The sequence below is a fragment of the Balearica regulorum genome, chromosome 3 (assembly GCF_011004875.1).
Source record: "Balearica regulorum gibbericeps isolate bBalReg1 chromosome 3, bBalReg1.pri, whole genome shotgun sequence".
Classification (NCBI taxonomy): Eukaryota; Metazoa; Chordata; class Aves; order Gruiformes; family Gruidae; genus Balearica; species Balearica regulorum.
Genome location: NC_046186.1, coordinates 57,296,525 through 57,362,989, shown reverse-complemented (window position 1 = coordinate 57,362,989; position 66,465 = coordinate 57,296,525). Strand labels below are relative to the sequence as shown.

The window sequence follows — 66,465 nt, the reverse complement described above, 5'->3', positions numbered from 1 at the left end:
ATGTATTTGTCGAAACAGATGCAATTAACAAAAATGTTACAGCTCACATAATTATATGTGCTGCCTAATATATATATAAAAATCATCATCTTTTTAGTTAATGTTGGGGCACATACACCTCCACCAAATTCAGCGGAGAGAATTGATGCTGTGCCAGTTAAGGTTCTGGCCCAGAAGTAGATTTCACATAGAAGTTGAGAGGCATTTCTAAAAATTCAGGAAAATTATTTGGCTCCAAATCAGTCATTACTAATAAAAAGAAATAAGTAAAAACCAAATGGCTGTGTATCTACAGTGTTGAAATGCAGACTGAAGTGCCAACAAATTAATTGGAAGTGCTGGTACAGCATAATGATCCATGGCAGTTCATTTCAACTAACATATTAATGCATACAGGTACATATGTGTACGTGTTTGTGTACATGTATATGTACATCAGTGCACAACATGCAGCTATGTAATTACACACACACATATATATCTATATGCACAAATCTACATGAAAAATGAGAACCAACAAATATTATATGTGTGTCTGTACCTATGAGGGTAACTTATATAATGAGATGGCTTTCAGTTCTAAACTAGTTTTTGGTAAATTTGCTCAGAGTAAAAGCCAAGGAACCCCTGCCTGCCTGCAAAAGAGAAAAAAAATAATAATCCAGTGAAGAGAGGCAGGTTACCATTTAACACTGAACATGAAAGATGGGTAGGGGCAGCTTGCACACCATTGTCTCTCTCTGCTCTTGTTAGGCTGTTGTTGGGTGTTGGCCAGAGCAGTCACAGCCGGCCAGTGCGCACCCAGGGAACCCTGAGCACTCGCCGCCCCCCAAACCTGTGCTGCAAGCGCCTTCCGCAAAGCCACCGCGACCAGCGCTCTGGTCTCTGAGGCTTCAGACTGGTGGCAGCCTCATGCAGTGCCGGCTGTGTGTCCTCAGGTCTCTCAGACACCCTCTCTGGGTGAGCCCTCCAGTACACAAGGCAGGGTGATCTTGAAGAGCACAGGTGGAGCCGGGTCTTCTAAAATCTCACCGGCTGACAAAAATTAAAGGGTGGGGGGGGAAGAGATATCAGGTGATGGGGGAGATATCATTCCTTGATGAATTCCACAGGTTTCTTTAGACTTCTCCCCAGAATGAATAACACAAACACAAAGCTTCTCACGGTTGGACTGCTAGGCAAGATGGGAATAGACTGAAAGTTGTCAGTATTGGGTTTTAGAAGCATCCATCACACACTGGTACAGTGCTAGCAGCAGTCTACAAAATGCCAATTATTTAGAAACGCTGAACCATACTATGCTGCACAAACTCAAGAGTTTTGATTTTATTACAAATATTTCTCTCTTTTCCTGTTAAGAACATAGAGCATTATTTAGTGATGTGGAACTGTCTTGTTAATTTACCCTTGGAGAGCATTTTTTTTCCAAGCAAACGATAATAACAACAGAGGTAGAAATTAGTTTTCTTCTCTCACTTGCAATGACTGTGATGGGGCTTAATAGGAATATTAATAACAATCTTGACCCAAACTACATTTAATCTTCTGTTGCCATGAATGGAGTGACAGCAATTTGCACAATCTGATGATTTTTTGTTCTTTGTTTCATGATCGTAGCTGTATAGAACAATTACAGATTGTTCAATTTTTTAGAAAGAAGGATTAAATCCATACATGTTTACAAAACATGCGTATGTTGTTCATCAATTTCTACTCAGTAATGTATTTTTCTAGATGAAAAAACGTAATTTTATAAACATACATAATGCTGCTTTACATTTACATCCATTGCATCATTTGATTTTGATCTACATAAATGGGTATTGTTAGAACAAAAAAACTTGCAAGGAAGAGATAAATATTTATTCTATAGTCTTAGGTATTTAGTTGAATCAGTATTAGATTTACATCTAGGTCAGTTCTTAAAAATATGGCCTCTGAATTATATTTAATTTCAGATATCTGTATTAGGAGTCTTTGCACAGTCCACCAGAAACAAGAATTTTATTCTTTTGTGCTCCACTTCTCTCTCACAATAGAGACATAACCCTGGATGTCATAATCTGTTATCACAGACATTATTTCAATATTATCATTTAGAGGATCAAGGGAAAAAAAGGTGGGTTTTTTTGTAGATTTCACTTAAATATGGCTTAAAGTGAGTGAAATGTAGAATCATACTGTGTACGATTTATTCCAGAAAATACATCCCTGTAGACTATTTTTCTGTTAACACTGTTGAGATAAAAACTACATTTTCAAATTGCCAATTCCCTTTTAAGCACCGCCAGGGAGACATTGCCATTCTTTAAGTTGTACTGCCCTCTGGGGGAGATGATCTTTAGATATATTTCCATATCCATACGGAGAGAACAAAAGCCTTCCTCGATTTTCTCCTTCAGTTTTGAAGCCTGAACATCTTGCTTCCTCCAAATTTTATGCCGATGCTTGGTATGATTTTGGCATCATAGCACAGAGAGAGGCCCCATTACAGCCACCTTTTATTTGCTCTTTTATTCCCTTGCACATGTTTTCTTTTGTGTGTGTGTGTGTGCTTGGAAATCTTGTCTGGGAAGGTGTGGAGGTACTTTTATATTTTTCTGAGATTTGTGGATGTAAGGTAGTCTATCCATGGTGAAAGGTCTGATGCTGCTGTACCGTAGTGCTGGATGCTTCACGAAACAATGCCCTAGGTTCAGGAGAAACATGCTCACAGCTTCTGCAAAACTGAAGGTGCACAGAAAACACGTCAGGTTTGACACTTTTCACAAAATGTTTTAACTTCTGCTTATTCAGTGCACATTTCTAACACATACATGGGCACTGCCTAACTACATGGAGATCTGCTGGACTTACGGTGCACACGCTGCACCTGTGGTCACTGTACGTCCACTTGGCGTTTCCTGCAAGCCTTAGGGTTTATTCTGTGTACACCAGGCAGTATATTCTGTGCATTGTGCTCCCCACTTCCTGCTTGCTGGTTCCTTCCAACAACAAATGCAATGAATAGTAAGTCAATTACTGAGGGCAGGAATTCATGGCAAGCAGCGCAGCCTCCCTCAGTGTGAGGCAGGCAGGCAATTTGCCCACCTCCCATCCAGAGCGATTTTCAGGATTCTCCCTCTGACGCTGTTTACCAGTGTGTTGAACCACTAACAGAAAACTACAGATTTGGAAAAGCCTTGCCTAAAGCATAAGCCTGTTTAGTGTATCTTGTTCTGCCTAGCTCGCCCTTTCTCTCAGTGGTCTGAGGATGTCAACTCAAGAGACAAAATGGTCACCAGGGCTTTTCTGCTGCAGGTTCGAGTGTGTGTAGCCGTGTTTGGGATCCCCCACAATGCAGCTCCGGGCTCTCTGCAGACCTGGTGCTCACTGAAGGAGCTGATGGAAGTTGCTTGTACAGACCATGGAACTGACAGGTCTCTACTCTGGAAAAAGCCTCATTTTCCAGTATGCATCTGACAAAAAGGCAGTTTTTAGCAAGAAGCTCCCTAACACAAAGGAGAAAAAAATGAAAAGTTACTTCAGCTATTTGGGTCCTTTTATTTTCTAAAACAAATTCAGAGAGCTACTCAAATAATAGACAATTATGATTTTCATATCCATACAAACTCAAGAGGCTCACAGGCAAGCAGGAGATCACACTGGGGAAGCCATCTGAGACAGACATCTGGGTGTGAAGGATTCCACCCCCCCTTCAAACTCAATAAAACTGAAGCAGTGCAATGAAAATAAAGGACTCAGACCCAGCAACGCTGCAAGAGGTTTTTCCAGTGACAAGTGGACTGACAGCAAATAGTTAAAAGAAACTCCAAAGTATTTACCATCATGGTTGAAGGTAAGCAAAGTCCTAAGCATTTCCATTCAGCATATGAACAGTGAAAATAGACCTCCAAATTCCCAAAGAACAATTTTGAGAAACTGCTAGTTTCTACACAAACCAAGATTTCACAACATGATTTAAAGCTGTCAGGCAAGCTGTATGACTTGAAAGTGAAATAAAACTCCAGAAGAGAAATTCCTGTAGCAGATAGTTTCTCTCTTACAATTTCTTAGAAAAGATGTGTGATGAAGGAGGAGGAAGAGCTGATTCAGTGAAGTGTACATAATGCTTCAGTATCTTTCCACAGAAGATGCTCCAAATAAGACAGCAGAGAGAATGAAAGAATCAGAGAACAATGATGTGATTTAATACTTTGAGAGAAAAGAGATCAAGTTGGTCGTGACAGAAATAGTCTGCCTTGGCTATCAGAGGTTTTTGTACGGAAAAAGAGTGCACTTTTTTGTACGGAAAAAGAGTGAAGATTGCAGGAATACTGAAGCAGAAAAAAAATCAGTAACTAATGAAAACTCATCTTTGGAAAAGATTAAGGGCTTCACAAAGGAGAGGGAATGCACTCCTGTTTTGAGAGATTATGGATTCATCACACGAAGCAAGCCACTGTGTTAGCTGTGAGCTGATGTTGAGCCCGCAGGACCTGTCGTGGTGGTGCTATGTAGAAGATGAACACAGCACACTCGACTGGCTCAAATTAGTGCACAAACAAAAGTGATCATTAAGAATTACTGTTGTGGATCTACTGGCCAAACTAAAGGGACTCCAACATTTTTCCCCACCCCTTACCCCCCCATTGCCCTTCTGAGGAGACACAGGACATAGGTACCAAATCCTTGTTCGTCGCCAGCCCCAGCCTCGCGCCCCTGTGTCTTTTCTCCTCCTTGCCGCAGCTGCAAATCCACTGCCATTACCCTGCCTAACGTGGGGGAAGGTCCCGTTACACTACAGTGAGTCTTGTGGGGGAAGATGGCTCAGGCTTAGGCTCAGGCTGAGGCTCAGGCTCAGGGCTCATCTGCACCTCAACTGCTGTCTCAGCGCAGGACTAAGAGGTGCTTCTTGGCAATAGACCAAGGGCAGCCCGGTGGCCTAGGCAAGTAGACTGTTTCAACAAGGAGCAGACGTACCCTAGCTAAATGTTGATCCCATATCCCACCCTCAAGTACCTCCGCTTTACCAACATTTGACTTTTATAGAGGCTTTCAAAAGCTTTCTTGACCTTTTGGTAAGGAGAAGAGTGCCACATTTTATTTCAGCTCAGCATTCAATGTCCACTAATTCTGTGTGCTCACCTTTCAAACTAATAGGTTTAACCATTTTGTTAATTATTCTCATTCCCTTTTTTATTGCTGGACAACAATCACAGCCTTAAACCTTCAGGCTGCAAAAGTTCCTTCTTAGTTTTTTCTTGTCGTGTTCGATTTTGATTTGGAAAATAGGATTACCTTTAAAATCAATTATAAATGATAGATTTAGCAACATTCATAGATAAGTCCAACCTAAGCAGTAGCTCAGTATGTACTACTATAATCATTTCATGTTAGCAAGAAGATAAACTTGTGAGAGTCAAAAATGTTTCTTAATTTATAAAATTGAGTTACATACTGTTTACTCCATAGGAAATGTTCTGCCTCATACTGCTAAGTATTTTATTAAAAATTACATTTAATTATTTATCCTTCTTAAGTGCCTACTTTTAGATATTAAAATACATTTGACAAATGAAATGATTGTGTTTTTTCAGCTGATACATTATCCTCAGTATTATTATCCTCGGTATTACCTCTGGGGGCCCCAACATAAGAAGGGCATTGAGCTGTTGGAGCAAGTCCAGAGGAGACCCACGAAGCTGATCGGAGGGCTGGAGCACCTCTCCTATGAGGACAGGCTGAGAGAGTTGGGGTTGTTCAGCCTGCAGAAGAGAAGGCTCTGGGGAGATCTAATTGTGGCCTTTCAGTACCTGAAGGGGCCTACAGGAAAGCTGGAGAGGGACTGTTTATCAGGGAGTGCATTGACAGGACAAGGGGTAATGGGTTCAAGCTGAAGGAGGGTCGATTTAGATTAGATGTTAGAAAGAAATTCTTCACTGTGAGAGTGGTGAGGCACTGGAACAGGTTGCCCAGAGAGGTTGTGGCTGCCCCCTCCCTGGAAGTGTTCAAGGCCAGGTTGGATGAGGCTTTGGGCAATGTGGTCTAGTGGAGGGTGTCCCTGCCCTTGGCAGAGGGGTTGGAACTAGATGATCTTTGAGGTTCCTTCCAACCCAAACCATTCCATGGTTCTATGATTATGTCTATAATATTAAAATGTACATTTTCTGTTCCTTGATTGTCCAATTATTTTCTAACGGTTTTTGAGGAGTATGTTTTGGTCTTTTTTGGACTATATTCATCTTCTACATAGCACCACAATGACAGCCAGAAGGTCTTGCAGGCTGAACGCTCTTACTAGTACTTATATGAAATGCAGTGCCTCATGAGATACAACGTGATGCAAATTCTCATGGGATGAAACACTACCCTTTAGTATTGCTCAGGTGTGGCAGACTACAGCCACCCAGCTCCAGCCCGTTGGCCAGTTTCAAGAGGCGCTGGGAAACAGCACCCCAAGCACCGGCGGCTGTCACAGGGAAGCTGGCCTGTTGCTCCCGGCGACATCTTCCCAGCCTTCGGGCACTCCCTGGTTTAGGTACGTGTGGGCTGGCAATGAAGAAGCACAGGCCGACCCTTAACCACTCCATATCCTTTTAACGCATCAGGGGAGGTGACCGGACCGCCACGGCGACGCAGCCGCCTTTTCCAGGCCCCGTCTCAGGCAGGACGAGCAGTGACGCGTACCGAACCGAGGGCACAACTGGCCCCATCGCGGCTACGGAGCCGCCCGGGTTCCGCCCCCTGCCTTCCTCCCCCCCGGAAGTGACGTTGCCCGCTGCCGTCACAGCAGCCGGAAGCGCCGTTGTGAGCAGTAAACAACCTCGTCGAGAGCCCGCGGCCGCCGCGCTTCCATCTTTGAGGAGCCGGAGTCCGCCGCGGACCATGGGCGGCGTTCTGGGCCTCTGCTCCATGGCGAGCTGGGTAAGGGGGGGGCGGGCGGCGCGGTGGTTCTCTGCCCCTCCTTGCCCGTCGCAGGCCTTGAGCGGAGCCGGCGGCCGGAGCTGCTCCCCCTCCCGGGCCTCGCCCGTCCCTTCCTCGGGCCTTTGTCTCACAGGAGCGGGGGCGTCCGTGGCGCTGCCCTCCGGCCTCCTCAGGCGCGGGGAGGCTGCAAGCCCCCTTCCCGCTCCCACTCAGGCTTTATCCGCCCTAGTGGCCGCCGCCCCCGCTCCTCCGGGGCAGGGCTTGCTCCTCGGCGGGCTGGAGGAGGCGGTCCCTGGGGCGCGCCCCCACCGTGGTCCCCCCACCTTGGGCTTCTCCGGGGGTCCCAGGGATCCGCCGAAGCCATTTCGCTGGGGCGATGGGGAGCTTCGTACTTATTCAGGCGGACGGGTCTGTCGCGCTGCTGGTCGCCGCTTAATCCGCGTTACTGTGCGGAAGGTGTTACCGTGTCTGCTGACATTCCCCCTGCCCAAATCTGTAAAAGAGTCAAAATCTAATTAACTGCTTTTGAGGTTCGACGTTTCTTTCGGGAAGAGTAAAACTCGCCTGTTTCTCTGATCCTAATGATTATAGTTAATTCTTCTTTCTTACGGCTTTGTCTTGAGCAGCTCCACCCTTTCTGGCACCTTTGTCTTGTCGAGGCGTCGTTTTCTCACTGCACAGTAGTCTGTGGTGATGTGTCACCACCATGCTGAGCATCGTCAGGTGATTTTTTTTGTAACGGGAAACAATAGTTTGAGAAAATTTGAAAACTGTTAGCACTATGCATAAAAATGTAGACGTCAGCAGAGATCCTGCATGGCAGTCCTCTCTTCAGTTGAGGCATTGCTGCCTTATCCTCGAGTGATATGTCTTTCCAAATGTAGTCCCTGTGTGAATAGACATAATCAGGTGGATTGTGATTCTTTAGACATTTGGGTTAAAAATGTCAGTGGGATTGTGAAAACCTGAATTTTCCATACCAAAAATACTGTATCATACTTGGATTAAATGTAATTATGTATATTTAAACAGTTCACACACACAGCTTAGTGGTCTAACAAAACATCATATTGATTCAATCTCCTATTTTTTGTGCCAGCAAAATATATGACCTTCAGTTCCCCTAGTAGAGAGTGATATTTTATTAGAAAGATAATAGTTAACTCCTTAATCTCCTATACAAATTCTATGAAATGATCATAGAATTGGTAAATCTGTATGAACTAAGCTTCCAGGCTGATATGTGTGTGAATAAGCACCTAGACCATTGATAATATCCTGTTAAAGAAATACTGTCAGTGTTTGTTTTGCTTTAATTAACACTTTAAACACTACTTAATGGTTAGGTAGTTAGGCTGTAATTACTAGCTGAATATAGTTTACGTTAACATTTTTAATTATTGTCAAATACTAAGTGACAGTGTAAGTTGTAATTCAAATACTTGAGTTAATATATAATGCATTTTTAAGTGCATAAACAGCCTTTCTGATAACTGGCTGGTGTTTGTAGTGCATGAGGTATCCCTGTATACTTGTTCTTGGTTTTGAGTGTTTATTCCTGTGCAGAGAAACTTAGCTCATGGTCTTTTAGATAAAATGATTTACATGAGCATGTAATCTTGATTAAGTCAGATTTACTGTGGGTAACTAACCTTCATCCCTTCCTTTAAAGTGCCCAATCAAATCAGGGGTTTTTGGCTAGGGTTTTTTCCCCCCTCTTTTTTTCTTCCCTGATGGCTTTAAAGTGTTGATTTTGATTCCACATTTAAAACCACAGCTAATCAGCACTTAAAGCCTATATGATAGTTCTTCGGGAGAAATCTGTCAGTGCTGGTGTCTAAGGATTGATGTTAGTATAAACACCATTTGTGGCTCTGAAAGAGAAACAAACTGTAAGGGTGAGGTAGCAGGAGAACCAGATGTAGCAGATTTTGTGGTAGTGCGGGCTGTGCCATGGCTGGGATAACTACTCCTCTTGTCTGGGAAGATGCTGCTGCTGGCGTGGCTTCGGCTGTGGAGCTTCTCCGCAAAGCTGCGTGTTGTGCCATGCAGAGCTGCTCTGGGTAACTGGCCTCGGCATCTGGCCTCATACCTGTATTTCTTCTGGATTTTTTTGTGTGGTGTTACTGGTGGTTGTAGCTCTGCCCTACTGTGTGCGGATCAGGTGGTGTTTCAGTTTACTGGTTTTAAGAGCAAAGATAAATTTGTCAGAGATAAGAGCACTGTCATCTCACCAAAAATCTTCTGATCCTGATGACCTAGATTGGTCAGGCAGTGCTGTTTTCACTCTGCTGGGTCTTGCCTCTGTTGCATTGTTCTCTGAAATAGCTCAGCTGCTGTTTTGCACACTTTAATATTCTCTCTCAAGGCAAAGATCTTGATTGAATCAGTTCCTTTAAGCACATGAGTAGGGGTGATGTAGCTAAAACCTGACTAGGCCCAGCAGGGGGGCTTAGTGTTTTTGCAAATACTTAATTCAGTATATAATCATTTAGTCATTAACCCAGTAAGAAGATTATATTTGATATTAAAAACTTGTTCTGTGTGCATCAAGGACAGCAACACTTCACTTTCAGTGTTTTTTGTGGCGTTTTCTCTCTCCTTCTCTCTCTGTAATATTCATCTTGTTACGTGTTCCTCCTGCAATTTCCACTGCCTTGGAGAATGAAGTGACTGGTTTAGCAGGCATGAATTAACTTGTCTGCCCAGCTGGCTGCTCCCAGAATAGGTGTGTGGGTCATCTTTTCTTATTTTGCCTCAGTGAACACCACTGAGCTGCTTACATGTTTTTTGAGAAAAGTAAGGATGTGAGTTGGTTGGTAGGCGCAGAAGTTGCTGGATGACAGCAGTGCAGTCGTGACTTAGTAACTGCTGTCTGAGCTTCCTTAAGAAAGCAAGCTCAAAACTAATTGCAGAGTAACTGTGCATCTCTAAGCTGGGCTTCGCCTGGGGAGTTTAATATTAAGCTTTGGTCAGTGTACTGTAGTATTACTGTTTGTACTGTAGTATTTTTTTTTTTTTGTAGGAGGCATGCTCTGAATTTAGGAAGCAAGCAAGTGACGCAAACTGTCCTTGCCTCCTCTGCTGATAAACTCTATTCCATGGGCCAGATGTTTTTTGCTGTCTTTTCTTTTTGAAGTCTGTTACCTATTAGAAGTGGTTTTGCCAGTAGTACAATAATATTATTTTATTGGAATGGTATATATCTTATTCTTTCTTGCTAAAAGAGGGACTTGGACCGTAATGTGGTTCTTTGTAGAAGTGGCCAACTTGTATAAATAGTATCAATTATCAATGGGTGTCTCATGTTCAGAGGTGTGCATGATCATATCTGGTAAGGATGAGCTGTTTGGTGGCAAAATGTTTTAAAAGCTTGTGTTGGAGCTTGGATGCTTAAACATGGCCTCCTTTGAGGCACATTGTTTTCCAGTGAGGGGAAGACAGTCATCTCTATTTCAGCTACTGCAAGTCTCCCCTGTCTCTAAAAACATGCATTTGTCTGTGTTCCCCTTGATGCACTCAGGAGGAAGATATGAATTGAATACTTGAATTACTTAGATATTTAACTTGAATTATGAATTGAATAATCTTGAATTACTTAGATATTTAACAAACAATTTAACACTGAGATTCTCCAAAGAATTGACTTTTATGCCAGAAGGTCCTTGCACCAAATTTTCTGCAGCAGATGAGCCCAGGCTTATATTCCACTCGGCCAAATTCAACCTTTTATTCAACAGTATCTTTAAAAATGTTAACGCAGACAGAATTAGTTCAAGAAAGTAATTTTTTGAACAGAGAATAGAAATATTCTTCACCAGAAAGGTTATTTGTGTGTGTGTAGGAAATGGTGTAATACATTAGTACTGTAAAATCCTGATGCATCCTAAGCCAATATTCTCCATACATTTCCTGCTTACTAAGCATAGATGCCCCTAACGTAGTTGCTTGCAGTCATAGAACAGCCTGGAAGGATCATCTGGCCCAGCCTTTTGTGGGAGAGGGAGCCTAGGTGAGGTGATCTAGCACCCTGTCCAGTCGCATCTTGAAAACCTTCAGTGATGTGAACTCAACCACATCCTTGGGGAGGTTGTTCTCACTGTAAAAAATATCTTTCTTACATCGAGATGAAACCTCTCCCAGAATCAACACCTTCATATGCTTTGTGCCATAATTATATTTAGTAGAGGAAGTAAAAAAGGGCAATATGTAACTGGAATAGTAATAATGAAAATCTACCTTGTTTTATTTTTTAGCAAGGAAAATTTAATAGTGAAGTTCGCTAATTTAAAAGTGATTCTGCAGCATAGTGGAGTGAAAATTCTTGGCTCCTCCATCCTTGGAAAGGAACACAAATACAAAAAGAATACAAGAACGCTATTTAAAAGACCATGTTTGTGGGTCCAGTGTGAGAGTCTGGTGGAACCTGTAAGAACAAATAATCTGAGCCTTTCCCAGAGGGCTTCTCAGGAGGCTGCCAGGAGCATTGTGGCAGTCTGTCTGTCTGCTCTTCCCTGCAAACCCTGGGGCCTTCCCGGTAGCAGCAGACTCTGGTGTTTTTGTTTGTCATATGACTGAATTTTAATAACTCTCTCTGACACATGCCAGTCGTACTGGATGATTGACATGCGGTGGTCATGTGGCCATGTAACTAGTCATGTTCTTATGTGACTTCACTGGGTGTTTTTGACACAGTGATTAACACCTGTGGCTTTTGTCACATGGCAGAAGTGTCCCCGTGTGTGCGCACTAGGGGAGAAGCTGGGTTTTAGCACCCTTCAGTATCTTTGTCGGAGGTTGCACAGTCTATTGTAGCTCGGATAGGGCAGCGCTTGCTAGGTAACTTTACCTTAGCTGAAGAATATGTGGCCTCCAAAACTTAGCTGTTAATTGCTCTCCGGGATATTGTCTTCTAGACAAAATAATCTATTTGTAAATAGGAAAAAACCCCCCAAAAAAACCTCAAACATTTTGATTGTACCTTTCCTCTTTTGGCTTATGTTTACTTACGGAATCTTGCCCTTCTTTCCCTTCCTGAGTTGTCACTCAGCAAGTGGCAGAAAATTGCAATGGGATGAAGGTTTTTTTAATTTTTTTTTTTTTTTTTAATTCCCCCCGGTGAAATGGCACTATCTGCTCCCTTTCCTTCTTCCCACAGTTTTCTATTTAAGAGTTGAATACAGGCAACTTTGGTCCTAATTTTTTCCCTCATAGTATTACAACTGTACAGCATTCCTGTCCACTTCTGCCATTGATATTTGGCAGTGATGATAATGTGTGCTGTGTGTTTGCTTTGTTCTTGTGGTTTGTAACTTTTTACATTGCATAAGTTAATTTTGCTAGTTGACAGAGAATTGTGTGATACACGAGTAGTTGCTAAATATGCAATAATTTGCAACCTAAGCTTTAGGCTATTTTAGTTGTCGTTTGTGCTCCAGTAATGTTTATGGCCCCAGTGAGGATTGTGGCCCTACTCTGCCACAAACTGCAAGTGTACCTAGATCCCAGTTGCACTTCATTTTTCTTCTGTGATGTATCTGCTTAATCTCTGCAGCTGTGGAAGGGAGGATGTAGTTGTTAACTAAAAGCAATCCTTGCATTTCATTTAGCTGAAGTGAAATAAAATTCAAGAGAACAAATAAGCCTGAATCAGTCTTCATTTCCTCTGAATGGAGAAATGATTACTTTTGACATAGCACTAATTTCACTATACAGTGGTGCATTAGGAAGCGCTGCCGTGATTGTTAGGGGGGCTGTGTAACATGTTACAGTGACTTAGTCTACACTAGTGATGAGATGCGTAGGATGAGTAATTTTCCATCATAACTTCTGGTAATTTACACAGGCTGATTAAATATTGAAATCTAGTAATGCAAAATTTTTTCAAGAATTTGTTCTGTGTTCTGTCTGTTAGATACCGTGCTTATGTGGAAGTGCCCCGTGCCTGCTCTGCCGATGCTGCCCCAGTGGAAACAACTCCACCATAACTCGGTTGATTTATGCATTCTTTTTACTTCTTGGCGTGAGTGTTGCCTGCGTGATGTTAATACCAGGCATGGAAGAGCAGCTGAAGAAGGTCAGATTACTTCTTTGCTAACATGTTTGGTAGAACAAATGTCACAGATAATTGTAAACAACATCTTGAATGCCTGGATTTTATTTGGAAATACATAATTGTGCTGCCACCTGTACTTCACAGTCACCATTAATTTGACTGTAGATCAGATAAACAAAGAACTCATGCGACAATCACCGCATAGATGAAAAGGACTATTTAGAAAGAAAGTCGTACTTCTTTAATAGCTCAAAGCAGAAAAAATAAAATCTCATCTAAAACATGAAGAAAATATAATTTATATATGTGGAGTTTTAAATATTATCAAGATGACTGTATTTGTGGCACTTGATTAATTTTGATTGGTGTTAATAAAACAATGAAAGATAACCACAGTCCAAGATATCTTCCAGTTTCATTGTGCTGTACTTCTATTTTAAAGTCTGCAAATGCGTAACAAAAATATTTTTTATTAAAGGTAGTAGCATATTTTTCACTAAAGATACTAGGAAATGCTTATATAATTTTAAAGTTTATTAGTTCTATGAAGATACTATATAAAATTAAATTTTTATAAATTGTATACCTTTTAATAAAATTTTTGTGTAAAATTATAGAGTGATCATTTCAGTTATAGGAGAGCTTACGGGTTCACTGAACTTGGGTTGCCTGTGCTTTGGTTCTGTTACCCTTTGTTTTACTGACTTGAATTTTCTTCTGTTAGGTAGTAACTTCTGTTAGGCATGCTTTTGATTTTTCTCCCCTTCCCCAAATGATTCATCTGAAAATGTTTATTTCAGTGTGGCATAGTAACCATATTAGAGCTTCAGCGAGAGCCACGTTAGTCACCCAGTGAAGAAAATTACGGCTTTTTGGAGTATGATTTAACTTCAAAAAGGTGCTGCTCATGTCCTGGTAGTAACTGGAAAGGATATACTCAGCCATTTCATATGGAAGTTACAGATACTTCTAATTGATTGTGATGTTACTTTTTTGGGGAGGCTGTTAAAGAGATGTAAGCAGGCTGCCTTCTAGCTATGACATGAATTTGATAGTAACTGTGAAGTCAAATTTACCAAATTCCAGATCTTTTATTTATTTCCTGATTCAGATCAACAGGTGAAAATTGCATTTGTTTGAGAAGATCTGAAATTGCTAATAGCAAAAAAACTCCACGCCACTGATAATAAGATTTTTTTGTTTGTTTAGAATTTGTCTATGCGGGATTTTGTCCTTGAATGTGTTTAATATTCTGGTTAGTTTGTAACTAACAATACAGCCTTTCTAGCAGTGTTAATAGTTGCATAATTAATGAGTTTTATATTCCTAAATTGCTAATACATATTTACTCACAGGAGGCCTTTTACAAATCGCTAAAGTATCTTGCATTTATTACAGATTCCTGGATTTTGTGATGGAGGGATGGGAACAACTATTCCTGGTGTGCATGGCCACGTGAATTGCGATGTACTAGTTGGTTACAAAGCTGTGTACCGTGTGTGCTTTGGTATGGCCATGTTCTTCCTTCTCTTCTCCTTGTTGATGATCAAAGTGAAAAGCAGCAATGACCCAAGAGCAGCGGTGCACAATGGGTAGGATACCGAAACAAGAACTGAGATGGGTGGTGTGTGCGTGTGAGATACAGCTACTGTGAAAATAAAGCCTGTGGCTGAGCATGCTGGTCAAATTTACTGTTCCACAAAGAATTTCATAGTAGCTAGAGGAGTGTTGTTGGAGTAGAGGGCATTCAAAGATATTAGAGTTCTTAGACACGGCAGATTAATTTGTATAAGAGAAGAAGATACACATGGCTGTCACTTTTGAGAGCCTGATCTGTGACAATGGAGAATCTGTCCAGAGGCTTCCCAAGATTAGAGATTCTGGTTTTGTCCAAAGATGACAAAATTCAGAGGCGAATAATGGTACTAAGTTTCATTCCACTGAGATTTTTTCAACATATAGATTAAAAAGCCTGATCTGTCCTTTAGGAATTATATTTCTCTTAACTTTGATGTTTGTAAGACATTGCTCTTTTCTGAACAGTTTTATTTTAAAGATTAAAACCTTTATATATATATGCCTATATAGATATATAACCTATCTCTTTCCGCTCTGCTATCTTTTCTTCAGTTTCCCCTCTTCATAAAGAGCTACATATTTAGTTTCTGAGCTTCCCAGTAAATTTTTCTTTTGTATTTCATTATAGTTAGAATTATCAGATAGAAGATAATAGTGGAATTTCAGCAAGTGATTGTTCTCATCCAGATTCAGTCTATGTGTAATGTAGCATCTTGAAACAGGGAGATGTAAATTTTTGTAGTAGGGCATGACACTAAAAAGCCTAAAATGATTTGTGGTGCCTAGTCTTGGTGGTCACAGTGATTGCTTAGTCTACTACTTTTTCAAAGTGATTGTATTTAGTGGAAGCTATGAACAGCTAAACCATAAAAATGAAGAAGTAATTTTATTTTATATTCAATATAATAACATCAAACATTTCTAGCATAAAATGAGAAAAAAAAACCCCTCAGATAATTTCCGTAAGGGAAAAGAAAATAATTAAGACTGAGCAGCATATCACTCTGTTTACTTCTTTCTTTGTTTCAGTCTAAAGAAAAAGAGGCCAGGTGCAGTATTAAGATGCATTAACAGCAGTAACTCAGTTCAGCCTTTCCCTCTACCCTGCTCTGTTCAGGAGAGCATACTTGTTATGAGCAAGAAGAAATGGTTCATGTACATTCTACATCAACACTTCGTGGTTTTAACAATAACAGACATATTTTACGTGGTGTGGAATCTTTTTACTTAAAACCGCTTCTTAAGCGTTTGGGATCTTCTTGATAACCTTATCTAGAGTTGTGCTTTCCAGCACAAATTTTGGTGGTATTTATGCAACCCATAGCAGTTTCCTCCTCTTAGCCAATCTAGTGTCAGCACTAGGATAAAAGGAAAAATTATACTTGTTAACTGTTACTGGTAAAATATTTAATAATGTTACTTTCCAGCATTTCTGTAATAACTAGTTGCTTCAGACAGGTAGCTTTATGAAAACCATGGCTTTAAATTTTTGAATTGTAGGTATCTTCAGTAATACCTGGCAATGTAATCTTTCTGTCAGTGATTTGAAACATTCAGAGTATTAGGTTTTGCTGTGTATGTGTATTAAGTTTTCATACTTGCATGCAAATTAAGCCCAGTAATGTGGTCCAGTACCAATGTTTTGCTTTTGTAACAGCAGTCAGAATAATTTCTTGCCTCAGGTTGTTGATAATAATCATAATAGAAAACAGTTATAATGTATTCACAGGATTGTTGCTGCCTTGCACAGAATGCGTAGCAACTGTAGATGTTATTTCGGATGAGTATTGGTTTTAGCTGTCATGCACATTATATAGGTAGAGTGTTAAGACCCATTAAGAAGTCTGGAATTAGAGATGAAAGTGGTACAAATTTGAACCTATTATTTCTATAATTGAGAATGACATTGATTTAAAAAATAAATCTACCTGTGTGTTCAAAAGCTAGTTTAACTGGGGTATGTATTACACAGTAAATGTTGTAAGTTAATGCAGCTTTCAAACTGGGTATAGATAGTTTATATCCCACTGAATTAGTCCATTTTTGCCCGTATTCTGCACTTGTGTCATCTCACATAGTTCCTCTCCACACAAATGGAATTTATTCCTCTGGTCACCATCGCCTGACTGTAACAGCCAGAAGGAGAGATTAAACTTGTTCAAAGTATGGGAAAAGATGGGAAGGGATAGAAAACTTGAGAACCATGCAAGTGTTTGACGTCACAGGGGTATGGTTCATGTTTTTGTGCTATATTCCATTTGAAGTACATGAGGATGGTACCGTGCCTGTATTTGGAGCTGCCTCTCGCTGTGATCAGAAAAAGTAGTCTTCACCTTCTTATAGTTTTGTTGGCATATTTTTTTGACTTGAAGTTCCCTATGCAGAGTCTATTTCTACATAGTCTGTATTTGGGGGGAGTTTGGTGAATCTTTGGTGGAAGGTATTTCCTTGCCTCCTTTCTAGGGAACATACGATCTGTTTTGTTTGTCCATGAGTGTATATCTTTTACTGGGGGTGGGGGGAATCCAGTGCTACTGCACTGGAAGAGGGACTTAGAATTTGTGTCCTTTCTGTGAAGGATAAAATCCTTTGCTTTTGTTGTTGTGGTAAATCCTCACCAGATGTAGGCCTAAAGAGTCTGAAATTACTCAGGAAGAATCCAGGCTTTTGTACATCTCTCCCTTGTAGGAAATGAATTGAGACTGGAAAGGAGCTCCACATGTGTTCTGTCATTGTAGGCACCAACCAGATCTTCTACCTTTTTGGTTTTGATACTCAGAACAGATAGAGGTTTTTGGGTTTACCCATTTTTCCGATATGCAGGCAGTTCAATAATCTCACTATGCTATTTAAAAAACTTTCTTTAAAAAAAAAAACAAACCTTCACAATTATATTCCAGCCTGGCTTCATTTGAAATACATCAGTGAGATGTGTCAAACTCTTTGTCAGTCTTGGCACAGTTTCAGCATAATTTTCTGGAGAACAAAAATCTTGGGCACATAAAATAAGATTTTTACCCTACTTCAAAAGAAATGAATTAAGAATGAGTGAATTAAAAACCAGCTCTTAAGGATGTTCATTTTGTGTACTTTTGATTTTTTTGTGAATTAGATCAGACTTCAGCAGTTGCCTGACTTTTTATTTTTTATTTCCCTCTAGATTCTGGTTCTTTAAATTTGCAACAGCACTTGCAATTAGTGTTGGAGCCTTTTTCATACCAGAGGGACCATTTACGACTGGTAAGGGAGTATTGTCTTCCACTGTATCATGGTGCAATCATAACTGGTTTTAAAACAAAACTGAGTGCATGTTGATGTCTGGGTTTTTTTTTTTTTTTTTTAATTGTAGCTGTGTAACTATAGCACTTTTCTGTGTTTAGAGACATTAAGACAGGATGGTAAATTATCTATGGTTCTGAACTGGTTTTATTTCTCTTTTAGTGTGGTTTTATGTAGGTATGGCTGGAGCATTCTGCTTTATTCTTATTCAGCTGGTCCTGCTTATTGACTTTGCCCACTCCTGGAATGAATCTTGGGTTGAAAAAATGGAGGAAGGAAACTCAAGATGTTGGTATGCAGGTAAAGGACTGTCCTACAATCGAGTTTTAAATTTCATTGTGTATTATGTTAAATAAATTTTCACTGAATAATACATTTTAGCAGAATGCAGAAGGGCTGCTTCATGCATACATACTGTTTTCTCAGATGTAGTTCAGCTCTGTTGCCTGGCTGTCCTTTTGATGTCAAGTTAAATGGGGAGGGGGATGACAGGGAGAGGGGCAGCAGCCTCTCAGTAGGAAGATCTAATTCCTAGGAGCAGGGCATCAGCTTATGATAGCAGAGAAGTGGCAATTGTAGGTTTTTGGGATTTTTTTCCAGCCACAGGCGTTGTTGCACTTTAGTGCTGATTAAAACCAAACTAGCCTGTTACTGTTTCATAGTGAGCATAAGTATCTCAAATAATTGTTTTTTCTTTCTGTCTGCCAGTCGGTCATTCTTCGAAGATACGTACTGAGTGAAAGGCCAAGATAGCAAAGTAGAGTACAAGTCATCTCACTGGAGAAACTATGTTAATTTTAATGAAGTGTTTCAGATGTGAAAATTTAGGTACTTCAAAGACTACAGCCTGTCTTTGTGGGATGGCCTCTTCACTCTTTAATGTTTTTAATAAGATGGAATTTGAAAAGATAAGAGTTTATTTTTTCCTTCTATTGGAGAAGTAGTTCTTCAGTTTCTTTTTTAAGCTTTTAGCCACAATGTATGTGGTATAACTGTTTATTCCTTCATACTTGTTCTTCTTGGTTGCTGTTAGAGCACTGGAGAATCTAGTATGGCTTCAGGCTTCCCACTTACTGTGTTCTTTCTTTCTATCACCTCAGAGTATTGAGAAGAACTTAGTTCCTTTACATTTCAGTGCCCAGAGCTGCTCTATAATTGTCATTGTATACCATATCCAAAACATGATAATCGTGCAACATCATTTAATTTTTGGCATGCTCCATTATTAAGCAGTTTAACTCTGTTTTTGTCTCTTTCACAGCTCTGCTGTCAGCTACAGCTGTCAATTACCTGCTGTCTCTAGTAGCCATTGTCTTGTTTTATGTTTATTACACTCATCCAGAAGGTTGTTCTGAAAACAAGACATTCATCAGTGTTAATATGCTGCTGTGTATCGGTGCTTCTGTAATGTCAATTCTGCCGAAGATTCAGGTACAGTTTTAATTCTGTTACCTTTGTGTTACCAGCCCCAGAAACCTGTAATATAATTGTGCCCGAGACCATTTAATTGCCTAACTGTGCTGTTTTGTGACTACTTTGTACAGGAATCTCAGCCAAGATCTGGTTTGCTGCAGTCTTCTGTCATCACTATTTATACAATGTATTTGACTTGGTCAGCTATGACCAATGAACCAGGTAAGTGTAGTAGCATTATATGGCTTTTGGGGTAACCAGCAGTAAATTGTATCTTCACCTTTTTGTGAGGCAGTGTTAGAATGAAGTACTATAATGCATGCAAGTTCAAGGCAGGACTCATTGGTTTGTGTTCTCCCCCCCCACTCCAACTTTCTGTAATAATACTGAAGAAATAGTTATTCCAAAGATAATGTGTTTTTCACTTGCTCTTATGTTTATCGTATGGAAGAATTTCTACCTATTATTGGCAGGACTACAGTATTCTAAAACTTAGATTTTGCAGATTACCACAACCCTTTCAAGCTGTTGAAAGGATCATCTCCCTAGGAAGTTTCAAGATGCTACTGATTATATTTTTCTGAACTGAGGATTTTAAAAAATGTATTGTTTTCAATGATTCTTGTCTCTGAAAACAGATGAGCATCTCTTTAAAAAAATACAAATAAATTCAGAAATTCTGGTGATTAAATCAAACTACCAGATACTGATTTTGGGGTTTTTAATTGAGTCTCTGGCCCTTTTATCTTAATTATGGACAGTCTTCTGTGCTTCTGTGTAACAGCATACATATGAGTCATATCTAATTACTGCAATAATTATGGGGAAATGAGATTGCTGCTTTCATCTGTGTTATCTGTAGATGTTGGGTTGGGAACTGTTGATAATATGAAACTCTGAGATGACTGTGGTACCCCATCTATAGAGTATATATGTTTGTCAAACTTGTTTTCTAGCGGTAGAATTTCTGAAGTTTCATATGCAGAGCATTTGTATTTTGTTGCATCTGATATGAGCTGGAACAGTAAAGCAGTTGATGCGTATCTTACATAAGTTTGAAAGCCTTTTATCTGCTCTAAGAGACAAATTTTTATGCCACATACTGTCATTTACCTGCTTTAGAGAGACTCAATAGGCTAAAATAAGATTCAGAGCTTTTTTTTTTTTACTTCAAGACTGTCACAATCACAAAGTTCCTTTCTATTACCGTGCTGAAATTCAGTGTGAAAATGTACTATTAAATATTTGTTCTGTTCTTGTTTTGTGTAAGTTCTAATGTAGTTTCCCCCACAGACAGGCGCTGTAACCCGAGTTTGCTGAGCATCATTGGTTACAACAGCACCACCGCTCCAACCCAGGGTCAGGTAGTTCAGTGGTGGGATGCACAAGGCATTGTAGGACTGGTTTTGTTTTTGCTGTGTGTTCTCTATTCAAGGTAAGATTCTTTTAAAAAAAAAAAAAATCCTGTTAACTTGTATTACTTCTCATTGTCGGATACTAAATTGTATTTATATGGGTAACTGTACTGTGTCCTTTCCTGTCAAACACAGCATCCGAACATCCAACAACAGCCAAGTTAACAAGCTGATGCTGACCAGCGATGAATCAACACTGATAGAGGATGGAATGCCCAGGAGTGATGGCTCCCTTGATGATGGAGATGATGTTCACCGAGCCATAGATAACGAGAGGGATGGAGTCACTTACAGTTACTCCTTCTTTCATTTCATGCTTTTCCTGGCATCACTTTATATCATGATGACGCTCACCAACTGGTACAGGTATTTACGTTTGATAATATATTGTGCTAATAAAAAGCATACAAGATGCTATCTTTTGGTGGACAAGAAGACAAAAGTTGTGTGCTGTGAGGGATGCAAGTCTTGAATTGGACTTCTCATAGGAAGTATGCTGTTTATCTATCTTAAATTAATTGTATTTGAAAATCAGAGTAGCCAGCCTTGTTCACAAGTGCCTATCGTATTTTCTAGGATAATTCTCAGGATTCACTGGACTGTTAAAGTATGTCCTGCTGAAGTGAACAGGACAAAGTCTTAAATTCTATAACAACTAAAAATAAGTAAACACCAGGCCCATGTCTGGTACAGAGGGCTGGAAAAAGGAGAGATGGGACATGTCATATTGGTAGGTTGAGGGAGAGTTGATCCTTCCCCTCTGCTCAGCACTGGTGAGACCACACCTGGACTGTTGGGTCCATCCTGGGCTCCCTAGTACAAGAGAAACATGGACATACTGGAGAGAGTCTGGCAAAGGGCCACAAGGATGATGAAGGGACTGGAGCATTTGTGGTATGAGGAGAGGCTGAGAGAGCTGGAGCTGCTCAGCCTGGGGACGAGAAGGCTCGGGGGATCTTGTCAATGTATATAAGTACCTGAAGGGAGGGTGCAAAGGGGATGGAGCTGGGGTCTTTCTAGTGGCGCCCAGTGACAGGACCAGAGGCAATGGGCACACACTGAAACATGGGAGATTCCTTCTGAACATCAGGAAACACATTATCATTGAAAGGCTGACCAAGCACTGGCACAGGTTGCCCAGGGAGATTGTGGAGTCTCTGTCCTTGGAGATCCTCAGTCCTGGGCAACTGGCTGTAGCTCTCCCTGTTTTAGCAGAGGGCCTGGACCAGATGACCTCCAGAGGTCCCTTCCAACCTTAGCTGTTCTGTGATAGGGTCTGGTGGAAGGAAATTAGGTTGTCTGCTCCCTGAAAAAAATCCTCACAATAGTCCTCCTATGTGTGAGTGGTTATTATGGTAACAGCTTGAGCAGATATTCTTCAGAATTTAATAAATTATGGTCTCTAACAATTTATTAAAGGACAATTTGTATCAAAATAGCAACACTAGAAAAGTGTTTCCTTCAAAAGTTAACTCTAGATAGATAGTCCTGCTGTGGATTATATTTGCGGCCCTGCTTGGTTCAGTATGACCTCAAGATTATGAATTCTTCTAGGCATTGTCTTTTGGCAAGGTAGAATGCATTATGTATATCTATAAATGCTGTTTCCTGCCTTTCCACAGACTTGCTTAGAGATTCCTTGTAATTATTTCTGCTTCTTAACAGCTTTTTTTGCTAAATATTTTTTGGGCTGCTGTTGCTTTCCACCAACTTAAAAATGGTGTTCTTGTACAGATTGGTGTGAATGGCCTGGGAGGAGAAGGGTAGAGATGTCCTTTGAGGTGTGGAGCTGAAGTGAAAGGATTATATTAAATGAATTAATTTATTATAGAAATGATGTACTGAGAAAACAGTGTTGAAGAGTGGCTTACTACACAAGTATGTCACATTGAAACAAGAATTGCAAATTAACTTTTTTCTTTTCCTTCTTTCACAGTCCGGATTCTTCTTATGAGACAATGACCAGCAAATGGCCGTCTGTCTGGGTGAAGATATCTTCCAGCTGGATTGGCATTGTGCTTTATGTGTGGACTCTGGTTGCTCCACTGGTTCTTACAAACCGTGACTTTGACTAAGCTGCGCGGCTCTCCAGGGAGATTGTGCTAGCTTTACCGTGTCTTTGAAACAAACAGTATTCCAGATAATAGTGCAGTTGTAAATACGTGTGTGTGCGTGTGTGTGCTATCCATGTAGTCATACCCTGCTTTATGCTGCATGATTACCTTGAATCATGTCTTTTGTCATTTCACTAAATGACTTTTTCTATCTGAGCTCAGTGACAATTGCTATAATGATGGCTTTCATAGCATTACTCCTAGATTGAGTGCTTCGGGAGCATTGGATGTAACATCAAGCAAGACTTTTTGGAAAGAGGGTTTTTTCCCCCCTCAATTGCATTAAATAGTTGTAGGGAAAAAAAGTGCAAGTATTAATTAGGGTAAGGAGAATATTAGATCAGGCTTTGCAAGGAGGGGCTGGCTGCCTTTGATCCCTGTTGCCTTGATTCCAAAGTAAGTCTTGAGTAAGCGTGGTTAGACTCAAAACCGCACGTGTTGGAATGACTGGATGTCTTGCAGCATTTTGGCACTAAAGCCTGACCTCTTCCCGCACGAAGGGTGGCAGTACCTGTAGCACGGATGTTGGGTGGGGAGGCTGCGGAGGAGCTGATGGGTGCCCTCCTTGGTGCTGCGGGGCCCACTGTGTCCCCTTGCAGACAGGAGGCCCTGGGGAAAAACATCCTGGTATCAGATGCTCAGAAGCATGTTTTTAAAGCACCTGTTTACAATGTGCATTTATGTATTATTTTTTTAAAAAGTAGTTTAAATGGGATAGTTGTGCTGTAATTTATTGCTGTTTTGTGTACCACTTACTTGGCCAAGCTACAATCACAGTTTGCAAGGAGATGAGTGGTGAAAACTGTGTAAGCCCTTTAGAGGAATTTTTTGAGTATTGTGGTTAAGAAAAAGAAGTGGAGGAAAAGGAACACTGCAATGACAGTAACTAAAAGAGACTTGCATTAACTGAGGTTTCAACAGAAGTGTTTCTTAATATATTTGAGGCTCTAAATTTTGAAATCTTTTAAGGTATTAGGCATTTACTGCTTGTTGGCCATTGCCAGAGATGGACTTGAGCCTAGAAGTCTAAATCTAGGCATGAGGGAAGACATTACTCTGATTGACGTACCATATAGTTCCTGTGCAGTTAGGAAATCTTCACTGCTTTTGTGCTTGCAGCTTTGTAACTGATGTAAGCTGCTGCTGCATTTCTCTCCCCTTGCTACTTCCTACAACTTGAGCCTAGAGCAGCCTGCCTGGGAGTGACCCTAGAGCCCTCAGCAGATGTCATGCTGACCTGGTACTGTGGTGTCTATACTGCTACTTCCTGTTGCCAATTATTCTGTAAGCTCTTATTTTAATTCTGCACCTAAACACTGACAGTTATGGCAGAAGTTTGACATCTCTGCCAAACTTGGGATGGTAATGGCATGGTTAGTAAAGGCTTGTACTAATTTGGAATATATTGTTATGTTATTAATAAATAAATTTGGATGATGATGTCCAATTACTTTGTCTCATACATAGGGGATAGTATCTTCTCATCCTAGGATGGAACAGAAGCAGCTTTATAGCACTTATTGCCTGAGGAGTAATGTGACACAGGTGACAGTGCCACAAAGTACACCTGGAAGGCTGTTGGTTCCTGGCTCCCAGGAAATCACCCGTAGTCCCTGTGTGAAGTTTTCTGCCAGTTCTCTGTGCCTTTTTCAGAGAGGGATGCAAACACAAACATGCCTCATGCTTGTACCTGCATTCCTACTTTGACTGCTACTGCACTGGATTGCACCTGTGTGTGTTAGGTTTGAGTAAAACACCTCAGCACCAGTTTTAATAGAGCAGTTCCCAAGTCCTGTGACAAGTAACTAGTCACTGAATTAGTAAGAGGGACAGCTCTATCTGCAAGCAGCTAGACTATTCCTTTAAAAAAAAAAAAAAGTTGAATGCAGTGCCAGAATTGTGGAAGATGTTTTTTGTGTTGCATGTCAGTTTCTCCCTTCACTGGAACATCTTCCACACTGGAACTTCTCAAACCTCCCTACCTACAGAAAGGGTGAGATGATCTAGTTACAAGTGGGTGAAATCCACCTTCACCTGGTGGTGTAGCAACCCCTCTGGCATGCAGCTGTGTAACAACTACCACAAGTTCACATAACAGACATGCAAGGACTTGGTAAAAGTGATAATGGAAAGACCTTCTGAGCAGGGGTAAAGCTCTTCCAGCAGAAGGAAAGCTATGGGCTCTGCCACACCTTTCAGTAAAGCCAGAGGAGAAAACAGTCCCTTGTGTAGTACTAGGGCAAAACACAGTTTGCTGCATTGGCCACGTGCTCTGGAGGCTTGTAAGTAAACCTGCAAGTTTGGAGACAATGAAACCATTTCCCCATGAACACACATAGCAGCAGACCTCATTGCACAGCTACTGAGGCATGAAAACCACAGGCTGTTAAACCTCCATGGAATAAGAACTGACTCTTAACACGTACCACACTTAAGTAACATTTATTCTCTCAGCGTAGATGGTCCAAGTTAAAAGTACTCATGCAGTCAAGGGGCCTGGTGGCTGTAAGGAACTTTTCCCCAGTTTGTGCTATGTGTGAGCACTTCCACTGAAGTGAAAGTAAGGCAGAACCAGATTTAGCAAGGTACAGGCACTTTGTTCCCAGTTCAAGCAGGGAAAAAAAAAGCCTACATCAGGTCCTGGTCCCCCCCACCCCAAAAAAGCCTCATGTTTGTTAAACAAAATGTTGTAAAAAATAGAAAAAACCCAAGATACAGAAAGTCAGTGCTCCCTAACCATACACTACTAGTTTACATCATCATATGTAAGACCAAAAGTATAAGAAATCATAAATCAAAGCTTACTATTAACAAGTGTTTGGTTACCTGGGATATTTAGCGATATGCATAATACCAAGTGTTTGACATCAGTACAGTAACAGTCTGACTTGGTATTGCCAACCATGTCTGACAGCTTGTCTAACCCTGTAGTTAAAACAACTGCTTGCAAGAAGTAACATAGGAAAGGTGTTGTAGATTCCACGTTACCTGGTTACATAAAACAGTGATTTACAAAAAACTCATATACCAAACAATATTCTAAATAAATAGTTCATCTTCATGACTATGTACAGAGTCCCCATTACGTCAGTTATCCAAGAAAGGCATGTCTGCATCCATGGGTGCTGGGGCAAGTTCACATAGATAGAACAGCGTGGCTTCACTCGCTTCTGCCTCTGTCAGCGGCTCCAGCCGCACCAGTTTGCTCTGGGTGGGCTGGGGGTCCAGGCTGCTCTCCAGGAGCTCGTCCACCTCCAGGGCTTTGTCAACGGAGGAAGGAGTTTCAGCTGCGGAGCTCCCACTCTCCACAGCAGAGCCAGGGTTCCCATCGAGGAATGCAAGCAGTGGAAACGCAGTCCACTGTATGAGCTGCTTATCTGAGGGAAAAAAATAATCCCAAAACATGATCAGTTCACAAGCCTTTCTACATGCAGAAGGAGGAAACACAAAATCCAGCCCACAGAATTTATGTAAAGAATAATTAATAAAAAAACATTATAGGTGTTTGTGACAATTCTTCAGTCATTTAAAACATTCATGCATGACATCATTTGATCAGATTCTCCTGCAAAAACATCAGTTTCTCTGTACCTGGTGCAGTGCCAAAAACCTAAAAAGCAAGTATACTAAGTATTTTGTTTTGGTTATTTGCTTATCAGCATGACACAATACCAGACAAAGAGCAAATAACTGAGATATAGTTGAACAAGCATTGTTCTAAAAACCTGTTTCAAACAAAACCCTACAAACTCACCTGATTTAGGTTTAGAAACTTGTGTTTCCTGTGAAGCTGCTGGACCAGCATTATTCTTGGTAGTTTCTATGCCCTTTGCCTCCATCTGGAAATGAAAGCAAAAAACCACATGCTTAAAGCCTTTTACAATGCCACTAGAACACAGCTGACCAGCTAGTCAAAAAATTTCAATTTCTATTTGCGAAGGGATGCAGTGGTATCAGTTACCCATACTAATAGACCCTGGCTTAGAAAATGTGAAATGGAAACACAGACTTACTCAAGCAAGAACCAAAACTAATGCTCATAAATGAACAGGACAAATTCAAAGAGCTAGCTAGATCTTTGCTCTACTGCCTATTCTCGCGTTTCTTTTCCCACCAGACAGTACAGATGAAACTGTTCTGACAAAGTGTGTAATCATGTTTGTAAGTACTAAAATCTTAGAGGATACAGAAGTCGAGAGACTGGTCTAATGTACAGGTATTGGCCTCAAGGTAAGAGTTTTAAAGAACATTATTAATTAGCATGCTTTTCCCTTTTCTGTCTAAAACCTAACGAACAGGATGAATTCAGCTGCAGCCTTCCTATTCTCATGGAAGTCTTCAAAGCCAGAGCATGAAAAAAGTGCTATTATACCAGTAAAGAAAACAGTAAAGGATGAATAAAGTTTCCATCTCTCACTACTGTGTACATTGAGCGACGGATTTAAGACTTACTTTGGTATTAGTGATATGATCTGTGGGATTCATCTGCACGGAGCTTGTAAAAAGCTGAATAAGACAAAACACATCAAGTTTTAGGTATCTCGATGTTGCTAGTAAGAATACAAGAGCATCACATCTGCACATGTGAGAACAATCCCTGTGCTTAATGTTTTCACCCTCTATCAGGACTAGAGTTTATTTAAAGGTAGGTAGTTGCCACTTTTGCAAAGAAAATCTAGCTTTGGAGCGTAATGGTTTGGAATTCCATGAACCTCAGTCACAAAGGAAACAACTATATTATATCTAACTTAGACTAACATGGTTTGCTGCTGTCTTACAATACTGATTCCTTCTTATGTTGCCACCTGGAGAATTCTGTGTACACTAAGGAAGTGTACACATCCTGACCAAGTTTGCAAGTGATGCCAAACTGGAAGGAGTCATCAGTAGATGGGAGAGCAGAGCTTGCTGTTAAGAGGGATCTCAGCAAGGTGGGAGAGGGGCCAACAGGCACCCCATCAGGTTCAGCAGCCAAATGCAGTTAGGATGCAATAACCCCGTACGCTGGCCCAGGTTAGACAACAAATGGACAGGGGACTTGGGAGTCGCGGCAGACGCCACCCTACCATAAGCCAGCAGCACGGCCCTGCTACAGGGAGGCATGCTCTGCTACAGGCAAAGCATAGCCAGGAGGTCAGTGGAAGCTGTAATTTCTCTCTGCACAGCACCTGAGGCCAGTTGCGGGAGTGTCCAGTTTTAGGCCTCCCAGTACAAGAGTTTTCAACCTAGAGGGCGTCTGGAGGGCCACAGATGTTTGGGAGGTTACCACCACATACAAAAGGGTGAGGGAGCTTGGCTAATCTTGTCTGGAGAGGGTAGACAAGGGAGGATAACTGCTCTCTTTCACTGCTTCTAAAGAGGTGTTACGGAGAAGACAAACTCCGCAGATGTGGACAAAGGACAAGAGGCAAGAGCTACAAGCTGCTGCAGGCAAAACTGTGACTGACATAAGGAAATTCTTCACGAAGAAGAGTCAAGCACTGGAACAGGCACCCGAGAGGCTGTGGAATCTAACATCTTTGGAGATTTTGGAATTTGAGTCAACAAGGTCCTGAGCAACATGATCTTTCAAGCTGGCCCCTGCTTTGAATAAGGGGGCTGGACTAGATGACCTGCACAGGTCCCTTCCAACCTAGACCAATCTACTCAATGTAAATCTGAAGAGAAATTGAAAACATATACATATTCCTGAGAAATAACCTGAAATGGCAGAGAAACTTGTAAAATACATGCCAAGAGCCTTTTTAACCCCAGTTCATTGAGAAGACCACAGATGACAGATGCTATTTCAAAGCAAGAGGATCTAATTGGTATCTGAATTCACATAGCAACAAATATAAGCATTATTTCATTAAGGTGGCCATTCTTCAATCAAAAACTTAAGCATTCACTTGCATAGTGGTGTAGCACTGAGAATTATACCAGTGTCCCAGAAACACATGTTCACAAATATTTATAACTTCCCTTTTTTTAAGAGGAAGAAAGGCAAAAAAAAAAAAAAAGTGTTGTGTTTTAAGTCTATTTTAAACAGTAACAACCCACACAAATATGTTCCATAACGTATTACCAAATACTTAAAAAACAGTGAAAATTACATCGACCAGGAGATCTGGACCTATGCTGAACTGTCGTCCTGATAGCATAGCCTGGAAGTCCTCTAAACTGCAGTCGATACTGTCAAGATAATCCAGAAGTTCAACTCTAAAAGATAAATAGTATTTTATTGCTGTATCCCTTAACAAAAGGAAGAGAAATCCACAATTAAGCTTTACACAGATGCACTACATGTATCTAAAAATCTTCACCAAAACTAGAATGAACTAAGTCTTTCATTAGAAACAACCTCTGGAAAAAAATGAAAAAACTTTTAGCCTCTTTAGAGTAGAACCCAAGTAAAATAGACAGGTACTTTGAAACAGCTATCACATCAACGTAACACTATGACATGACTTTAGCGGAGATGCAATTCTTGCATCCGGGTAATCCTCATGGAGTCCCATCTGCCTGCAAGAACTATGCAGATAAATCCTGACAGTTGCAACAACTACATCCACAACATGACACTGTGAAATTACGCACTCCAACTCACTTGCTTCAGGATGTAAATCGAAGTCTTATCTTAAAATACTTTAAAGGTGACCTATAAATTTGAAGTTCTCAATAGAAACTACTATTCTGTTCTTTTACTTCAGTCAATCCGTTGTAATACTTGAAAAAACAAAAGACCAGGCTACTCACTTTCCAATAAGATTTATATTCTGTGAAATTACTCCATTTTCATTGAGTATGGAATCCATCATTGAGACCGGATCTTCTGCAGTTAAAGTTGACTGGTTATTCAGCTGTACAGCACTTGACATGAGTGGGCTTGTACTGTCACTGACAGGGCTGAGGGGATCATTAGCTGCGACAGCAATCGATTCTGTGTTTTTATCCCCTTGAATTACAGGGGCATATTCTTCTTCGTTATCATCTTCCACAATTACAATATCGGGAGAATGACTACAGCTGCAATATGGGACAAATTAATTAAGGCATTTCATACACTCATTTAAATTGGTACTATTCCACAGGTTTAGTAACTTTTCATTTTAGTCAAGTTACTACAAGGAAATACATTTTCCTACTGCTTTTTAATATGAAACACAGCAAGATACTCTAAATGTCTATTTTCCATTGATATGGTGCTGTAATGCTCAGTACAGTTAACACAGCTCAGGTAGCAGACACTGGTGTGCTAGACCACAATGACAACTACTAAAAAGATATAGAAGATATTTTTTGCATTAGAGCAACTATAAGCTCGCATATAAACGTAAAGTATGTACAAAGTGGACCAAAGCATACGAGGTCATCAAACTAGACAGATAACATATATTTTGCATCTTTCCTGTCAAACATAATCAATGCTGGAGCATCCATAATGTAAAGGAGCTCAGTCAATGAATTTTGCTACGTATACCAGGAAGGCAATCTAAAAACCAAGAGCGAGCCTCAAATAATTTACTTTCTTCCATATTCTGGTTTTCTTAATCCTTAAGTAGCTGTTAGTTGTGCTGCCTCTCTATCACAGCCTTATCTTCATAAAGCTTTTGTATCAGAGAATGCATTCCCAGAACAATGGTACTAGTACAAGAACAAGCTAGAAATATCCAAGTTTTATTCCTTGAGGCATAATACAAGCCCTATCAATACAATGCAACTCAGGAAGAAAGCTGCATCTCAATCCCTGGACCAAGTTTCAACTGCTCAGAGCTGAAAGATGAACTGCTTCTGTAGTGCTAAATACAGACAAGAAGGAACATAGTCACAAAACACTTCAGATTGAAAATACCCCTGAAATTAACTGGCTCAATGAAGTTCAAAGACCACACCAACACCTGACAAACAGCACATGCAAATTATTCTCCATAAAAATCTGTAAAAACAAGGGAAGTCATTTTGTCTGTATTCATAACCAAAAGTAAGAGGACATTGCTTACTGTCTTCGGACAAGCAGTATATTTAAGAGGAGTGCAATAATACAGATTGCTGCTTACTAGTTTCTATCCTCCGCATATTAAAACTCCAACAGCCAATTAACTATTTGGAACAAACCCAGAGGTCAATAAATCAGAACCTAGTGTGAATTCACAGATGAAGCTTCTATATGTGCAAGAGCACTCAATAATTCCGACCACTTCATTAACAAAATTATCTAAGACATCTGAATTATTGCATTTTGTACAACACAGCCAATTATCCATATAGCAACTTCTATCCATTCTAGCAACTTCTTACTTGGAAGAATCTGAAGTGGTATCTTCGTTTGCTTCTGGTGTAATGGGAAGATTTTCTTCATCACACATGGGATTTTCTTCATCACCCACATCCTCAGTGACATCATAAATAATGATGTCATCTGAAATCTGTTCCCTTTGTTTTAAGCCCTCATTTCTGTTGAGAGGTACCTGAAAATTATTTTAAAAAGAGTCAAGGGACAGAAGGACAATGAGCTTCAGCATTCTGACAATTATCATTGCACCTTACAATGCTTCAATTCTGAAGAGGTGTAAGAGCTTTCCTATGCCTCAGAGATTACAAGCTGTTTGTACAGATCTACATTTAATAGAAAAAACAAATGAACAAGCTGGAGAATAGCAGCTACAGAAAAAATGTGTGGCAAATACTACAGGTGTAGAAATAAAAATATACTAGCACTGTCAGTAAAAGCAACAAAAAACTGCAACAACAGGACTACACAAGAACTAAAAATACTAAGCCAGTGACTACCATTTAAACAGTACTTTGTTACAATGCTATTAATTCTAGTACCGTGCTACAGCACTCATGCTAATGATTTCCCTACCAATCATTATTTGGACAGCAGAAAATAACTTTCAGTGGCGTGACACATTCAAATGGCACAGGAACTTGACATGATTTTGCTGGGTTGGATGCTGCCTTGCAGAGCAACACGCGGGATCCTTGTCCCTGTATGGGGCTAGGGGCGCTTAACTCGCAGAGGTAACAACACAACTTATACATGCTATTTCTAACAGCATTATTATTAAAAACAAACTGCTTTCAGTAGGATCACATCACGCTGTATTTAATATACAGGTAACTGGCTTATACATGTTTATACTGAAAGGTGATTATCAACCCACTTGGCTTCTGAAGAAAACACAACATGGCACATCATTTCTAAATGTTGATAGCTCTCAGTACACAGCTATGTTTTATTCCCCATAAGACAAGCTGCTTGATCTGTCAGCCCCCCCCTCCACTCCTTCCTTCATTGTAACAAAGAGTACGTGCAAAACAAAACTTACATGGTGCTTAGTGTCAGCTGGTTCTTTCACAATTTGTTGAAATACATTCGACTTTGTAGGTCCATTAGTGTTCAGAAGTAGAGGCCTAAACCAGAAAGAGTAAAGGAAGAAAGCCATCAGAACTAATTCTTTGGGTTTAGTCAACAAAACCCATCAGTATATTGACTGGACAGCAAGTTTTCAAGACCATGTTTACCTCTTGCGTTTCAGGCTCACTAGTTGGTTATTCTGCACCAAGGTAACAATAAATTGTACAATCTGTAAGGAAAAGAACACTATTATTAGTTGCTCTACTCTGTTTCTCTCAAGAGTACCAAGATACCTTATAGGAGAAGACATCAATAATAAAATATATATGTAAACAGCAGAACACTTATTTTGCATAGTAACTCTCATATAGAAGTGTTCAGAAAAGTTAAAAATCATGATAGAATAAAAAACACTGCTGGTAATATCTAAAAATAGTTTTTCAGTTGTCTGAGAAAGGCTTTTCACATAGCAGGCAGTAAGAGTAGAGTTTTACATTCATCATACAGCACACAAAAACTCCAGTAACTCAAACTATTAGAAGAATTCTAACAAACAATGACAGAAGGCACATAGGGATGTTGACTGTACACACAACCTGTATGTGTAAATACTGGTTCTGGTGAAAGGCATTTTTGACAGATTCAGAAAAAATTACATGTACACTTAACAGTATTCATCAGCTGCCTTTCCTCTTTCCTTGTGAAATGTGAAGACTTTCTTCCTTTACGTTTGAAAGGATTAAATGTATGTACCTGGCTTGAACACACTGGAAAAAAAATCAGTACGAGTCTCTGCTATAAGGCTGCTTTCAGTGTTGCTATTTCTGATTATGTAAAAAAAAAAAAGTACCTGTAAACTCTTTGTATTTACATCAGTTTTGGTAGATCATAAATCTAACTGTTAAACTAAGCTAATCTATTATCAGTGGGTTCCACTCAATACTCTATTCTGATAACTCCACAAATAAACTGACCCAGTGACTGTAAAGTGGGACAGTAGTGAATTTCCAATACAGAACGTTGTAATTCTTGCAGTGAGAAAGAGTTTTTCCTGAGATCATCCAACACAGAATATTAGTCATATGATTCCTGAAGTAATAAAAAAAATGGACAAACCATTTTAAGGGCACCTTAATGAATGATGTATGATGTTCTTGAACCTCTTTGAAAACGTTTAGAATGTTTGTTTCACAAAGATTTCTCCACCATAAACCACCCTGCTGTTTTCTTCTATAAAAGACATTTCATACATTACAAAAAAAGTGAGGGCAAAGCAAATTAACATGTGGCACAGTATTCCTTGTTCAGAAGCATTCACTCATTCACATAACGACACATGAATGAAGCCTCACCTTCCGAATAACTTGCTGCTGTTGCAGGTGTTTTGCTCTCAGTTCTGCCACTTCCCTCCAAAGGGATTCATTCTCCCTGTTTGAAAAGGGTGATTTAAAAGTCAAACTAAAACTAAGTTTTAAAATATTTACATTAATTATTTTTGTTCAAGATTAGTTGGCTTCATTAAAGCTCTTTGAAATCTGTTTTTAGATTGGCTGGGGGTGGGGGGGGAAGGGGAAATAAATCACACATTCAGCAGCCTTGGCAATTAGTTACAAAATGGAGACCCAAATACAACAAATAGCCTGCAGAGAATTTCCAGCCCCCCCTTAAAAAAAAAAAAAAAAAAAATCCCTAAATTTGGCAATACTTATTGCACATACAGTCAGCATTTAAAAATTAACTATTTTGTTTCCTTTCCTGTAACAAAGTTACCTTCTCCTCTTCCTTCTAGTAATTAAATCCTAAGGAATTAACTAATAAAAAAAAATAAAAAATCAAGCATACAACTGGTTTCTGGCAGCAGCAAAGGATCAAACAGCATAAGAATGCAGTTTCACCACTAAAAACCAGAGTTCTTTATCTGTATCAAGCCTGCTTGTCCTCTCTCACACACTCCCTTGCTAGATGCAAGCCACCTGTCAGCAACAGTACATGCACTTTGAAAGCATCTTTACAGAACAAGCTCTCAAGTCACACATGCAGCTGTAGGTCATCTTAACAGCTGCCTCTATTAGCTCCAGTAAAGGGGCATGTCAGGAGCCAAAAATAGAAGCACGGCAGAGATGGCAGTTTTCATGAAACACTGCCATTTTACAAACCTTAGTTGTTAGCACTCACAGGAGTCCAATTACTGAGACAGTATGAAAGCTGCTGTAATGCGGCCCTTGCTATCATAGCCATGAACCTCACCATCTCCAACAGCATAAAGCGTATTAAGAGATAGATAATGATCCCAAAAGTTTCAATGAATAAGGAAAGAGAACATACCACCCTGTCTCTTTTGCAGTTCAGTTTTCAACACAGATATATGCTAAAAAAGGGGGGAAAAACCTCTCCACTGGTGTTTAGGGTTTTAGGAAACCTTAAGCTCAGTTTTCAGAAACAGCTGTTTATACACAGTGTGATGAAGTTTATTGCTTACTCCTCGAACTACTTCTATGTCAACATACAATTTAAGACTACAGTTCCATCACAAATTTAACAACTGAGGTCAGGAATTCTGCACTTTCTCAGTCTTCCCACCAACTTTATTAACATGTTTTGTAGGACTAGGTCTTCTGATTAGGTCCAGTTTCTACCTCAATCATTTTAAACTCATGGGAGAAGAAGAAGGATGTCAAATCCAACCATTCTATCTTCTCCTCCCTACAAACTGTCAAGTCATTAGCAACTGGATGTCATTTCAGGCAAAGTCAGCCCTGCTCTGGGCAGGGTTTGGACCTGACAGCCTTCCGAGGTTCCTTCCAACCCAAATTTGCCTATGATTTAAAAAGGGTGAATATGAACAATTTTTACTCTCGACAGGACAGATTTTAATAAAGACTCTTCCTAAACAAATTAAGTTTGCTTCTGAGTATTCTACCACTTAAGAAATTAGAACCAAAGAGAAGAAATTACAACATTTACTTCTTAAAACTTGAACTCATCAGTGATCTGTACCACAGAGATACACAATCATTTACGCTATCAACTTAACATAATAAGCCCTGAGACAGAGTTACTGTTGAGGTGCTGTGACTTACAGTGCCTGAGCTTATGTTCATGTAAGCTGTCTGTAGCTACGTACTGTAAAGGATTAAGTAATTTATGACACAAGTCCCTCACATTGTTGATAATAAATTGTAATTACTAGATAGGTAATAATGCAATTCTAAAAATACTCTATTTACATTTGGGGTTTAGATTCTGTACCTCTTGTTGCTGAGGAACTAATGAATTTCCAAATGAGCTTTCTAAACAGGTTTTCCTATGTGTCAACTCTTCTGCAATTTTTAGCAGTGGGGGAACGAAGACAACAACAACAGGACAATAAAAAGCAACGAGCAAAGACATGAATTGTGTAAGAAAGTGTTACAAGCAATTTGTACAAACCAAACTCTGCCTCAAACTAAACACAGTAACTACTTCAAACTTGAAGACATAAAACAAACTCAAAGACATACTTTATGGTAAGTGCCAAGTTAAATATTCAACCTCAGCAGCATTACAGCACTATTATTAAAGGCATTTTTAATTGCCCACTACTAAACAGTCCTTCAAACACCAACACTGCCTATTACTTTTAGGCATCTCAGAATATTCAATTTTTAATGCAATTCTTCTATTGAAATTTATTTTCCTAAAGTGCTATTTAAAGTGAGGCAGTAAGAAATCAAGACACACCTAAAATCAGGTTTTTGTCCAACATCTATTATCAGAATTATTCAATTTTTGGGATCAGTTGCTGAAGGACCAACTTACCTCTTCAAAGCAGACAATCGAGAATCAATAGTTTCTTGTTTACTTTGAACCTTCTGAGCACTACTTATTATTTTGGAGAGATCTTCCTGACGTATCTTGTTTTCTTCAGGTCTTGAAGAAGAAACCTTTAAAAGATTAGGATTCAGCAACAACACTTCCCTTTACTCATTGTAACTGTTATTTTCTTTTGGTGATCAAGTATATTTTCTTCCAGTGTTGACAAACTATGCATTTAAGTTAATAATAAACCAAGCATCAAAATAAAAAAAATACAGAAGCACACTGAAATTTCCTCTTAACAACTGTCACCACATTAGCTTTAGTTGTCACAAATATTTGGGTACATTCAGATTCTTCAGGCATTCTCCCAAGTGCTCCACTTCATCGTAACTGCTTCACGATAATCCAATCTTAGTAAGTACATCCTTCTCGCCATAGTTTATCTTGCCATATTTCTATTTGATATCTGTCTTCACCTGACTCACAGTAAGCGCAGAGCACATTTCAGAATCACATTTAGCATCATAACAAACATGTTTACAGGGTTGCCCTCTGTTCTCTTTGATGCAAAGTTTAATGCTTAGAGCAGCTTTGTTTTGAAACAAGCTACTTAAACATGCAGATCGGTATATTACTGATGTTAAAGTCGAAGCATGCTCTGCACTTCTAATACCCCTTTGCAGAATGTCATACTTGCATTACTCTCTCGTTATTGCCACCTGTGAAACTTACGATAATGACAGCAAAGCAGGTTAGATAAAGGACCCTAGTTAAATCCCTCAAAATATCTTTAAAAGAGTCGAGATATATATGACAGCAGCACAGTTTGCTTCCCCAAACTCATTTGTGCTCAATATCCTGCAATTAAACTTGACATGAATTTTGCTATTCATTCATACTTAATAGTACAGGTTTTCCACATACTGAGTTTTCACTAACCTTCCTTTTAATGTGTTCCAACAAGTCCTCCCGGCCCTGCTTAAAATATGGGTGCTGAAATTCTACTGGACCATCTCGCTCCAGTTTGACAATCCCAGAATCAACATGGACAACTTTACGGAAGCCATCTTTAAAAAAAAAAAAAAAAGAAAAACCTCTCAAAAGCCACATTAAGAAATTCAAACTAAGCTGTTCCAACTATCCTATTACCAGTTTTGAGGATGAGATAGTAACCTACTTGCTGAGCACACAGGGCCACAGCTCAAAGGAAATAATCTGTAACTTAAGATGTACAGATCTAGAACTATGCAAGAAAGCAAAAAACCCAAGAACTTACACATGTTTAACTGTCTGACAAAGCTTGCCATGTTGTTGTGCTTGAAGTACTTGGGAAGAATCTCTTTTGCAAATCTCTGTTCATCCAACACCAAGAAACTCTGGCCATTCTAAAATGAGAAACACACATTAGGCTACTTAAAGACCATTGCAGAAAACATGCTGGGCTTTTAGAATTAATCACCAGATAGGAATGTTTCCTTTGTGCACGCAGTACGTAACTGATCTGCTTGCCTGCAATTTTCCACAACAAGTGTACAAACCCTGCAGTTGCAAAGCAACAGAGTATTATCAATTTACATTGCTATCCATATCTGAAGGGGAAAATCTCTATTGTTACTGATTGCTTCCTGAAGAAATGAATTAATTGTTTACCAACAATTCCTTCAGTTTCACTACAGGACAATACTATCAATTTTGTATGTAGCTTCAAAGTATTGGGAAGGAATCTAACAAAGAGACTGTGCAAGGGAAAAAACCCAACAGCCAGCTGAGACTCCCTTCTGCTTTCCAGTATAAAAGCACGATTAGTTTGATAGGACTTGTAGAGCAGATGGAGCTGTCAAAGAGCTGAGAGTGTCCACTAGGTTTTAGAGTTACCAAAAACGTAACCACCTAAGGCCTCCTCCTGGGATGCCAACTGTGAGGGAGGACCAATCTTTTATTTCAGCCACAGGCTTTGACTAAAATAGAAGGCTCAGCTCTCTGTTCTTCAGTGACTGTGCTCCATTAACTAAAGGACAAGTAACTGGCAGAATCCAAATTAGCTACTTAAAATGGTTTAGGTTTTGCCTGTACATCCACAGTACCCTCACTCTGTATTTAATGAGAAGCCTATCATCTTTGACAAATGACAATACTGATACTCCATCTTCTTAGAAGCCCTTTTGTTCAACAAACATATGCTTCTTACCCCTAAATGCCAGCAGTTCTATGATCTCAAGAAGTCTGAAGAACCAACCACAAGACTATGTGAAGATCCTTGCCCAAGAGCTTGTTCCTGACAAACCAGCAAGGCTTGTCAGAAGCAGGATTTATCAACAGCTCACCATCGGATGAGTTACGAGTTTAAGACTGGAGAGGAGGGTAGGAAGATGAAAACCTCCCAGTAATGCCTACCTACCTCCTCCTGAGAATCAGTCAGTGGGAGGGAAAAGGGAAGCAAAGGGAAGGGCAGGGACAGATCATTTCAGCCAATGCATTAATGACACTCACCAGCTGAAGGTACTCAGACAAGCAGCACCACAGTGATCTGTAATGCCAACCAACAGCTTTCATGCAGCACCTCACTTTATTGTCGCTCTGATATTGTTCAGGCCTAGCACAGAAAAATCTGCGAAACAAATCTACTAGTTCTTGTTGCCCTGACAGTCATTTACAGCAAAGCTGTACAGACATTATGGCCTGACTTGAACTCACTGAAGCATTACTACACAGCTAAATACAGTTTTCAAGTCCTAGCATTACTGACTGCAGCATACAGCAACCTTCCAAGTACTTCATTTGGGACTCCTTTTACGTGTTTCCACGGACAACAAGTACCATGGCTCCACCAAGGTACATATGCAGGGAGACAAAGTTTGGCTGTTCAGTTTCAGATGGTGTTTATCCTTACAGTGTAAGGATAGGGATTTGTATAGGAGTAAAGTTAAATATTAACAGTAACTGTACTCCTCCTCCCCTTATGCTTGGTACACTGTACCCCATAATACTGACATAGCATATTTTTAAAAGATGTCATTACTTAGGTACCAAGTGATCCCAATACCTTCCCCCATAAAAGAACTGCTGGATGCTGATAACATCAACTGTGATTAATGGATTTTCCACAAACAGCCTTGCAGAATGTCAATTAGTTGTTATTTTTAATTAAGAATACAAGGATACCTAATAATAGCCTTGATGATAAACATAGCCTTGATGACAAACATAAGCAATGAATTTGGAAACTCTCCAATTAAAAGTGTAAGGGGGCAAAAATGGCACTACTTAAGCTAGATAACATCTCTATCTACACATAACCCTCAGCATCTCTCTTCCAGAAAAAAAGAAAAAAGAAGTAGAAGGAAAAGCTACCATAATCTACCGAGTCTACCTGCTTCCTTCTTCAGAAAGTTTTGGCTCAAGTTACTGGTAACTCAGTAAAAAGTTTAAGAAAACATTTTATCATTGCTTGGCCATTTAAAATAAACCCAGCTGAGAGCTGCCACCTCAACACCACCTGAAGATGTTTATATAGTTTGAGAACAGGATTTCTAAAATTTAAGTTATTTTAAAAACATCTAAGATATAGAGAAAAACAAAGTTATTATTAAAAAAATCTGCTTAGCATTTATCACAGGAGTTAACGATGCTTACTGCAGCAAACCTGCCAGCCCTTCATTATATTTTAAGAAGGTGGTTACTTCCTGCCTTCCAATATTTTAAGATACTTATAAATTTTGTGCTCTGATAATGCTTCTTTATTATTTACTACAACAGCCTGCATTTGAATACAAAGGATTCAAGATGAATGGACATCCAACTCAGGTTTTTGGTTTTTTGTTTGTTTGTTTTGTTTTTTTAAAAGACAACCAAAGTAGATGTGTATCAACACGGCCACTCTACATGTTTAATCCGCAGTTCCCAGGACAGGAAACTTCAGTTACTGAAACAGGTAGATCAACCCTTGTGCCCCCCCCCCCCCCCCCCCCATCACTACTGATGGGTACCCAATTTGAGCGAGGTCCGTCATCCATCCCCCTTCACACCCGTCCCTGCACAAGAGCGGGCGTGGGTGCGCGCGCCCGCTCCAGCAGGTGGACACCAAACCAGGGAACACGCCACGCGAGTTCAACAGTTGTCGCCCCACGTGGCCGGCCGCCCGCCAATGAGCGCGGGCCGCTCCCAGGCGGCCCCTCAGCCCCCGCGGGGAGCACACCGCGGCGCGGCCGCCCCCGACCCGACCAGCCCCGCCGCAAACGCCGCTACATCCGGATCGGCGTCACACGGGGGAACAGCGGTCCCGTCTGTTTCACGTGCGGGAGACGCAAACACCCCGGTTTTTCCCCCTCTTCTTTTACCCCCGAGCTGGACGCTATCACGCAGCCCCCGGCGAGCCCTGTTATTTACGAACTCACCAACTCGCAGTGGAAAATCCCACCGCAGCTCTGCGTTTCCCGTACTACGGCTTAATAAAAACCGCGTGTTAGCGCACCGCAAAACCCCACTGCACTCGGATCCTTGCCCCCCCCCCCCCCCACCGTCGGGGCCGGCAAACAGCCCTTCCCTCCACACCGACAGCCCCGGAGTGGCGCGGGACGCACCCCCACCGGCGGGCACCGGCGCTCCTACTCCCCAGGTACCCGCAGCCGGAGACGAGGCAGCGGTTGAGAGCCTGCGAGGCGAACCGGCCTGTCCCCAGCAGCCCCGCCCGGGGGGGGGGGGGGGCGCGCAGGGGCAGCCCAGAACAGCCGCACGGCGGCTCGGCGGGGGGGTTGGGGCGCTCCCCCGGCTCGGATAAAGGCAGCACGACCAAGCCGAGCGGGCGTGCCCGGTTTTTCCGCCCTCCCCAGGCGCGCCTAGGCCCGCGACTCCCCTCCCGCCCTCCCCGACGCCGCGGGCCCCACGGAAGGCCCGCCACCCGCCCGCCCAGCTCTCCCCTAGCAGGCCCCAGGTGCCCGCCGGGCGCGGAAGGGGCTGCCCGGCGCCGCCGGAGGAAGGGTGTGTGGCGGAGAGACCTCCCGGTGCACGCGGGCGGGGGCGGGGCGGCCAGCCGCCGCTGCTAGCGCGCGCCGCACCTGGCTCCAGGTGATGAGCTGGTTGCTGGGGGCCTCGCCCACCAGCGCCCACAGCTTGCTGAGGAAGGCCGGGACCCCCGCGCTGGCGGAGGGCAGCGGCTGGGGCTGGGGGGGCTGCGCATGCTGCTGCTTCATTGTCGCTCGGGAGCCTCCGCCGTCTGGCCGGGGGAGGGGCGCGGGGGGGGGGGGGGGAGAACCAGCCCGGCCTTTCCCCGCCCCTCCCCGCGAGCGCCTGCGCACCGGGCGTCCCCGCATGCGCAGCGGTCTGCCGCACGTGCGCGTGCGTGCCGGCCAGCCGCCTCCCCGCCCCTTCCCCCCGCACTTTACATAACGGCCCCACGTGCGCCGCCCTCACGTGTCACAACAGCGCGGGCCCGGCCGGCCGCCCGGCAGGGGCGGCACGTGGAGAGGGAGGCCGGAGGCGGGTGGGTCCCGCCCATGCAAATGTAGAGGAAACCAGGGCCAATGGGGGCGCGTCTCGCCCCCGGAGGTGGGGCCACGCGGTGGGCGGGGCGCCCGTTCCCGCCGTGACACGGGTCTCGTGGCACGAGGCTGAGCAACAGCTGAAGGAGTTGCCGGGGGGCTGAGGAGCGCCCCGCGGCCCCTGGCTGCGGCGAAAGGCCTCCCTCCCTTCACGGAGGTCAGGCAGGACAGAGCAGGCAGCCGTAACTGCAGGTACTGAGCACCTCGCTATCAAACGCGTTGCTCAGGGCATGTACCAGCTGTGACAGCATCTGCTAAGATACCCATCAACTTCTCCCCCCCCCCCCCCATAGCCCAGCCCTACACACATGACAGGATTAACCCTTATTATGTACCTCATGTGTTAATATCAACTGTATAAAATGTTAAGGACAGTACTGGTTCCTTGGGAGGTCCCTCAGTTCAAGAAAGACTATGCCATCCCTTCCCTTCAGAGCGTATCACACTTGTTGCAGAGATTAAGCCTGTGCCTCGAGCTGAAGCACCACCAAACAAAAAGCCTCAGCACCATCCCCTTCAACCTCCTGCTTGACTGCCATTTTGGCACGTTACTTGCCAAGGTAGGCAGAGCTGGAGACGCCTCATCTACCATCCCCAAGCTTCTCATGGCTGTAATAAATAAATAAATGAATAAATCTGACTTCCAAGTTCTCAGCTTCTTCATTTTGATGATACTTTCAATGAAAAGTACAAAATCATTCATATTTTTCAAAGCTAGTTGAAACAGTCACTTCTGCTGTCAGTTACCTCTCAGCAGTCTGCTCTCACCTGTGACTGTGATCCAGGGAGGGCACCAGAAGAGCTTGGCAAGGTTTCAGCAGCAACTTACAGGTGCAGAGAGCACACCTTTTTAAAAGGCTACTCAATCCTATGTTTTCAGAAAGGTCTAGTAGAAAGGTTAATAGCTAGTCAGCTGAAAAACATGGGCACACATAGCATAGTAAATCATTATGTACATTACCTAAGAAAATGAACATATGCTAATACAAGCACATGCACAAACAACATCCAAGCTAACTCTCTAGAAAGCCAGGCAGTCCCTAAGGAGAACTCTCCAAGGCATGTTGTGTTTAGACTTCAGACCTATTGGCTACAGAGACTCTGAAAAGAAACTGATTTAAACGAAAAGGATATCTCTAGGAAAATAGCCTAATGAATGGTAAAATGCAATAAAATTAATTTCTTTCCACAGTCTACCACGTATTTTGCTAAGCGTAATCTCAAACTTAATTGCAAATAATTTTAAAGAAATTGTTCTATGGAACTAAAACTAGTATTTTCACAACAAATCCTTATTGACTGATGTTTTATTTTGTTAAAAGAGTTTTCAAAAAAGTCTCAAAGAACAGAGGTCAGCTTGATCTGCTTCAGTTTACAGTGAGAATAAAGCAAAATGGCACAGGGAAAAAACCTGAGAACCTTCAGCCCAATAGCCTGCAGGAAAATTAATTTAAATATTCCCATTTCAGGCTGTATATCACAGCTTCTCTTTTCTCCTAGCGTTATCAGGCTACAACAGCACATAACAAACTCGTTGACTGACATTCACTAGATCATTCCTGAGAGGAGGAGTCACAGTTGCTAAGTTTATGGCTTAGCTTTTCAGGGTCAGTATTTGGAATGATAAAACTTAAAAAATGCCTTTTAAATTTAAGCACAAGTTTACAGTAATTGTCCAAGTAATTTTTCATCCTGACATGCAAGCTCCTACCAGGTTCCATTTATCTAGCTACAAATGCTAGATAAGCAGAGAGAATATGGTTGTGATTTAATCTTGATACAATATTGCTCTCCATCTTACATTTTTTGTTTACAACATACATTTGAAAATAGGAGTTGATTTGCAGAATTGTTGGACAATATTTCAAATTTTGCTTGTAAATGTTGAATTATATCAAAAGATAAAATTCTATATTGATATCTGTTGCTCAGACAGAAGTGGAACCATGTGCTTGATTTTTTGCATTTCACTAGTAGACTGAACATCATCTTGGTGAGAAAGACCATTGTATAACTTGATTTCCAACATGTTACAGTCAAGGGAAGTCTTTTAACCTTTCTTGCTAAACCTCAGTTTAGGAAAAAGAAATTTTCTTCTGAAGCCTTAAAGCTTAAGAACTAATAGTTATTAATTTAATACTTAGCATAAAATGTTAGCAATGCACAACTCAAGTAACCCTTCAATTACGTTTTTCAGTATCTTACAAGGTCTGAGCAATTACAAGGTAATTGCTTGCCTATGTTCATAAAGCTTCCCATTATGTTACTTTACAAGTCATCAATTGTAGAACTGACCAGTCTTTAACCTGGGCCTAATTGACTTCCCAGCATCTTCATGAGTACTATCAATCACCTTTTTCCACTCTGCAGTAAAATTTTCTTCCATTCAGCTTGCAGAAATCTGGTAATTATCAGTTCTGAGACAGGTCAACCTATTTAAATCTTTCACAATACAGTTCTCACTCTCCCCTCATCAGAAAAACAGCACTGTACAAATTTTGGAGTATTGTGAAATGTTGGGAATTCAAAAAGAGCAAATCTCTTCCCGTATCCCTGAACTGTCAGCAGCAGATGCTGTTCCTCCTCAGCCTCATTCCCCCACACAGTCCCCCCACATACAGAAAGAGTTCCAAGTATGACCTAGTGCTTGGGGACTAAGAGATGTTCTCCTGCCCACAGGGAACATCTCATTACTACCTCTCTTACAGCTTTCATAGAGAGGCTACACAGGCAGCAACACCTCAAATCTGTGCAGGAAGCCAAAAGAATAAAGCTAGATATCTGTTCATATCACTACCTATCTATTTTGACATCACATATTCTTACAATCATAACCACCACTGGTCTCTTTCTCTCGCGCCAGAGCAGCATGCAAGCCCCACAGCAGTCCTGTACTCTCTCAAATGAGCTTTGGCCACTGACAGTCTGGTTTTGATGTGGTTTAAGAAAAAGAATTTGGGTTGGGGATTCTTTGTTCTACAGCATACTTACAAATAGAAGTCACAAAACAGCCCCCATGTAACAACACTTTTCTGATATGAACTTCACTTATCTCTCTCAATTCCTATTCCACTGTAGTGGAATATACAGCAGGGGTCAACAGCCAAGCTTTCCTTACAGGCTTGTTGCTATGGCTCTCGTAAGCCTGAAGCGCAACCTGCGTGAACTCCTGTTAAATCGGACCCCAAGTAAAGCCTAAGTCAACTCCCCAAGGGATACTGGTCTATAGATTTTCCTTAAGGCAAACAGCATTATGCAAAACAAGGAACTGAAAATGACAAAGGAGCCAAAGGTAGGGTGACAGATTTCAAGGTGATACTCTCCTCTTTTTTGTGACCACTGTTTGTCCTGACTGAAATGCATGACACATGAAGGTTCAGGCAATGATAAGGTAGTAAAGAACAACACGGTTGTCCTGTAACTCTCAGGCATGCTGTAATTTGTGTTTCAGATCCAGTTATCTTTATTGATTTGTCTGTATCGATCCCTGTGAAAGCAAAAGAAATCAGTCGCTGAGCTTGCACATATGCTGCCCTTGGAACAAGCAGAGTCAGCCACAAGTAGACCATCCTGGAACGTCTGTTGTATCAAACACTGTGCACAGCACTTCACAGCCAAATTTGATGCAAGCCTTCCACCTTTAAACAAGGTATCACACCATTTACATAACTGAAAGTGTTCGTAGGAGTCCCAACCCTACACATATTAGGATCTCCTTGAATTAAAAGTGGCCTCAAGAGGCCTAGCTTTAAATTAATCTGCCTTGAACCTGGGACAACCTTTGAGATTTCTGTGTTCATGATGAAATTGGCTACAGCAGGCAAAGTAGAAGAAATTTCAGAGACGTTCTCAAAAGATTGTTCTTTCAAAGCCAATATCCTTTCAGTTAGCTTTATGCAGTCCTTGTGCATCTCTTTCAAGTACTGTTCAGTTTTTTGGATGGCTAAGTGATTCATTTTCCTTCTCCACATGCCCTGCAGGAAAAGCAGATGGCACAGTCAGCACACCGGATATCTAATAGACAATGATACAATAAAGACTGGCAGTAAGTTTTAAAATTAAGTTATGATAACTGTTCCCCACAGTATATTTAAAATTAAGCTATGGTAAGTGAAACCCACTTCCATTCATGATCAATGGCTTTTTTTCTTGAAAGGAAAATTCAGACCTACATTCATATTTACTACTAACCCTTCAAGATAGCTTGCTATGGAAATGGCACAGAAGTGGTATCCATTTCTCACTTTCTTTTGTATGAGGAATAGTTGATTTAGGCTTTTGCCAGTTAGACAAGATTGTCTATACTCCTTGACAATGGTCAGTGTATCTTAAACAACTTTTTCTTGTACTATGAGGAAGAGTTACAAACTTGAAAAAGGTGTATTGCAAGCTAAGAGAGCATTCAATTAAATGCAGTTTCTTTAAAAAACCTGACTCTTAAAATGCTTGAAGCCATAACCCCCCCCCCCCCCCCCTTTAAAAAGGAAACCCCCCACCCCTGAGTCTAAACTAATTTCTTAACATGCCAAGAACAAGTTCCAAATTCAGGCCAGATAATCTGATCTTCAGGGTTTTCTGCAAAGTTAATCTTTTTATTGAAGCTTTTGGGAGGATGGTAGATTTGTAGGGAAAAAAAAAAAAAGGGAAGGAGTCTTCACGGGCAGCACGCCTTGCAGAAAACTTTATAGACGTTTTACAGCAGTTTGCTGTGGCAATGCATTGGTAGTTGTGGAAAAACAGTTCGTATAGTAAAAAAGCTCTGAGCATATATGCTCTTTGGTCATCCAAACTTAACACTTTTATTCCAAAATGAAAAGCAGATACAACAAACTGTTAGCATGATTTTTTTTTTTTCAAGATATTGTTTCTTCAAGTAAGATTTCATAACATAGAAGTTATGAACATTATGGCAACAAAAGGCTCATAAATCAAACCAAGTAAGGCATGAAAAGAAGCTGTTATCTAACCTGAAGCTCGTTTAGCAAGCACATACTACACCAATGATTTAGTTATTCAAAGGCCTCCATGTCATGCTATTTCACATTCCCAACATTAGGACCTCCATAAAATAACTGTTCTGCCAGCTCAATTCCAGAGCATGGGAAAGCTTTCTTCAAAGAAAAACATCCCTTGCATTGGTTTACTCTTACAAAAAGCAGAAAGCACAGTAGAAATTCTTCACAAAGTACCAGTGAGCAACTTTAACCATGTATTTGACATGTAAAATTAACAGCATTCTTACGAAGTTTTAAATTAAAGTTTATTGTCAAGAATAAATTATATTAGTCTGCTGCTTAAGGCCAGAGATATAACTTGAACAGACAAAACACACCTGCTCTGTGGTTGTGGAGTCTGTCATGTCATATCTCCCCCCACACTAGTGGCCATTTAACAACTCTTCAGCCTGTTTAAACTGGAAAACCCTCAGACTGAAGATAGAACAAACCAAACTGGTTAATCTAATTTACCTGAATCTGAACAGCTGGAACTGTAAGCTTCCATGTCTGTGTCTAGTCCACTGTTGTTCACTGTTTGTTCAGATTCCTGTAAGTTTTTAATGGAAAAAAAAAAAGTTACTTGATGTGCAAAAATGTGACCCAAATTACTAGTTTTCATGTATTGTTAGAGATACTAGAGAAAGTAATGACTTGCTGTAGGATTCTGCTGTTTCCTTCCCAGTTTGGTTAAAACTACTGCTGTAGCAGCCACACACCACAGTTCAGTGGACAGCTGGTGACTGAAATGCTATCTATGCTGCAACTGCAATTGCAGCTGTCATCACCTTTGTTTAGTTAGTAAAATGTAATCAAGCTATTTTTGAATTTGCATCAATGTTTTTTCCTTGGTAGGCTACATATTCTTCCCCACACAAATTGGCCATTATGTTGAGAGCTTATGTTAAAAAAAACACAAAGACAAAGCCACAACTGGTAGCCTTCTGTATTTTGCAGATGTAAGAACTAAATACAGAACATTTAGACTTCACAGTTCTGGCAGATTCTGTCTGTGGTTTACATGTTTGGTGCCTTATCCTGAAACTTTAATGTAGTCTCAGTAATGTATCACTTCCTGCTCTCCTTTAGAGAGGAGTGAGCAATCATATCCCAAAGTCACCTCCTTTAGAAACATTACAAATAACAAATTAGTATTTCTTTAATTTCCCTACTCATCATTAAGGTCTCTCACTCAGTGCTGAGGAACAAGTCTCAAGCTATGGCATTCTGTATTAGTGACGAGTATTATGAACCAGAATCCATACTCTAAAGCTGTATACTAAGTCGTTCTTTTACCAAGCCAGTCTCACACACACACACAGGACCACTAGGACATTCCGCTTGCAGGTTTACTACTTATAAGCATAATAATCTTTTTTCCCCCCTGAAGAAACAAAGCTTTTTCCCCATGTTACTGTTCAGAAACTACTGTCCTCTAGTTCTCTTCAGCTAGGTGTTGCTCCTTCAAAACCAGAGAGAACACTACAAGCAGCCTCAGGACATAAAAGGCTGTAGTTTGGTAACATTTTCCCCACCCTACTTCCCCCTATAATGCCATTCAATTCTTTCCACTCCCTCCCTGCTGTGCTACCTCCCACACTATGCTGCAATAACTATGAGATCAAGGCAAACTGGATTTAAAAAAATGCAAAAAAAAATTTAAAAAATTTGTTAAACACATGGGGAAAGTAAGTTTTTAACCTGTATCAGTTCTATAATCCAGTTCAGGTAATTCAGATGCAAAAGCAGTTGCATCATCCCATCTGAAAGAATGGCCTAGGAGTGAAAGTTAAAGAGTTAGGAAGCTTGAGTTAGGGCATATTATACCTTGAGATTCTCTCCTCCCAGTGAAGGATTTATGAAGAGGGTAAAGTACAATAAAAACATGTTTTCAAATGCTTCAAATCATAGGCTAAAGCATAGGTTAAACCATATTCCAAGTGCTTGGTATTTTCCTGATCACAGACAAGTGTAAAACAAAATTCGTGCCAACAAGAAAAAGAAAGTATTAGAAACCATATAGCCTTGGGTTATAAAAGAAATCTCTTTATGTAAGTAAACAGCAGACAGAAGAATACAGTATTTTTTTCTTACTAGATGTTCTCGATTTTTGCAGCTTCTGTTCTCATGTCTGAGTACCCAATCTGTATTGGATGGATGTATTCTGGAAAGAGAAGGTAAACCTGGGTGTAAGCTGTGTGCGATAACACGATGTATGACTTCAGCCATGGAAAAAACATACTTTTAGACCAGTTTTCTTAAAGTTTTTTCCAACCGTGAAAACAAATGTAGGAATTAAATCCAAACACACAGCAACTCTTCCACCAGTTTTAGAAAACATCTTAAATTGCAGAAAATATCTGGGATACTTTCTATAGAGTGTACCCTTGCCTGGTCTTAAAATACTACTGCTGTGCTGCTTTACTCTCACTTTCTTACATGCCTCCCCTACCATTTCCAGGGAAGTCACATCTGTTCTGAGGCCAGAAGAAAGATTACTTTAAGAGATTTATCCAATTCCATAAACTGTCTCCTTAGCAAGCCTTTACACTTAAAGATTTTCTGCCCTTTTAGCTTACCAGTTCCTGTAACTTTTCAAGATCTTGGTTTGTCAAGATACTCTCCCAGTTAGTGAGCTTGAAGATTTTTATTGCTTGAAGATCTGTTTTATTCTGACCTTGACTAAAGCAGATGTCAGGCATAGCATCTTTATTATGCAGACTAATTTCTTTTCCCAACTATTCAGCAGAGTATTCCAAATCCAGCCGGCTTTAAAAAAAAATCATGTTCAAAAACAGTTAAAAATTTTATGATTACTGCTGTAAAAGCTGTATTTTTAAGAGGACAATTAAAATGGCATTCTAAGTCTAGGACTAAATCTTGTTTCCTGTATTCATTTCTATTGAAGCCTGTAGGAGATACTGTGGAAGTAAACTGAAAGCATTGTTTGTGTAACACTTTTAACACTATACTAAAAGCAAAAACAAAACACACAAATGTATTCAAACATGCAGCCAGGGTAATCATCAACAAAATACAGAAAAGCAATGTTTTACTATGCCCATAGACCTAAAATTAAAAGTCTATCAATATTTCATTTAAAAAATTTACAAAAACTTGCTGTTTTATCTGTGGAGTTTCTCTGGAAAAAAGAAAAAAAATCTATAACCTGACAACAGCAGTTTGAAACTATGGCTAAATCAAGATGATGTAACTTAAAAAGAGAAAAAAAATCATGCTCTTGTATTGTGTACACAGTTGCCAGGTGACCACAAAGCACAGCGCTCTCCTTTCAAAGGTTCAAAGGCAGGGAAGGCCACAAATCTGACATACGGGCTCTAAACACAGTTTTGCACAGGATGACATGATCAAGTCGTCTTTTTATCCTCATTGTGAGGAGAAGTGGTTCTACTTAGCGTCCGTAGGACAGCGCTACCAAAACCAGCATCAGGCATGTGGCTGGCACCCCCTGCTCCTGTAGTTAGCATAAACTGACACCATTTCATAGAGCAAACAGCCATTCTCTAAGACCAAGCAGGTCACGTATTCGTTCCCTTTCCCTCATTATCAGGCCCCGAAGGTCCCATGAACCAGACAAAGCAAACAGATTTCTTCTTCCCCTCCCTACCAGCCTCAAGGCCGATTACTCCCTCCCTTGCCAGCCTTGAAGGTCCCGGGCATCCGACCAGGCAGGTGCTGTGATGACCCCGTCACAGAACAGGGAGGCGTAACAGCGCACACAGCACTGTCTGTAAAACCAAGCAGCTACAAGGCCTAAGGGGGAACTGGGACCCCAGCTGCTGCTGGACAGTGAGACCCGGGACGCCTCCACTGTCGTCTGCTCCCTCCCAGGACCGAGGGAGCAACTTGTATTCTTTCACGTGATTTTCGAGCCTAGATTACGATTCTTACCTTGATGCAGCAAACCCTGTATTAAGATTTGACCTGACCTACAGATGGTCCAGGGGGTTAGAAACCATAAGTTATGCTGCATTATAAATGCTGTATTACGCTACTTATAAATTGTACTACATTGATTCTGCCTGTAGAAATCCTGTGCCATTCTAACCATAAATTCCATGGTATTCTAATCATAATATCCTGTTCAGAAAATAAAGCTTTAACTTACACTACAGCTTAGTGCCATCATCATTCTGCTGGGATCCCTAAAAGAACCTCTCTGTTCCCTTAGTGTTGGGATACATCAGGACTGAACACATGAACTCAGTTTGCATGCACACTGTATCTCTCTCTACTAAACAATAGGGATGCCCAAGTTTTCACAGAGACCTTTCTGACTGGCCAGCCACCTACTTCCTTTCAGGCTCAGAGGGACTGCAGACCAGTCACCTCCTGTATCATGCATGTGCCACAAGTTCAGCACCTTCCCCCAAATACCAGACTGACTGCAGTGAAAGTGAACAAAGTGTTCACCATACAACCAGCCTGAGAAGTTCCCATGAACACTGTTTCTACTGTCAGCCCAAGTCAACTCAGTTCTCCTGGAAAATACTGTTTTAACTCAGCGTAGAATAAAACAGAAGACCAAGAGACTTCTCTCTCTCCTCTGAAAGATGCAGCAGCACTCCAGAAAGGCTGCTGTCGCCTCAATAATGCACCAGTCACATCCTGCCCCAAGCAGCCAAATCAGTTATGCCAACAGTTGAGCCTTCCAGATTTAGTGAGTGTTAGTTGTAGGACTCCAGCTTCTGACTCATACTCACTGACAGGACAGCTGGAGAGGTTAAAGACATCTGACAAAGGCATTTTGAGTCACCCTGCCTAAAGTATAGAATCAGTGAGATTCTAACCAGAGCCTAAACCTTTAAATATCCATTTGAGATAACTCACATAAGCTAGACACTGCTATACTTATTCACTAGCACAAGGGTTTGAAGAAAAAGCTGCATCATAGAGGAAATTAATATAAGGGGGGGTTTGATGGACATGCTTTTACAAAACAGTCTAGTTAACTCACCAAATTTTGGATCCTGACATGCCAGAAGTAGCATGTTATGCACAGGTATCTAAGACTCACTTTCCCAAGCATTCTGCCAAAGAAGATCCAAACCTGGATACAATGGTCATTTGCGTGTTGAAGGGTTCTGACTTTGCATCTGCCTTGCTGATCCAGATGAAGCAGCATCAGTTCTACCCGTTTCTCCTTTTTGATGAAATCTAGGTTTGTACCAGAGATATGGTGGTTTCTGCTCATCCCTGAGCAGCTGTTGATGAGAACAATATGCCCATTTACTAGTACAAAGCTGTCTATACCAATTCAAACACAGCACAGAATTCTTACCTCGAAACCTTTTCTACCCTGGGGAAAAATGAACTGTGCTAGAAAACACTGATATAAAATACAGAAGTATTACTACATACAAGACTGTGGGTGTATGCCGCTCTACTATTTAGATACTGATCTGGAACTGGTAAAGAGTACAGAGATATTGCTATGAATCAACTGCTTACTCAAGATTTTTTAGGCGTTAACAGACAATACTAATTTACCTACAGTGTTACTGAATGAAACATGCCATACACTGACAACAAAAATTTTGTTGTTTTTTTTTTTTTTCCAGACAAAGAATAAAATTGTTGCTGCATAAACGAGTAAAGACCCAACTCTTAAACCCAAGGATTTATACTGTGGATGGCACGAGTCAGAGGCTGACAGGCACTGTGTATGAGTGGCCAAGTTCTATTTACTATTTTACCTTTTTTCTAGAGAGAAGATGTCCTAGGTCAAAAAAATGGAAAGAACCATTATATTTAGCCCTAACACCTGTTTTCCCTTTTTCCCCACTGTGGAATCACAAGATCTGGGACTCTTGCTTAACAGCAATTTAATTGTGTCCAACAGGCATGTAATCTCTTTTAGGCTCCTTCATGTCACAGTGACTTGGAAAAAAACACTCAGGGAACTCAAGCGAACTTGTTTTACACTGCCTGCCCTAATCACAAATAATCTTTAGATCTTTCCTGTCCACAAAACACTAGGCATTTTACAGGAGAAAACTTCTGATTTGCTCCTAAAGATGCTCTCAACAAATGTCACAAATGCTGATTTTACATTAAAAGCTTCCAAATAAGATCTCAGTTAAAAACTAGAGGCTACTTGATTTTGGGGCGGTAGTAGAATGTGTTTGGGCCAAATACACCACAAAATTTTATGTTTGATTTTTATTGTTAATGACTTAACACATCAGTATCTTAGCATCATCATTCGATGTACTTTAAAAACATTTATAGGCAGATGGACTGCAAGGAATGTGAACAAGGAAAGCCAGCTCATGCTGTAGGGAGGAACACATAGTTCTGGCATACTAAAAATAAAAAGAAAGCATTAACACACCATATGCTGTGCAACAGCAAATAGCGTTATTTAGAAGTGTTCCAATAAAAGCTAACGATGGCAAAAGTTCAGACTTACTAAAAAAAAGAAGGTGACTTAAGTCAGCCACATGCTTTATTGCATAAAGAGCAGTTAAAGAACTTTCCTTGTTAACAAAGTTATTAAGCACAGCTGACGGGAGTTGAAATGCAAGTGGTGAAGCAAATTTTGGTTTGTAGACAGCCCGTGACTATTTTTCCCTTAAATGACTGACTTGTCTTGCACCTCAGTTTTAGTATCTTTCTATGGAGTAAGTTCTGTTTTAACCTCTGTATTAGCACTACTATGCAAATGCACATTCTCTCTCAAGCTCTATGAGCAAAGCAGTGAAGAAGGGAGAAGGTCTTTTACTAAAGGAAAGTATTTTCTTGTAAGTAAATTCAACTCAAGTAATGCTCATTTTCAGCATTTTTGGAAGCCACAGGCAACATGGGTGCAAGAACATGGGTGCCTCTGTGCGTGTGCATAGTGAATAGTGAACAAACAAGCAATTTTTTCCATAACTTTAAACTCAAGATAGCAACCAGGACTGGATTATTTTTTAATGACACCACAGCCTTGTGCAAATCTTAATCTAATTTTCACTTTGTTTATAAAATGGTGGTAGTTTTACATACTCTGCAGCAGAGATGTGAAATCAGTTAGTTACAGTCTGAATTCTTCAGCACAGGCAGCAAGCTTCTCAATCTCAGCCTCACTGACGTGCTCATTCACACTGTTAGGGTAACCAGCTCCAATTACAGGAGAACACAGATGGCAATCACTACATTTTGTTAATTTTTGTTCTGTTCTCTTGGTGTCAAAACACAACACAGGTCTTCATATTGACTTACTTGATCTTTTGCTTTGTAGCAAAATACTTAAACCATGGAATCAAAACAGGACACCTTTGCTCAATAGCTCTTTAACTCCAGCCCATCAGAAAACATGGAGGGAAGTACAATAGACTTAATCCATACTAAAAAGCTTCAGTAAATTACCATTCTGCAGTTGAGTCTGTGAGGTAACCTGACATCAGCAAAAACATATGTCAAGGATTAAGACACTCTTAAGCATACTCTAGAAACGAACATTTAAACCAGAAGATGCATGGTTCAAGTTTATTAGATTTTTACCTGACAGGTCTTAAATATTACTGAACTGTCTGAAAAGAACTACAGTTGATTCAAAGCAGCAAACAATGATTTCACATGTCTTTGTTATGTACCAGAAGATGTATTTCATTAGCATCTCAGATGGAAGTTTCAGAGTCCAAAACGTATGTTCATTTTGGTATACCCCCATGCTGAATACTATTTAAATTCCCTTTTAAAAAATATAACTAGAACATTTGTTCTTAATGCAACAGAGGAGTTGCACTAAGGAATTAGCATTAGCACTCTTATCAGAAAGGGAAACAGAATAAAAACAGCATTCCCTTTTCAGACCAAGACTGAACCCAACCTACCATTTCGAAGCTTTTGCTTTTGTACACTGCAAAAGTCCATTCACATTCAACAAGAAGAACTAAAATCCACATGTGTCTCATTTGGAGCAACTGTTGAACCACAATAGCTTATATTCACCGAATGCTTTCCCCTCACCACTGCCTGCTTCTGCTTTAACTCCACTTCCAACACAAACAGAAAACACAAACAGAAAACAGACTCACTTCTCAACTCATAACCTGCCAAGCGAAAAGCAGTAATACTCTGAGAATCAGAAGGCCTGTACGGAAGAAGTCTCCACAGAGACAGAAAAAGGGTCCCTTTTCTAACCCTTGTTCCCATCAACACAAAGGACTTGTCCCAGCCCCCTCATATCTGAATGGAGCTTTTAGAAGCTCCACTTCTTTTTCTTAATTCGTGAGTAGAATAGGCCAGACAAGGAAGGGCCTACACACTTTTTTGAGCAATCTCATTCCTCTTTTCCCACATTCAAATACACGGAATGCCTAGTAACCCTCCCCAACATATACTCCTGCCCCACATAATATCCTTCCTTTCTCCTACTACTTACCCATTTTTTAGTCCAAAACCAGCTAACACAAAACAGCTATGACCACAAGCTAGAACATGCTGAACCAACTCCCATGAACCAGAACAACTTCAGACACAACTGAAGGCAAACAGAAAACAAGGAGGAAGAATATTAGTGTGACTTGCTGACAGCAAAGCTGTCCCCTCATTGTTACACAGAGACCAACAATGCTCAACTCTAAGATCTGTCTTTTTCCTCGCTTAGATAGATGTAAGAATTCTGGTACTGTTTTCCCCTTAAAATTAAATGCACTGTTCTTACTCTTCAGCCATCCTTTTCTATGCCTGAAATGTGTCTGCTCCAACTCTTCATTGACTGAGGCCACAAACTCCAGCTTAAACTTTGTTTCTGCTTCCTGTCCCATCACACTGATTTTCCAAACTCTGAAAGGAAAAAAAAAAAGGCAAGTCAGTGATTGCTTGTAGGCAAAACCAACTTTGTCCTATACCAAACAGCCATTTTCATTGAAATAATTAAGTCTTTATTCAATGTAAAACAAAAAATTTAAAATTATATCATATAATGGTTTAGGTTGGAAGGGACCTTAAAAATCAACTAGTTCCAACCCCCTTGCCATGGGCAGGGACACCCTCCACTAGACCAGGTTGCTCAGAGCCCCATCCAACCTGGCCTTGAACACTTCCAGGGCACCCACAACTTCTCTGGGTCCTCCTGGTGGGGTGGCCTATAGCAGACCGCCACTATAGCATTCCCCGTCCCTGCTCTCCCTTCAATCCTGTCCCATAGGCTCTCAGTGGGCTCCTCATCCATCCCTAGGCAGAGCTCCATGCACGCCAGCTGGTCACTGACAGAGAGGGTGACATCCCCTCCTTGTCTCCCCTGCCTGTCCTTCCTAAAGAGCCTGTACCCTTCCATTCCAACACTCCAGTCACAGAAGCCATCCCACCATGTCTCCATGATGCCACTAAGATCACAGCCCTGCAGGCGTGCATGCACCTCTAGCTCCTCTTGTTTATTCCCCATGCTACGGGCATTTGCATAGAGGCATTTAAGTTGGGCCCCCAATGAAGCTGACTGACTGGCTGGAATTCCTTTGTGCTGCAGTCCAGATGCTCTCCTGCTGACCTGGGATCCTTCTCCAGGCTCTGGGAATCTATTGCTGGCACTGGCATCAAACTGGTAGGAGTGGGATGGATTGAGGTTCCCCTCCCACAGCAACTTTAGTTCAAAGCCCTCTTCACCAGCTTGGCAAGCCTATGACCAAAGATGGTCTTCCCCTTCTCAAGACGGTTGGACCTCATCAGCCCCCAGTAGACCAGGTTTCTCAAAGCAAGTCCCATGGTCTAAGTTGTTGAACCTATGGTCCTATTTAATTTATTACACAAGGAATTATCCAAGTTTAGGTTATTCAAAGAATGTGAGGAGGCGGCTGCTACAGACACAAGCAGGGAAATGAGGATACCCAATGACAGTACTAAATAACCTCTAAGATGCCCTTGCTTCAGCATTGCTAAAGGGACAGAGTGGATGGATCTCCAGTAGTCTGCTCGATCTAAGTGTAGATATTACACCATGTATGAGGGCTTTGAACTTCAGTCATTGATAACACAGATTTGTTGATCACTATCAACAAGGATCAAGAATAGGCTTCTTAACACTGTATTTTCAAATTCAGAAATGTGATACACTGAATTTATCAAAATTCCTTTTCTCTTGAAAAGTAAATTTTCCATGACATTTTGATCTTAATCACTACATTTAACTCAATCATTTTTGTCCTCTTAATTGTTTAGTGTTTTTATGGGAACCTTTGTAGGCAAACTATCAACCTCATTATCCAAACAGCTTGAGCAGCAACAGCTTAATATCTGTCATGGAAAGGAACATGGTCCTCTGATGACTAAAGCTGTGAGGCCACAAAGTTATTTTTCTACTCTTTCAGCAAGGCACACTATTTTTATACAGTCCCTCAGAACCCTCTCATCTCTTAAGTCTCCAAACTCTATTTCAATCAATACTTTAATTGTACCATGAGTTTTCAATAAATAAAGCTTTTCAAACTAATCCAGAAAACAGATCTGGCACTTTAAAATTCAGTAGGGAACTGCATGATGCCAGGTAACAATCCCAAGAATATGAAAAAAAAAAAAGTGTTTTCATTTAAGTAAATACTATCCTTGCTTGCTCAATTACAGCCCCACACAACTAGTATGTAAAAGATTAAACTCAGGTTATCTGAAATATTAAGAAAGAATGTTGTGTAAAGCATCAAATACCATAGCAATACTTAGTGTACTGTAACTTTTAGGAAGTGAGTATTTTCCAAATGCGTCTAATAAGAAAAGCTAACTCCTCAATTTCCACGTATTGAGATTACTGTGCTAACAGTATAGTGTGATGACTAAAATATTTTTCTACTACTTTGAGGTTCTTTGTCTCAAGACTGAACAAATGTCATTTCAATGCTGCATGATATTACCTTAAATGCTTACAAATAACCTGTGTTCAGTTTTGGTCCCCACTATACAAAAAAAAAGAGGTGGACAGGCAGGAGAGGATCCAGAGAATGGCCACAAAGATGATCAAAAGACTGGGAAGCCTACCATTTGAGGAAAGGCCGAGAGAACTGGGTTTGTTCAGCCTTGAGAAAAGAAGGCTTAGGGGAGACCTCATCACCAGGTTCCAGTACTTAAAGGGTGGCTACAAAGAAGATGGAGACTCCCTTTTTACAAGGGGTCACATGGAAAAGATGAGGGGTAACAGGTACAAGTTACTTCTGGGGAGATTCTGATTTGACACAAGAAGAATTTTTTTTTTTTTTTTTTTTTTTTTTTTTAAAATGAGAACAGTCAGCCATCAGAATAATCTCCCCAAGGAAGTGGTGGATTCCCCAACACTGGACATTTTTAAGATTCAGCTGGATGGGGTGCTGGGCCATCTTGTCTACATGGTGCTTTTGTCTAGATGGAGCTTTTGCCAAGAAAGCTTGGACCACATGATCGTTGAGGTCTTTTCCAACCTGGTATTCCATGATTCTATGATTGATTCTATATTCTCAGGAACAGCAATTTAGAATGACCATATGTAGGTAGTAAGAATGACTGTCACATAAGGTGTAATTTCAGAATGCCGTGAAGAATACGCTTTTTTCAATCAGATATCTAACCCTGAAAAATACACATCAGAACATATTAGAACTGATCCAGTTAAGCTTTTAGTTTTTAAATTTAAAAAAACCCAAAACATTAAGACTACCCAAAAACTGCACTGGTATTACGCAGAATGGTGCAAGAGCACTCTTACAGCGAGGTTCCAAAAGTCACTCAGTACTTTTCAGCTGTATACATTCATTACTGCTTTCATATAAAATTATTTACATCTCACATTGCTTTTTGTGGTCTTAAAACAACACTGATGCAGATAATGGAGTTCTTACAGTGTGTTTGCTAATAAGAAAAACAATGATGATCACTACCAAGCTAAAAAACTAGCAAGATAGAGCTCAGGGGAAAATGAAAGATCTCTAAGGTAATTCTTTCTGTACACCCTTGGGAAGTGCTGAGCAGTACTGATTCTATACTAATTAACTACTATGCTCATTGTAACATCTATCCATGAGCTATGAATTCAAGTGTAGACTGAGTGTAGCTCCACCCATGACACAGCAAATAGGTGCCGAACACCACAAGTTACTCTAGAGGAGAGCTCTAAGTTCTTGGAGTTTGTGGTAGAACAGTTACTTGTTAAGAACACAGGAAAAAGAAAAAAAAAAAAAAGAGGAACACGATAAATTTTCTGGGAGTTTGAGACTAGTTGTTTGCAACAGTGTCTCAAATGTTTAGGTCATGAATTACTTGTAAGGGACCTAGTAAAGATAAAGTAAGATTGCTAGTAAAACCAAACCTAAATCTGCTAATATTGCAATCCATCACACATTTTCCAGGAGTTCCATTCAGAAAGAGGCTTGAAACAGATTTAGACAAACTTCAAGCACTATGAAGTTTACTATGTTAAAAAGAGTTCTGAAAAAGGTTTCTTCTCATTTACAAGCACTTGTATAAAAGTATAAATTTTAAATCACTCAAATAGCTATGGAGCAAATCAATGATTTGTAATCAAAAGGCCTTTTCTTTGAAGTAATCGCTTATCACCTTATGCATCTATTTTGCAAAGGCAATAAATAAACACTACTCTCACATTTATATTACTTCAATAGCAAGAGAGGAAGTGTTTCCTGCACTCGATCTGACAGAAAGAGACTAAATTTCTAAGAGAAACCTATAGGCGATACCATTTTAATGACACAGATCAATGCAGAAAAACATTGGTTGTTTTCAGAAAGTTAAGTTTTACCATTTGTTTCACTTACTGCTTTTGTGGCAGGCCTAGAGTTTGTCTAAGACTGTAATGCAACATTTGTGGAGGGTGGGCAGCAAGAACAGGTGAACACACCACTTGCCACTCAACAGTTAATAAAAATAATCCTTCCTACATCAGCCTAACTCTAGATGTTCGTTCATAATCAAGACAAGCAACACAGAGTTATTGTTTGTAATAAGATAAAACACTCAGAACCATGATGTGGAGTTAATTATACTAAATTCCTCTTTCCTAAGATTAAGGGCGCTCTAAGTTCCAAAACAAAAAATACCTTGAAGAGATTGTGAAGTGAAGGAAGAGTCAGAGTACTGATACCCAGTGAAGGTTAAAGATAACGTACTGGGAACTGACCAAAATTCATTTACTGTATCTTCTTCAATAGCCATAATGAAAGCTACAGCATTTGGAGAAGGCTACAGCTAGAGTGATATCAAATACTTCCCCATTCTTCTATTAATTACTAAGGTACTAATTTCAATAACATTGAAAGCACACGGAAATCTAGCTTCTTCAGATAATCATTAGACAACTTAGGGAGTGTTTGTACGCTTTACTAGAAAAGTAAACGCACACTGTTCATGAAAATTTATAGATGTTGGGGCACTATAGCTATGTTTTCTGCTCTTAAGAAAAGCAGTTTTCTCAGTAACTGATTAGATTGCAGTAAAAAAAAAAAAGCAACTTACTTACTGGAAAGCCATTAGCCATTACATTGCCAGCACAAAAATTTTTATTCCTAGTGGAACAGATGTACTACAGGGATTGTTAACAGCATAAAAACCATCACAGCAAATACCCATGGCAAAGGAGCCTTGCTGGCTCCATCCTCTTGATCATTGTAGCTGCCTAGACAGATATGTCATATTGATACTATTTATGTACACACACACTCATTTATGAGAAGAGGAAAGACATTAAATATTCCACCTGAAATACCTCAGAGGCACCAGGTATATTCTGAATTCTGAAAAGTAGTAATATAAACCACTGCTATTCTTCTTTATTTAAACCCAAATATGTCTTAGAAGCCCATACAGCTCGCAATCACACCAGTATAATCCTCAGTATCAGAGCTACATAAGCTGGACATAATCACACAATTTTAAACTACCTAAAGTTTTATGGTTTAGCATCACTCAGCAGCTATGGTTACACACTGCCTCAGAGCTGTCAATGCCTCATTCGTTTCTGTTTAAGATCAATAGCTTCCTTCCAAAGAATTTTTTGCCCCGATTATTCAAGGAAAACATTTCAGTAGAACTTAAAAAAAGCCCAACATTGACAGAAAAAGAATGAGGGCTAACGGGGATTTATAAGTAACACTAAACTCCTCAAAACTATCATCGAATGTTTCATCACAAAGTAAAACCTATTTACATGAAAACAGAGATGATCTATGGAGATAAAATAGGGCAAGTGAAGAGATCATTACGGACACATCCTAACACTTTGTTAGCTAAACTGCTTTTAAGTTTAGTAGTTATCTCAAGCAGGAAATACATTCTGTGTAAAGTAGGCATCAGAAACAAGTTTCTAGTATCCTTTACTTAGTAACTGAAAGACAGCAACAAATGTCATCCCATGAAGCACTGTGTTGCTCATAAACACAAATGTTAATGCAAACAAACATGACAGTGATAAACTACACATGCTTATACCTGAAGCATGGATAGCCTTTAGGTTCCCAGAGTTATAAACCCGGATCTCATTTATTAAAAAACATCCACTAAAGTGATGTTGAAAGATGCCAGAGGCACTGCAAAGTGAAAATTTCCATTTCGATTTAGATAAATTAATTTTTGTTTCAAAATTTACTTAAAGAAGAGACCACATTGATTAAAGAGGACTTCATCACATCTTGAATATAAAAACCCTGAAAAGCACATATGGCAAACAAGAGAGGGGGAAACTGGCAATAGTACACAGAAGAATACATGGGTCAGCCTTGGTAATGGTTGCCATGTAATTGCACCTTTAAATCACAAAGTCTGCAAGTCAGGCAATGTTTCTATGGAGAGGTAATGCCTTTTATTAGACTAACTAATATAGCTGGAAGAAAGGCCTGATGTGCATCTGGGCACATAAGCCCTTTGAGGTCACTCTGTGACCAAAAGCTTGCGTGGCACTGTTCCATTATAAGCTAGTCTTATTAAAGATAATTACCTCCCTCCATAAACCTCACCTGATCTATATTATTATACCACATGCAGTCTCTGCAAAGAGATGATAGTGAAAAATCAGGATACTGGTTTAGCAAGAGTCATGTACTATCATAATACATAATCTCTCAAGACTGTTACAGCACTTCATCAAAATGTCATGAGCAGCAAAAAAAGCTATGCCAAACAAGCAAAAAGCCCTCATATACAGAAAGACAGTACATTCAGAAAACTCCCTAGATTGAGGAAGCAGCACCCTACTTGCTTATTTTAAGTCTGTAATGCAATGCTATCGAAAAAGACAGCAGGAGGAAATTCAATCCCTGGGAACAGGGAAGAACTTAATTATCACAGTGGTATTTATTAAAAGGAGTTCCTGTATTACAGGAGTTGTTTCTCTTAGAAAAAAGGAGCAACATGGGAAAGAAAGTTAGAAAACAATCCATTCTGAACAGATGAAAAGAGACAGTACTTCACCTGGAGAAGCAGAGATTATGTATGTCCAAACTACTCAGATTGATAGCCTTCTAAATTAGCTTTAAAGGTCAGCTCTTCAAGAAAGTACTCAAAAGCCCCGAAGACGTCTCAGCGAGGTACTGGTCTTCAGCTGGCTCCTAGGCACTCACCACCAGCGGTTCTCTCAGAAAAGTCTCAAGTTGCACAACATGTTATGCAATTTTAAGTTTCCTAACTTTCTTTTAAGCAAAGGTTTAAACCCTGTAGTATAAGAAATGCATTCTCATAATGCAATAGCACATCAGACATAACTGACTAATTCTGCAACAACCACAAGGCACTCCAGGCACACTACATTTCAGCCACCTTCAGGCATCTAAAAAGATGATGTCTAAGCTCCAGATTCAGGAAGCCATGCACATCCAAAAGGTAATTTATCCCAAACCAGAAAGTAGTGACTTAAGAATTTTAATTTTCAAACTAGAGTTCCTCAGTTCAGCAGATAGCTTATTTCTTCCATTGTCTACCCTGCCAGATGCATGAACACAATGAAAATTATTATTAATTTGGCAAGTACTGGGATCCTAAAAGACATTATTTGGGAATGTGGTTCAACATTGTTAAAAAATGACAATGCTTTACATAGCAGAGATGCAGTGGCCCAGCCTATGAAATGCAGTACATAGCAGCCTGCTAGCTACCACATTTCATGATCAGATCAGTCCAAACCCATTAAGCAGGCCCCTGTAGTAACTGACAGATACACAATTTCATAATGGAATAGTTTTCCACAATCAAGAATGGAATGAGTGTTTCCCAACAGTATCCAAACAAAGAAGGATTTTGACTGTTGAGGATGGTGGTACAGAAAAGAAAACAAAAACCTCCCACCCATAAACCAATAAAGAACCCACATGCTTAGAGTCTTGATACATACCAGTTTTAGAAGAATTCAACATACTGCTTTAATGATTAAAGTGTAGAATCCATTACATCCTGTTTTACTTGAACCTCATGAACAACTGCTAACACTGTGTCAATCTCCTCTTACCAATTACTATACAAGATAAAGGTCCCTAAAACAACCAAAATAGAACACTAAATAAAAGCAGTAAGAGACAGAACTACTGCTTAAGAAGTTCTTTTCTTTAGCATCTCCCTCATTCTCAAAAGGTTCGTGAAAAGGAAAGAAGTACGTATACTTGACTGGTATCCCCCTGCTCCTGAGCCCTGCTCCTGTAGTTAGCATAAACTGACACCATTTCATAGAGCAAACAGCCATTCTCTAAGACCAAGCAGGTCACGTATTCGTTCCCTTTCCCTCATTATCAGGCCCCGAAGGTCCCATGAACCAGACAAAGCAAACAGATTTCTTCTTCCCCTCCCTACCAGCCTCAAGGCCGATTACTCCCTCCCTTGCCAGCCTTGAAGGTCCCGGGCATCCGACCAGGCAGGTGCTGTGATGACCCCGTCACAGAACAGGGAGACGTAACAGCGCACACAGCACTGTCTGTAAAACCAAGCAGCTACAAGGCCTAAGGGGGAACTGGGACCCCAGCTGCTGCTGGACAGTGAGACCCGGGACGCCTCCACTGTCGTCTGCTCCCTCCCAGGACCGAGGGAGCAACTGGTATTCTTTCACGTGATTTTCGAGCCTAGATTACGATTCTTACCTTGATGCAGCAAACCCTGTATTAAGATTTGACCTGACCTACAGGTGGTCCAGGGGGTTAGAAACCATAAGTTATGCTGCATTATAAATGCTGTATTACGCTACTTATAAATTGTACTACATTGATTCTGCCTGTAGAAATCCTGTGCCATTCTAACCATAAATTCCGTGGTATTCTAATCATAATATCCTGTTCAGAAAATAAAGCTTTAATTGTAACTACAGCTTAGTGCCATCATCATTCTGCTGGGATCCCTAAAAGAATCTCTCTGTTCCCTTAGTGTTGGGTGACAGAATAGGAGAAGGAAAATGAGGTTGAAGAAGCAGAACAAGCAAGCTTGCACACTTCTAACATGCACATTAACTGAAATGGGACATTTAAATTCCAAAATGAGAGTGCTGTTTATATGGCTCTCTAGACACAGATGTTAGATTTGCAAGAACTGCCTGCATTTCAGGATCATACACAATTGTGCCTTTCTGAGCCAGTACAGTTTGTACCTTTGAGTCTCTTTGACATTTTTAACTGAAGATAACGTATTCAGTTGCTCACCATGAAAGTTTTCTTGCACCACAGTGCAAATACTGAGGACTACAGAAGCTGCACTCATACTGTCTGCAACCAGAATAACTTACTAGTAGCTGTATTAACTGACGCTCGCCAGCAACATTTGATGAAGGCCTCTCATACCTTACAAGCGAGTATGACTAACCAAGAGTCCAAGACTAGAATGCATCCATATCTGTGAGATACCCTAAGACTAAGCACAATATTTAAAACCAATGAATAAACTCAGGATATTATTACCTAGAAACATAAACTGAAGTTACTTACTTTCCTTTTTATCTTTCACAGCAACTTGTCCTGTCCTTTTTTGAAAAAGGGATGTTGGTGCTTGCTAGAACCATACTGTTGTTGCTTAGCAAAGCCGAACTCATATAGCATAACTTTATGAAAGTCATTTAAAATGAAAAACAAAGTTTGAGTTAAGTGGCATCTGTTTGTATCCAAATAAAAAGGCAAAACAAAATAGTTAAGGCTTGCTTTAGCAAGGACAACAGTATGTTCAGCTGCCAAGACTGGACATGGATGTGGCCAAAGCTCATATGACCTTCTGAAAAAAAAAACCAAACCCTGAAGTTTTTCCTTAAAATGGGACAGGGAGGCGGGTAGAGAGGGGGAAGGAGAGAAAGAAATATCCTCCCTTCAGAATTTGAATTTACAAATACTTTAAATTATAATTGAGGTTTCTGAGTTTAGAAAAAGCCCCAGAGTGAAAAAAAACCAAACACCTCCCACTCACCTGCTACTGACAAAAGCATGCCCCCATAAAACCTTTGGGCTGTAGTCTCAGCTTCCATAAGCAAATACTGCCCAGATGCTCAGTTCAAGTAAATGGCACTATGCATCTTGATAACCACTGAGAAACTACTATAAATACAAAGTCTCTAATACAGAAAAGTTCTTCAGTGTAAGACTACATAATTCAATTCTTAGAAAGTGCCAACTCCCCTACACACCCCTCCCCCAGCCAAATAAACCAAACTTACGACCTAAGAACAGAACAGGACAGCAGTTCACAGCAAAGAAAGCTACAGAATATTAGTTGGGGGCAGAAAACAGTAAAAGGAGAAAGTTAACAAAGGAATTGAAAGAGGACTATATGACAACTGTACTCTGCCAAAATTGGAAGAGCTTATATTAGGTAAACACATATACCTTCTTTTTCCTCCCCAAAAAATATCTTATTTTTCAGTAAGTAGAAATTTTTATCTTAAACTTTTTATAGCTGTTTCTGATGACTGCCACTGAATTACCAAGCATAACAAATAAAGTATTTTTTCCTGTTAAGATGTACATAAGAATTAAGGACAGAAGTAGTTGAGTACAAAAAACCACACCCAAAGATTAAAACTTTGTTACTGCCTTAGGATAACTAGAAATACAAAGCAAGTACTTTTCAAACGAAGGGCATGAATGCTTTAAGTACTGGGCTTTGAAGCTAAAAAGATTAATCCTGCCTTTGCTTCTAATCATCCCTTGCGGCTGTGCTCTGAGATAATACATGGGACAAGACAATCAAGCAGATATAATACAAGTACAACAAATCTGACAGAAATGCAACTAAGACAAACCAATGTATTTTTAGGCCTATGGGGACAGATTTTTACAAACTCCCAAATTCCAGATTTCGGCATGCACGAGCTTAATCTTTACATAGGGGAAAAAAAAAACCCAACTCAGAGGAACAGAGAGAAGCAGAGGAAGTAGGTAGTTGAAGGCTAACATATATGGAAGACAGGGTAGAAAGGACAGATTTTTAGTAACTCTTCATTAATAGAAATTATTTGAAATACCAAAGCAATATAACATTTTAGATAATGCTAAGCAATTTACAAAATTGAGCTAGTTATGTATTTTCATTCTTGCTCTGCACTTGTCAGAAATCTTAGCACAGTTTTCCAAACACGTTGCTCTTCCTGCCAGTAGAATTGCTGAGCTAGTACTACAAATACCCAGAATGGCACACTGCTAATCCAACACCTTGAGCCTTTATTTGAGATTTGTTTTAATAAACATACTCTGCTTTTAGTACGTTGAGTCACAAGACCAGGTTTACGCTTGTACATTTTAGTTTCTTAAAAAAATAGTATCAATCATCATTTGATCAAATAGTCTTTCCATGCAATTGCATTCAATTTTCATTCCCATCCCTTGGCTTACAGTTACATAGGTATTATAGGCATCCTTTTCCCATGAAAAATTCTCTTGAGACAGGTCATAATTTCTTAAAAGACAAAAGCAAACTCATTTTCACCTTTTCAGTGTAGAGGTTAAATTACTAGGCAGTGCTTTCAGTCTTCTTGACATTATACTCCAATTCTAGATGATTACTTCCACTTTGATTTAGTGCTCCAATTGAGAACGATGGTGTAGAAGCACTGAGTGCTTTGGCTACGTTCTTTCCCAAGCAAGGGAGTCAAACAATAA

The 66,465-nt window shown here is 40.4% G+C and overlaps 2 protein-coding genes across 3 annotated transcripts; one reads left to right on the top strand and one right to left on the bottom strand.

Annotated features, from left to right (window-relative positions):
* Positions 1-6,745: 6,745 nt before the first annotated feature.
* SERINC1 (serine incorporator 1) lies at positions 6,746-24,197 on the top strand. Its single transcript, XM_075748002.1, has 10 exons — positions 6,746-6,906; positions 12,821-12,982; positions 14,360-14,553; positions 17,700-17,779; positions 17,981-18,118; positions 19,080-19,249; positions 19,363-19,453; positions 20,525-20,666; positions 20,782-21,012; positions 22,583-24,197. Exons 1-10 carry the CDS (start codon positions 6,868-6,870, stop codon positions 22,719-22,721), a joined length of 1,386 nt encoding a protein of 461 aa, XP_075604117.1. The 5' UTR covers positions 6,746-6,867; the 3' UTR covers positions 22,722-24,197.
* A 989-nt stretch (positions 24,198-25,186) lies between these two features.
* On the bottom strand, positions 25,187-41,200 carry HSF2 (heat shock transcription factor 2). 2 transcript variants are annotated; one of them, XM_075747988.1, is made up of 13 exons: positions 40,956-41,200; positions 37,178-37,286; positions 36,841-36,968; positions 35,902-36,026; positions 33,456-33,531; positions 32,271-32,332; positions 32,075-32,159; positions 31,041-31,210; positions 29,499-29,768; positions 28,856-28,961; positions 27,213-27,266; positions 26,515-26,599; positions 25,187-26,137 (listed from the first exon to the last, which is right to left on the bottom strand). In XM_075747988.1, the coding sequence occupies exons 1-13, from the start codon at positions 41,088-41,090 to the stop codon at positions 25,848-25,850; spliced, it is 1,695 nt and encodes a 564-aa protein (XP_075604103.1). In that variant the 5' UTR covers positions 41,091-41,200; the 3' UTR covers positions 25,187-25,847. The 2 variants fall into 2 exon arrangements, with proteins under 2 accessions (XP_075604103.1, XP_075604104.1); XM_075747989.1 differs by lacking the exon at positions 27,213-27,266 and having other exon boundaries at positions 40,956-41,152.
* Between the last annotated feature and the right edge of the window lie 25,265 nt (positions 41,201-66,465).

Coding starts and splice junctions, on each gene's coding strand:
- SERINC1 (XM_075748002.1), top strand. CDS start 6,868: ATGGGCGGCGTTCTGGGCCTCTGCTCCATGGCGAGCTGG. Junction 18,119..19,079: donor CTCAAGATGTTGGTATGCAG/GTAAAGGACTGT, acceptor TCTCTTTCACAG/CTCTGCTGTCAGCTACAGCT. Junction 19,454..20,524: donor AGCTATGACCAATGAACCAG/GTAAGTGTAGTA, acceptor TTTCCCCCACAG/ACAGGCGCTGTAACCCGAGT.
- HSF2 (XM_075747988.1), bottom strand. CDS start 41,090: ATGAAGCAGCAGCATGCGCAGCCCCCCCAGCCCCAGCCGCTGCCCTCC. Junction 36,969..37,177: donor TGTCAGACAGTTAAACATGT/GTAAGTTCTTGG, acceptor TTTTTTTTAAAG/ATGGCTTCCGTAAAGTTGTC. Junction 26,138..26,514: donor AGTTTCTAAACCTAAATCAG/GTGAGTTTGTAG, acceptor TTTTTCCCTCAG/ATAAGCAGCTCATACAGTGG.